General features: G+C 39.3%; 4 protein-coding genes across 4 annotated transcripts; 2 read left to right on the top strand and 2 right to left on the bottom strand.

The window, feature by feature from the left end:
- The first annotated feature begins 17,232 nt into the window (after positions 1-17,232).
- LOC113284002 (haloalkane dehalogenase 2-like) lies at positions 17,233-21,900 on the top strand. Its single transcript, XM_026533390.1, has 13 exons — positions 17,233-17,554; positions 17,619-17,673; positions 17,800-17,855; positions 18,015-18,115; positions 18,266-18,335; positions 18,659-18,728; positions 18,859-18,915; positions 19,028-19,095; positions 19,209-19,289; positions 19,409-19,486; positions 19,585-19,740; positions 21,228-21,380; positions 21,663-21,900. The coding sequence occupies exons 1-13, from the start codon at positions 17,396-17,398 to the stop codon at positions 21,753-21,755; spliced, it is 1,197 nt and encodes a 398-aa protein (XP_026389175.1). The 5' UTR covers positions 17,233-17,395; the 3' UTR covers positions 21,756-21,900.
- A 24,188-nt stretch (positions 21,901-46,088) lies between these two features.
- On the bottom strand, positions 46,089-49,828 carry LOC113280346. The gene is made up of 7 exons (XM_026528985.1): positions 49,492-49,828; positions 48,853-49,397; positions 48,478-48,769; positions 47,988-48,137; positions 47,190-47,833; positions 46,555-46,947; positions 46,089-46,448 (listed from the first exon to the last, which is right to left on the bottom strand). The coding sequence occupies exons 1-7, from the start codon at positions 49,826-49,828 to the stop codon at positions 46,089-46,091; spliced, it is 2,721 nt and encodes a 906-aa protein (XP_026384770.1).
- A 12,016-nt stretch (positions 49,829-61,844) lies between these two features.
- On the top strand, positions 61,845-62,507 carry LOC113284005 (histone H3.2). Its single transcript, XM_026533392.1, has one exon. It carries the CDS (start codon positions 61,934-61,936, stop codon positions 62,342-62,344), a length of 411 nt encoding a protein of 136 aa, XP_026389177.1. The 5' UTR covers positions 61,845-61,933; the 3' UTR covers positions 62,345-62,507.
- A 745-nt stretch (positions 62,508-63,252) lies between these two features.
- On the bottom strand, positions 63,253-67,767 carry LOC113284003 (CRS2-associated factor 1, mitochondrial-like). The gene is made up of 8 exons (XM_026533391.1): positions 67,136-67,767; positions 66,930-67,057; positions 65,509-65,734; positions 65,301-65,428; positions 64,586-64,976; positions 64,379-64,506; positions 63,717-63,793; positions 63,253-63,606 (listed from the first exon to the last, which is right to left on the bottom strand). Exons 1-5 carry the CDS (start codon positions 67,695-67,697, stop codon positions 64,731-64,733), a joined length of 1,290 nt encoding a protein of 429 aa, XP_026389176.1. The 5' UTR covers positions 67,698-67,767; the 3' UTR covers positions 63,253-63,606; positions 63,717-63,793; positions 64,379-64,506; positions 64,586-64,730.
- Between the last annotated feature and the right edge of the window lie 4,322 nt (positions 67,768-72,089).

Consider the following 72,089-nt stretch of genomic DNA (forward strand, 5'->3'; position numbering starts at 1 on the left):
AGAATAAAACAAAATTGGAACTGATAGTTTCCCTAGCAGAGAAGGTAATGGTTTTGCAGATTTATTGGCCAAGTTGCGAGTTATGATTCATATTATTGGTGGAATACAGCTCCACACTTCTTTTGCACAGTTCTAGATTTTGTTGATTTTTTTTCTCTATGCTTTTTTCCTTTTATATCCTCTTAGAGGTTAGGCTTTACGTCCCCCTCTAGTTCATTTTTCCTCATTGATCAATAAAGTTCGTTTATTATTAGAAAAATATACGTTTTCCTTCCTTGATGATATAGTTTGTGGGTAAGTAATGCATTATTCCATTGTTCCTTGGGCATTCCAGCGGAAATTGTTTAGTCTTCTTTTTTCATTCTTTCCCGAGTGCCTTCTCCAATTCGACTAGTTGGAAATGGATTACAGATAATCATGCATTACCTCAATTTATTTATTTTTGATCGATCGCATTATATTAATATATTAGCCAAATTGCACCACACAAACCATGCGTTAGGTGCGGTGTTTTTCTATAAATAGAAACCGATACAGAGAGAGTGACATATCTCTGTGCAAGCTTAGCAATTGTTGTAGTCTTTTGCGTTTTGCTTCCTTTTGGGAGATAAACACGATGAGGAGGTTTTTGAACATTAATGTTAGTATTTTCGGTTTGATTTTAATCGTGGTACTGATGTTTTCGGTTGGAAACAGCCACGAACGAAAAATTGGCCCGCCTGTAGGCTCAACTGATGTTTTTGGTCCTGAGCATCAGTAAGCGTTGGCCCTCCTGTAGTTTTATCTGACATTTTTGGTTCTGGAACATCAGGAAGCGTTGGCCCTCCTGTAGGTTCGTCTGATGTTTCTAGCCCTGGAGCATCAGGAAGCGTTGGCCCTTCTATAGTTTAGTCAGCTGTTTCTGGTCCTGGAGCATCAGAAAGCGTTGGCCTTCCCTTTGGTTCGTCAGCTAATTATGGTCCTGGATTATCAAGAAGGATTGGCCCTCCTGTAGGTTTAGTTGCTTTTTTTGGTCATGAATCTCAGGCAACATTGGCGGCCCTGTAGGTTCTACTGCTGTTTATGTGCATATTATTCAGGCTGCTGGTTCCACTGCAATTTCGGGTATTAAGGGTCTTTGGCGCTTACGTTGCTGGCTCTGAGTCTAGTGCGACATCTAGCTCAGCTAGCCCTGGTGATGCTGGCAAACTTTCTGAAGGAAGTTTATGGATTTTGGACTCTTAAACGATTGATGAGATGTGAGTGGTAGAGAAATAATCGAATAAAAATATAATAATTTGGGACTATGATCTCAAAGTGTGCTTTTTAATTATTGTGTAAAATGTTGCATTTAAATTATCTAAATTTCTCGTCGAGTGAACAATCTATTATCCATGTACTGAGACATTAAGTTTCCCATCAATAAAAATATAATAGTGTGAAAATTACAATCAGTAAATTCTAATTAAATCACTGACTTAAGTATAGTGAGTAATGGTAAGGATTTGAACTTGTAGATGACAATAAAAACAACAACGGTGATAAGCCGTTGGTGACCTACCTCAGTATGAAACTCGTCTGTACCGGGCAGGGAGGTCTATACAACCTACTTTACATCACATGAAAACATCTAACGGTGAATATAGCGTGCTTGTTTAGGAACTGTTTTACATTTTCCATTAAAACGTGATCGGGGCCACCAAAAATTGGGGAGTAAAGAAAGTATGTGTACATTTGATCATGACTTTAACCTTTTTAACAAACTTAACTTGAAAAATGAGAGAATGAAAGTGAAGTTCAAAGAACACCTGAGAACCAGAAAAATCCCAACTCCAAATAAAATCTAACACTAAACCCTGAGCATGAATCTCAATTCCCATTTCTAAACATTCTCCTCTCTTGATTTCTCATAGCAGAAGGAGAGCTTCCCATTCAAAATTTCCATGGCAATTCAAGCAAACTTTTCTTTTCTTAATTCCTTCTAAATCTTCCCTCCAATCTCATAGTTTTTATTCGAGAACCAACTTGATTGGTGCAAGTATAGCTTCATATACACTAAACACTTTGGAGGAAATATTTATAAATGATCCCAAAATGGAGAAAAGAAAAAGGACATGTTGAAGTGAAACAAACAAACAAAATGCAACAATTGTTTCTCAGCGTAGTTGGACAAAAAAAGTTGAGTTTTCTCCCTTTTGTCTTTTCAGTATTTTGTGAAATGTATGATGCTTGTAATTATAACATTTTTTCACAAATAATGAAATTCATTATGGCTTCGATAGTCACAAAGTTTGTTCTGCTTTTGATGCTGAAGTAGAAAAATTCGCAACAGAAGTTTTGCTTGCACTCGGGGCATCCTTAATGAAAAACGAATGCTTAAGTTATTTTCTGCCTATATGTTTCACTGGTGTGTACACATATATCTCACTATCGGGCACGTGTATACAGAAAGGTACGTGGAAAGCATGCAAGCCAAAACATCAAAACATGATGCGTCACGAAGCACCAAATAAACCCCGAGGAGTTGCTTTATCTCATCCCCAGAAGAGGGGCTAAGATCAGCGGTGGAGAGAAAGTTAGCTGACACGGACTGACAGGGGCAGAAGACACTTGTCTGACACGAGCAGACCCCTCAACTACCCGCATTAAACACTCTGAGCAGTGTACGTGTCGACCAACCTGTGGAACGAACGAAGATGCCTCTGCGGGATCGAGGGGGAAACGCAGACCTCCGCGTGATGGACGCAAGGACACGAGAAGATAAGGTTCCAACGGTCTTCAGAGATGGGTCCCACGTTCCAACCTTATATATACCCAATCTCCACAAAGAGGAAAGGGGATCGAAAACATCAGGAAGGGAAGGAGAGAGAGAGAGAGAGAATAGTAAGGGTAAGTTAATCCCTTAGTGGAGAGAAACATGTAAACCCAAAGTCATTCAACTATTCGTGTAACCATGAATAATATAGTAGAACAACAAACCCCGTGGATGTAGGCCTTAGTGCTGAACCACGTAAACCTTGGTCTTATTTACATTTCAGCACTTTACATTCATTTAGCTCCGCACGAGTTTGCTTATATATTTTGTTTTCCTTAAATACTTGTATCCCATGCATGATCACCACGCACGGGGACGTTAGAGGAGGCCATGATAAACCCGAAGGTTTTGAGCCAATGAATCAACATCAGGGTATCTTCATCATAATCTCTTTAGATGTTAATGATTGATTGTGAGAATTCGGACCCCCACGTAGTTCGTGTGTCCACAATTTGGCGCTAGAAACAGGGACTTCGTCCCGGTAAAAGATTTATCTTGTCCTGTGATTTCATTCTAATTTGGCATATGATTGCTCCGATTTTATCAGCTCGGACCGTATAGATCATTCGTCAACTGTATTATGTTCAAAAACCCACCTTTTGCCTTCGATAAGAGTTATTGTTCTAAGCAGGGGTTATTGTCCTAATCCGTCGGATTTACAATTTTCGTAGTTTTTTATACTAAGGATCGCCTTTAATAAAACTTTAACCCGTATTTTATAACCTGCGGGTATTAATCCCCTCTTGAAAAATTATATTTCGCCAACTAACCCGCTTCACGCGGATATTACCGTTTCTGTTTGAAATAATTTATACAGAGAGAACGTGTTGTGAGTAAAGAAGGCAAGTTTGCGCGAGATTTCGTTATCAACAAAAGGGCACGTCATGGAGAAGACGCAGGAAGCAGGAAAATCCAAAGCTTTGTCAAAAGAAACACCCAGGACAACCCCGATCATCACCCGAAGCAAGCAGAAAGGAGATAAAACTAAAATGACCAATCGAAGGCAGGATACCGCAGAAATCACTTCACCCATGAACGCTAATTCTGTTGCAGTGGCGGCTCTCAGAGCAGCAACGATAAAATACGGGGAAGCTGCGGTAGTCCCGAAGGCTGCGGAGGCTAGCAATACCTTCGCCATGAGTCAACTTAACCAACCAAGGGAAAGGGTGGATGAATCCAGAACATTCCAACCCGCGCATCTGCTAACCTTTGGAATGCCGCTAACAAATAACCAGAATCAAACCATACCGGCGGCTCTGGCACCGCAGAGGGGCGCTCACTCCAATTTGTAAACACCAGCAACAGAAGCTGAACCCCTGCCACCGTTAGTACAGACCATGGAGGAGGGCGGCGCCACGGCTGTAGCGGCACGCGTGGGGACTCCCAATCAGGGGTCCAACCAATCACACCAACTAATGGCTGAGCTCGAGGAACTGAGGAGGAACCAACAGGTTTACGCAGAAGCTGTAGCTCTGTTGGCCAGAGAAAATCAAGATTTAAAGGAGCGGATTGCTCTAAGCACGAAGACCAGCCAACAACTTGATGAAGCAAGCTCCAAAGCACCAGAGCCAAACCAAGACTGTAGAGTCGTCCTAGCGACTAATGAAGACGCGACAAGGAGACATAGCGTATCCGACCCGGATTATGACGATGGAGAGTCAGACGGAAATGAGCTGAAGAATTTAGAGACCAACGCGCAGTGGAGGAACTACGAGATGAGATGATGGCAGAGATCAGACAATTGAAAAATAAACAAGGTGGGGGAAGGTTAGAAGAGGTCATGAGAGAAGCTAACTCCACGCCCCTAACGCATCGCTTGGCCAACACCTCTATTCCCCTGAAATGCCCTGTCCCGACGTTCGAATGCTATGATGGGTCCAGCGACCCTGCTGCACATGTTCGGTACTACAACCGTGTCTTAGCTATATGGGGACAGAACGACGCCGTACTCTGTAGATACTTCCCGTCAAGCTTGAAGGGATCGGCGTTATCATGGTTTGATAATCTGCCACCAAACTCCATACACTCATACGACCAACTCGCAGAGAAATTCTTAAGAACATACATGTACAACAAGACTGTAAACACCGGGATGGATAAGCTCTTTTCACTAGCAATTGGCTACAAGGAAACCACGAGGGAATACACAAACAGATGGCATAGGATCTGCCAAGCCATAAGAAGCGTGGACCCAGTGGTAAGCATCATTGCTATAAATGGGGCTTAGACCGAATGAGTCCCCTATTTGTTGAAATTCACGGGAGCGTGCCCAAGACAGAAGGCGATCTCCGAATAATTATTGAGAAGCACGCTCGACTTGAAGAAATTCAACGAGAAAACCCGAGGGCATATCCGCAGAGGTCTCACCGCACCAATTCAGCAGAACAAACCAATGGGGCCAAAAGGGGTTGCTCAGATGAGAGACCTCACGAAGATAGAAAGGAACGGAGGGATGAACGAAGAACAGGCGACCGTAAATTCGAAGATCAAGTTTACACGAAACTCAACGCTAGCTATGCTCGCATCCTACGAGAGATCAAAGGGAGGGAAAACTTAGAATGGCCATGGTCTAAGGGAAAGCAGCCCCCGAGATCCGAGAAGTCTAAAGATTACTGTGAGTATCACTGTTTCAACGGACACCAGACCGAAAAATGCAAGAACCTTAAAATAATGATCCAAAAATTAATTGATGCGGGAGAGCTCAAACATTACATACAGAAGGAGGTTACCGAGGACAGATCCAAACGAACCAAACCAGTCCAACTTCCGGAAGAAAACCGAACAATCAACACCATCTCGTGTTCCGAAGCCACAGGACCCTCACTCACAGCACAGATTGTAAAAAGGTTACGGAAGCAATTCGAAGATCGCTGCGAGTTATATAAGGTCGATGGGATAACGGTGGATGAACATGAAAAATGGATGGAATTTCCTGTCATCTTCGATGCCGAGGATATCGAAGAAGATATGGAAGACCATAACGATCCCTTGGTCCTAACATTACCAATAGCTGGATGTAACCTCAAAAAGATCCTCATAGACGGGGGAAGCTCTGTGAATGTCCTATTCTATGATGCATTCAAGCGGATGAAGCTCCATGATGAACAATTGATGACCTCTTATCACACCATCTACGGATTCAATGGAGCGGCCACGAAGCCCTTGGGAGACATTGTGTTACAGGTTAACGCAGGGCCCATGAAACTGGATACCCGATTCAGTGTGGTGGATACCCCTTCTCTCTACAATGCCATTATTGAACGACAATGGGTACACAATCTCAAAGGAGTTGCGGCAACATAACACCAGTACCTCAGATTTCCAACACCTGAGGGAATAATGGAGATCAAGGGAGATCGAATCGCTACGCGAGAATGCCAGGCCACTCAGGATCATATCAACAATGAGCAAGAAGAACAGCGAAAAATCCGAAGAGTAAGAAATCAAGAAACCACGAAAGAGAAAGCCGTAGACCTATTCCTTAAGGAAACTACAGGAAAAGGCTTGACGAAAGAGGGTAATGTCCAAGGCTCGGAAACAAGTACCTCAACAATCAACAAAGAGCAGAAACACGCTAAATAGCAATTAAAGAGCGCCCCAGTCCTCGGAAACCCAAAGCCTATGTTCACACCAGTGGAACCCACAAAGGAAATCAACATAGGAACGGAAGAAGACCCGAAGATGGTCAAAATTGGGACCATCATGGGCGAAGGGAGAGAACATTCCTTAACCAAATTACTTAAGGAATATGCGGATGTGTTCTCCTGGAAGTTAGGAGATATGCCGGGGATTGACCCAAAAGTAATCCAACATGAACTACGCATCAAACAGGGCACGCCCCCGTTCAGGCAGAAAATACGAAAAGTGGCTCCAGAATATCATGAGGCGGTAGAAACAGAACTTCGGAAGCTACTAGATGTAGGATTTATCAAGGAAGTCAAGTACCCTACCTGGATATCCAACATGGTCATTGTTCCTAAGAAAAATGGAGGGGTTAGAATATGCATCGACTTTACTAATCTCAACAAGGCATGTCCAAAGGACAGCTATCCCTTGTCGAGCATAGATCAACTGGTGGAAGCATTTGAAGGATACGAGGAGCTGTCGTTTATGGACGGATACTCTGGTTACAACCAAGTAGCCCTGGCAGAAGAAGATCAGCCACACACAGCATTCTATACACCACATGGCCTTTATTGCTATACCAGAATGCCTTTCGGGCTCCGAAACGCAGGGGCAACATACCAAAGGATGGTCGATGCTATCTTCAAACCATGGATTGGAGGAACCCTAGAAGTCTACGTGGACGACATGCTCGTCAAAAGCAAGCTGCGTAAAAATCACCACCAGGACCTGAGGAATATCTTCAATGCAATGAGACAGCATCACATGAAAGTAAATCCGGAGAAATGTACTTTCGGTGTCACCTCGGGGAATTTCCTCGGTTATCTGGTGACGAAAAGGGGCATCGAGGTAGACCCAGCTAAGATTCAAGCCATAGTAGATATGCCGTCACCAAAGAATCTGAAGGAAGTGCAGAAGCTCAATGGGTCCATAGCAGCGTTGGGCAGATTTATTGCACGGTCTTCGGACAAATGCAAACATTTCTTCAATATTCTTAAAAAAGGGAGCAGGTTCGAATGGACCGCCGAATGCGAGGAAGCATTCCAAAGGATCAAAGAACATCTAGCTTCAATCCCTATCCTGCAGAAGCCAGACCCTGATGAAGTTTTGGCACTGTACATAGCAGCAACGGAGGACGCAGTCAGCGCGGTATTAGTCAAAACCAATACAAAGATAGAACAGCCTATCTATCACGTCAGCAAGACACTCAATTCCGCGGAAAGAAATTATACTAAGATTGAACAACTCATCCTCGCACTGGTATGGGCTACCCAAATACTGAGAACCTACTTCCTAACTCACTTCGTCAGGGTACCATGCAAAGCACCATTGGAAGCAGTCCTCAAAAGCACGGGAAAAGTGGGCCGAATAGCCAAATGGAACACCCATCTGGACCAATTCAACATCATTCATGAAATTCAACATTCTCAGAAGTCCCAAGTTCTGGAAGATTTCTTAGCAGACCTCTCTCTAGACAACGACGAAGAGATTAAGGGAATACCAGAAGCCGAGGAAGCAATCAAGGATCCAATGGATATCCTCGAACCTGCGAGTCATAGACAATGGGAAGTCTTTGTCGACGGATCTAAAAATAAGGAAGGAGCAGGAATAGGTATTGTCATTATCACCCCAACTGGAGAAAGGATCATACATGCACTTAGATTGGAATTCAAAGAGCATACCAATAACATTGTTGAATACGAAGATGTCGTACATGCCCTACGTATAATAATAGAGATGGGGGTAACCGATGTAAGGCTGACAAGTGATTCGCAGCTGGTCATACGGCAAATTGGGCTCGAATATAATGTGTACGATGACACCCTTTCAGCTTACATGGCATTGGTCCAAACATTGGCATCACAAATCCTGAACATTAAGTTCCGGCACTTATGCAGAAGGGACCTCAGGCACGCGGATGCCCTAGCATATATATCATCCATGCTGAGGGATAAAAATGCCGAAGGTATTAAAATAGCAAGGGTATACGAGCCTTCGATTGCATCTCAATTCTCCTTCGCTACCAATCAAGATACGATGGAAGAATATATCGAAGACCAGGTAGGAGAAGACATCCATAACGACTTTGATGAAGAGGACATCTTGTCAAAAGCAAATCAAGACGAAGATTTCAGCAACGAAGATGACTGGAGGGTGACAATACATGCCTTCCTCGACAAAGGAAGCTTACCTGCGGATCGGAAACAAGCTAGAAAGATGCTCTCCAAAGTGGGAAGATACGATCTTCGGGAGGGGGTCCTGTATAGAAAATCCTTCCTCGGACCATTACTACGCTGCTTGTCCCGGAAAGAAGGGCATCGAATTCTAAATGATATCCATTATGGTGACGCAAGGAATCATAGCGGCATGAGATCACTAGCTGACAAGGCAAAAACGCAAGGATATTACTGGCCGACCATGATACAAGATGCTGCGAGGATGTCCCGACGATGCGAAGAATGTCAGCGCTTCGCGAAAAAATCCACGCGCCGGCAACAATGTTAAACTCTGTCGATAGCCCGTGGCCATTTGCAAAATGGGGAGTAGACATCGTCGGGCCTTTCATCGAAGGATCAAGGAAGAGACGATTTTTGATAGTAGCCACGGACTACTTCAGTAAATGGGTGGAGGCTAAGGCCTTGGCCAGGATCAGAGACGCGGATGTGTTCACTTTCATATTCCAGAACATCATTTGCAGATTTGGTATACCTGCTGAAATTGTATCTGATAACGGCAAGCAATTACAGGGAAAAAATATAGACATGCTCTTCGACACCTTCAAAATAAGAAAGAACAAGTCCACCCCCTTATACCCTCAAAGCAACGGACAAGCGGAAGCTACCAACAAGACCCTCACCCTTATACTCAAAAAACAATTAGACGAGCATAAGGGAAGATGGTGCGAACAACTGCACAATGTCTTATGGGCATACAGGACAACACGAAGATCCGCTACCGGGGAATCCCCGTTTCTTCTTACTTATGGAGCTGAAGCAGTCATACCTACGGAAATCCTCATGCCAACCACGAAGACCGAAGCCTGGGAGAAAAACCTCACAACAGATATGATGTTAGAAAGGTTGGACGACTTAGAAGGAAGAAGGGAAGTAGCATTGCAAAAGATGGAAAATTATCAACGAAGACTAGCAAGGGAGTACAACAAAAAGGTAAAGCTACGAAATTTTGTAGAGGGACAGTATATGTTGAGAACAATCCCACGATATCAGCAAGAAAAGAAATGGGGAAAGTTAGCACCTACATGGGGAGGACCGTTTATGATCCACGACATTGCGGGTAATGGTTCCTACTACCTTCGTAATCTAAAAGGTGAGGTCCTCCGGCATCCTTGGAATGCTAAATGGCTCAAACCATACTTCCCATAGAAGCAATGCAGATTTGAATCTGCTGGGAGTGTACCAGAAGAAGAAAGGAGCCTAACCGCCCCACATGTTTCTATCTCTGGAAGAGGAATTGCAGACCTCAACTTATCAATCAAACAAGCTTTCAAATTATCAAGTCAGTGGAATCTACCTACAATATTGGGGAAAGTAGTTAATCTACAATCTCTCAGGGCTCCCCCATCAGTGTCCATAAGTGTAGGACCAGGGGGAAGGCACCCAGCAGAAAGAGATACCCAACCAATCTTAAGGCAACGGGTCGACGGAATGGGTGCGTACATATTTTACACCCTATATCCTAGAACGTTGCCCCGGCCCCCACCGTCTGGGAATCCTCTGGCCCAGGATTTGCCAGCGGGGTGACAGGTCTCAAGACGATCACGAAGGTACCTTCCTTCAGTATCGCACTCAAAAACACTTAACAACTTTTGTTTTGATTTTTCACAAACTTAAAATACAAACACTTAAAACAACGTTGTAGGTATATCAAGAAGAGGATTCATTTCATAAAGGGTGATTACAAGAAGTGAACGGCCAAAGTCAAGGATACACAATCAAAAAACATTCCTTTTACAGGATCATCAGCAAAAAACATCCTTGTTACATAGTTACAAAAAGTATAATTATGCCGCGGACCATACAGAACGCTGCGATCTCTACCTAGGTGGCGGTCCCGTCGTCAGGATTATTCCGAAGACTTGATGGGACGCTCCCACCAGAAGAGGGGCCCGAGGAGCTGGGCAATGCAGCAGGAACGGGACGACGAGGATAGTTCTTCACGAGACCATGTTCATTCCTTAGGCCAAGTTCTATCCTCTCCAGCATCTTGTTCGTCTCCTCAGCCAATTGACAACGAGCCTTATGTTTAATAACTGTTGTCCGCTGTTGGGCTTGGGATAATAACGAAGATAGCCGATTCACTTCTCTGGAAGCAACACCAACGACCTCCTCGCGGGTGGATGCTAAATTCTTGAAGTGATTGGTTTGTTCCTCCTGCTGTGCTAAGGAAGATTGAGCCTTTTCAAGTTTTTCATTTGTGACGCGAAGGCGTCCCTCGAGCTCTGAAAAAGACAACACCACGGAGTTAGCGTAGAAAAAAAACAAGATCACACTCGATGAATTGGGATTATACCTTCTACACAAGCCGAAGCCTCTTCATACTCATTAACAACCGCATCTCGCGCTTCATCAAGATGATCATATTCCGCGGATAATTTCTTATAGTCTAGTTGAAGGTTGGTGAGAGTAAATTGACAGGCATCTAATTCTACCTGCTTCATCGAGTCCATATGACGAAGGTGGTCGACCTCTTTATTTATCTCTGAGACCCCTTTGCTGAGTCTGTACATGCACACTTCGAGATTCCTCTCAGACTCAGTATGACGAGCTACATCGGCACGAGACGAGGAAAGAGCATTGCTGAGAGCGTAGACTTCAGCACGAGCATCATCTCGTTCCCTGGCAAGACCGCGCATATTATCTTGGACCCCTGAAAGAGGAATGGATCGCGCCGTCTGTAATTCTTCTTCCAATAGCTGAATCCTAGATTCCAACAAGGAAGTACGCTCACGGGGTTCCCGCAGATTATCATTGGTCCACAGCAGTGTGCCATTAAATAAAGCACGATCATGGTTGTACATATTTTGCATGTCGACCATCTGAACATGCCGCGCGCGCCATACCTCAGCCCGAGCATCCCATTTCTTAGCTTCACTCTTAATCTTGTCAACCAAATCTCTAATACGAGATTTTTGCCGAGCTCTTTCGTTTCGAAGCCATATCAGCTCGGGGATGCCACCCACTGGACATAGGGTGGGGAGACTCAGACAGAACAACTAAGAGATAAAAGAATGACGACATACGGCGAGGGAAAAGAACCAAACCTGTGAAAGTGGAAACTTGGCTACGAGTTTTCTCTAACTCAGCGCGCACTGCAATAAGTTCTGAACGAAGATCAGCCTCTGCTTCACCCAGCTTTTCTTTCTCCTTAAGGCTTTTCTTCAGCTCTTCTATTTCCACCTCAGCCGCAGATAATTCCTTTTCCCGGTGACGAAGCTTAGCCTCGAGCTTCAGAGATTTCGCTTTAAAGAACTGATACAGCACGTGGTTGCAATGCTCGCTCCTCATCATCTACACATCAAGATGACAAAACATTATTCAACCGAAGCGTCCGATTCTCACGTACAAGCATGTACGAAAATTTACCTCCAGCACACACTGCTGCGGAAAGCCATATTGATACCCGTCGGCAATAGCCATCATATCGGCAACGGAAGTAGGAGGCTCCGGTACGAGGGTAGCTTCGGGAACAGTCAACCTTTTTCCCCAGGCTTCAGAAACCTGCGCCTTCGAAGACATCTCCATCATGCGACGGGTATAAGCGGTTGATTCCTTTTCCCCAAAAACAACAGGAGCGGGATGAGAGACAAACAGAAGATTCTTCTCCTTAAACCAACTCATGATGGCGTCCTCACCCTCAGACATCGGCGACTGGGGAAGACTATCGGCGGGCGCGTCAACAACAGATTTTCCTTTCTCTGACTCGACCCCCTCAGCATGAATGTTGGCATGCCCCTCCGCGCCTACATGCACAGTAGGCTCCTCCGCACCAACATCTTCTACAGTAGCATCCCCATTACCATCACCACCAAGAACATCCCAATCATCATTAGGGGAAAGTAAAGAGAAGTCCTCGGGAAAATCGAGGGCTTCGTCAAAGAACTCCCCCGTGGAATACATCCGATCGAAAGAAAATTCTTGAGAAGTGGGAAGGGTATCCGCGACATCACCAGCAGGGACGGAAACATCCCCGATGACAACATCATCCGCCACCACATCTTTGTTCCTTCCTCCATCACCAGCGTGACCAGCGAAGACCTCTTCTTCGACATTGATAGGGGAGGTACCAGTACGTTCCTCCCCATCTGTAATCTCGTCCTCAGCAAACTCTTCGTTCACTGGACTAGTAACTTCTTCTTGGGCCTCAACCTCGCCCATCACCGTAGTAGAAGACTGCTTCGGCCTAATATTTTTCTTCTTCAATACCTGAAACCGACACCACAAAAGGAATTATTCTTCCCGTCTGATGGAAGTTATAAAAACGAAGCGCAGCTAGAATCTGCGTACCTGAGCAGCTGAGATATTCTTCGGTGGGGGTATAGCACCGGAACCATCCTCCTCGTCTCCCTCTACGACATCCAGGGCATAAGGAAAATTCATGCCCGCAAAGTTCAGACGCCAGGGGCAGAAATCTCCATAGCGAACAGGAGGAGATTCGCGCGGCTTACTATTCTCGGTAGGCCGCCATCCGCGGGGACCAGGAATCCAACCGTAAGCCCACGGACCAACTATCTCAATAACAGTGGCATGCGACTCGTAGTCATGATCGCGCTTGATCCTTTCTCGCGCGGGGAAGAGTTTCCGACGACTGGACGCCTCCGTGCCAGGAACATACTTCAGCTTGGCATCGCTGACCTCATTTAACAGACGAATCTCGCCTCGAGGAGCAGGGAGATTCCGAAGGCTGACACTCCACGGCTTGCGATTCCTACTATTGACGTAATCACCGAAGGAGTTATTGAAATTCTCAGGAGTATACCATTCCTTCTCCAAGGGATTGGGGATGTAGCAAGTCATCGACGTCTCCCCCTTACTCCGCAGATAGCATTCCTTCAGGGCGCGAAGATAATTCCCCGATAGTTGGGATACGGAACGGCTATGAGTATTGGTGGAAGAACCCTCACGACTAGCGAGCACGTCGTAGTAGAAGGAATCACCCGATTTGTACAAAGGCAGCATCAGACCAGCCTCGAAGGCCCCAACCGTCGTTAGCAAATGAAATTCATCGAATTCGTACTTGGAGATAAGCTCATACGTAATATCATCCTCGGGGGCATAGAAACGAACCCCGAAGGCTTGAAGCTCATGCTTTTCCTTGAATATTTCAAGATCGATATGCTTGAAGGTTACTTTTTTCCTACTAACAGAGACATTGCGTATCAAGGGAGCAGCCTCATCCTCCTCGGCGGGGCCGGGCGAACTAACAAACGCTTCAGACGCTTTTCTCTTCACGGGGGGATTCTTTGAAGATTCAACCCTAGGAGCTACGCCCTTTGTATTCTTCCCTTTAAAAGTTGGAGAAGACCGTAGATGAGGCTCGGGCACTAACGAACGTAAAGGAGGAACGTCAAAAGCAACAGCGCGGGGCGGAGCCTGCGTACTCCTAGTATCTTTACGAGGACGCACCATTGAGTGATTAAAGACTCTTCGTGAACCAGACGGAATTATCAGAGGAATCTCTTCCTGAGAGGACGAGGCTTTCGCTCCAGAAGAAATTCGACTCCGACGAACATCATCTTGAGACTCTCGACGCGGAGGAGATCTCGACAACCTAGAATCAGGAGTCTGATAAGTAGGCCGCGGACGATCAGACATGGCTGCGGAAAGAATAAAATCAAGAACAAGTTACACACAATAACCAAAAATCAAAAAACACATCTATAGCAATACAACCACGATAACATAGCAACCCTAAAATTAGGATACATGTTCAATATTTCACCCTCGAAGTAATGGCTTCCTTAATTTAAGATGAAGAACAGGGACAAACTAGTATGCAAGCATCAGAAAAAGTTCTTCATCACAAACAAGGAACAACAGTAGCAGAAAATTCACAAATCAACACGGCATAAAACAGTGAAACAAAGAAAAGAAAAACTCACCGGAAAAAACAGCAAGTAGAAGAAACAAACAGGGGAAGCGGGCGTGGTTAATGCTAAGATAGAGAGAAGTTAAGATCACAGGTGCAATGAAGACTGACAGAATTTAAGATCACAGGTGCAATGAAGACTGACAAAGAATTTAAGGTCACAGGTTCAATGAAGGCAGGCAGGAAATTTAAAGGAAGAATGAACTGAGAGAGTGTTTAGGAAGAATGAAATTAAATTTTCTCTCTATCCTTAAAATACCCGAAAGAAAAGAGGAAATTAAGGGAGAAATAGGAAAACGTGCCCGTTACATAAGCAGTTAATGCACGAATAAAAGACGTGCCCAAGTATCTAGGAGAAGTTATTAGGAGTGAGAAGAATATGCGACGATAGTTTTTCTTCAAGGCACCCATTAGCCATTTAAGCCCGAAGAAAAGGGGCAAATTGTGTACACATATATCTCACTATCGGACACGTGTATACAGAAAGGTACGTGGAAAGCATGCAAGCCAAAACATGATGCGTCACGAAGCACCAAATAAACCCCGAGGAGTTGCTTTATCTCATCCCCAGAAGAGGGGCTAAGATCAACGGTGGAGAGAAAGTTAGCTGACACGGACTGACAGGGGCAGAAGACACTTGTCTGACACGAGCAGACCCCTCAACTACCCACATTAAACACTCTGAGCAGTGTACGTGTCGACCAACCTGTGGAACGAACGAAGATGCCTCTGCGGGATCGAGGGGGAAACGCAGACCTCCGCGTGATGGACGCAAGGACACGAGAAGATAAGGTTCCAACGGTCTTCAGAGATGGGTCCCACGTTCCAACCTTATATATACCCAATCTCCACAAAGAGGAAAGGGGATCGAAAACATCAGGAAGGGAAGGAGAGAGAGAGAGAGAGAATAGTAAGGGTAAGTTAATCCCTTAGTGGAGAGAAACATGTAAACCCAAAGTCATTCAACTATTCGTGTAACCGTGAATAATATAGTAGAACAACAAACCCCGTGGATGTAGGCCTTAGTGCTGAACCACGTAAACCTTGGTCTTATTTACATTTCAGCACTTTACATTCATTTAGCTCCGCACGAGTTTGCTTATATATTTTGTTTTCCTTAAATACTTGTATCCCATGCATGATCACCACGCACGGGGACGTTAGAGGAGGCCATGATAAACCCGAAGGTTTTGAGCCAATGAATCAACATCAGGGTATCTTCATCATAATCTCTTTAGATGTTAATGATTGATTGTGAGCATTCGGACCCCCACGTAGTTCGTGTGTCCACAACTGGCATGGTAGTATCTTCATAGTTCATACATTAGGACTGTATATAGGCCCATAAGTTGGACTTGTTGTTGGGATGTCAAGTTGGGTAGTTGAGTCGGTCCAACCTCAAATATATATAAGTTTCGCTTGCAGTTGCAGAGAAGGCAATGGCCAAATGGGATGCGAACGCTCCATAATGCTTGAAGCCTCTAATGGGGAAGATAAGACAAAGATGTTTTGCCCAATAATAGATTTTGTGTTGATATATCATTTTTCCATGCCTTTTCTTTTTCTCTTCTCCTAGAGGTTTGGTCCCCTCTAGTTCTGTTTCCTTCTTGATCTTTGATCAATACAGTTTGTATTAGAAAAACTAAACGTTTTCCTGGATGATATTGGTCGGTGTGGTCAATAACTATAACCCTTGTGGCTAAGTAATGCATTCCTTGTGAAGTTATTCCATCGTTCCTTGAGCAATCTGGCTGAAATTGTTTATCGTCTTCCTTTTTGTTTCTTTCCCTTGTGCCCTCTCCAATTTGAGTCGTTGGAAATGGAATACAGATAATCTTGCACTATCTCAGTTTATTTATTCTTGATCAATCGCATTAACCAAATAATACTCAGAATATATGCACATGCACCACACTAACAATTCCTGCATGTGTTCGGTGTGGTGTGTTTTTCTATAAATATAGAACCAATACAGAGAGAGTGGCATATCTCAGGGAAAACTTAGTAAATCGTTGAAAGCATTTGTGTTTTGCTTCCACAATGGGGAAATTTTTGAACATTAACATTAGTGTTTTCTGTTTGATTTCAATCTTGGTAGTGATGTTATCAGTTGGAAACACACAGGGAAGGAACATTGGCGCGCCTGTAGGTTCGATTGCTGCTTCTGGTCCTGGAATATCAGGAAGCATGGGCGCGCCTTTAAGTTCAGCTGCTGTTTCTAGTCCTGCTTCTAGTGTTACTGGTCCTGCTGCAAGTTTGGGTGCTGCAGCTGCTGTTTCTCAGGTTGCTGGTCCTGCTGCAAGTTTGGGTATTGAGGGTCTTTTGCGCTCAGGGTGCTGGCTCTGGGGCAGGTGCAGCATCTAGCTCAGCTAAGCCTGATTGATATGATTAGTGAGAAATAATTTGTGGATTAAGATCTCAAAGTGTGGTTTTTAATTGTTTTCTAGAAGGTTGCATAAAATTGTTTAAATTCCTCGTTGAGCGAATAATCCATGTATTGAGACATTAACTTTTTTATCAATAAAAATAAAATTGTGTGTAAATTGCAATCCGTAAATCTAGATTAAGTTAAGAACAACATTTCGTAAAAAATTAAAATGTGATCGGGACCACCATAATTGAGGAGTACAGAAAGTATCAGTACACTTGGTTACATCTGATCATATGACTTTAACCTTTTTAACTAACTTAACTTGAAAAATGAGAGAACGAAAGTGAAGTTCAAAGAACACCTGAGAACCAGAGAAATCCTATCTCCAAATAAAATCTTACACCAAACCCTGACCATGAATCTCAATTCCATTTCTAAATATTCTCTTCTCTTGATTTTCATTGCAGAAGCGGAAGCAGAGCTTCTCATTCAAAATTTTCATGGCAATTCAAGCAAACTTTTCTTTTCTTCCTTCTCAATCGTCCCTCCATTCTCATAGTTTTCAGTCAGTTATCCCCAAACTCAAATTTACTGATGGTGATATTGAGAGAAAGAAAAAGTTTCGACTTTTAACCAAATCAAGTGGTGAACAAGGGGAGGTAAATTTTATACATTTATATACTTTCAAGAGTTAAAAATTGATTTGATAGTTTGATGTTGCAGGACTATTTGATCGATGCTCCTGTTTCAGTTGGTGATGGGTTTTCTTTTAGTGGAGGTAATTCTTTGATTTTGCATTATTGTATTTGGGCAAAAGGAGGATTAATGTGGCAACTGTCGAGTCTTTATTGGATTACACCCATAATTTTGAGTAAATTAATGCTAAGTCTCCATTGGATTACAGGAAAATTTGGGGACGGCTCGTCTCGATCCGATGAATGGTTTAAACGAGGAAAATATGTGAGTGATTTTTCTCTTTCTCGGGTCTTTTGTTTTCTTTGAGTGTGATTCATTGTATTACTTGAAAGCAGAATCGCAAAGAGTAGAATTTGAGGATTGCCGGTAAAAGAAATTGAAAGAGAAGGAGACGTAATGGTATTTTTTGGATTAATATTGTAGGTAAAGGCTCATCCTGTTTATGGCACCGGTGAGAAAGCAAAGGATCCCATATTTGGACTTACTATGGCAGGAAGTTCTCAATCATCGACTGATGTTTTCAGGTGAATTCTAAAGTTTATAGATTGGGAGTTCATATAGGTAGATAGGAAGCTTATAAATAAGTGTATGTGGTATACAAAGTTTAAGGATGGATAATTTGCAGGGTTTACCAATTGAAACATGCTCTATATATCCGTGCTTTTGTGCAATAGATGGTTTTGCGTTGAAAGTGGAAATGCTTCTAAGCCTTCAATTGTTTTAATTCATGGGTTTCCTTCACAGGTGAGGACCATTCATAATTTGGTGTTATTCTCTTTTGTTTAGGAGCACTTGTTGCCATATTCTTTAGTATGCCCACGGATAGTACTCAAATCCTATCATTTGTTTCTTTGGTCTTGATATCCATACTACCTCCGCTTTCGGGAAAAGAGTTACTATTATGAATAAGTGATAGTGAATCATTTCGAGGAACGGGGGGGAGTACATGTTTTTTGGATTTGTCATTTGAACGGATTCATGTGGGTGTTTACCTCTCAATATGGAGTTTCTCAGGTCTGTTGGGTGAAATGAAAGTATAACCTTATTTCAAACGGCACGTGTAACAGGCATATTCTTATCGCAAAGTGCTCGATGTCCTCTCCAAAGACTATCACGTCATTGCTTTTGATTGGCTAGGTATGCTCATTCTATCGCTTATGCTCTTACAACATACTTGTCTTTAGTTATAGTATCCATTTAACTATCTCTGAACTCTTCACGCAACTCAGCTTCTTGCTAATTGGTAGAACTTCCGCTCTTCATTCAGGTTTTGGGTTTTCGGATAAGCCTCAACCCAAATATGGTTTTGATTACACTTTGGATGGTAATTTACTTACTATCTCAATATGGAAGGAAATTTGTGGATTAGTTTTACAATCCGCATTCTTATGTATTTGAAGCTATTCATTGATATGAAACGTTTGAATGATTGACAGAATATGTGTCATCCTTGGAGTCACTTATTAACGAGCTCGGCTTAGACAAACTTTCCATCATTGTTCAGGTACATCCATCATATACCTTGTTCAAAGACATCTAGTTTGTCATGCATATACTCAAATGATAAGTGTGATACACTGAAACAAATTTCTGTTTTCAATTGTTCAACGTATGCAGGGTTACTTTGCTCCAGTGGTTGTCAAGTATGCTAGCAAGCATCAAGAAAAGCTGAAGGATCTTATTCTTGTTAATCCTCCGGTAAGGTTATTCAGAAGATCACGACAATGTTATGTACTTCGAAAAATAGTCACGTAAGTGTTCTTGAGGTGTTAATCCGTACTGACATTTTACCTTTCTTTTTGTTATTTATGTTGAAGCTCACAAATGAGCATGTAAAACTCCCATCAACACTTTCTGTATTCAGCAACTTTTTGTTGGGCGAAATTTTCTCACAGGTTAGAATAATTTATTCCAATATTAGTTGATTGTTTGTCATGTTTTGGATAAATGTTTATCAGGTTATGATTTTACATTTGTAACCGCAAATTTTCAGGATCCGCTAAGGGCAAGTGATAAAACCTTGACGAGCTGCGGGCCTTACAAAATGAAAGAGGAAGATATGATGGTTTACCGAAGACCTTATCTTACTTCTGGTTCTTCAGGTTTTGCGTTAAACGCGTTAAGCAGGACCATGAAAAAGGATCTTAAGGTAACCAAATTTCTGACTAGTTGAGCTAATATTATTCGTTTGCCTTTCAATGAGAATTAGTTAGCCCACTTTGTGTTTTCTGGTGTTAACTGAACCTCATTCATTTTTGTTTCACTTTTTATTATGTGCGTATAATTATAATTTATAGCATCCTAACATGTTGTATAGCTGTGAGTTTTTGAAAAACGTTTTTCAGTTGTGTTGTGCTATGCTTCGATGTGTTATGATATTAAACTAATAAAGTAGTTAAATGTTTGGTACGCTAATATACCAAACATATTCTTTTTCAAAACAAGCATAGGTTAAATGTTTGGTACACTAATATACCAAACATATTCTTTTTCAAAACAAGTCTGTTATAGGGGCGGCATGGCTTATTAGAGGAGTGGCATGATAATAGGATAAAAAGGGTCATTACATGATAATTCAAGTGTCCTTTATCCAAAAAAAAAACTGGAAATGACAAATTAACCCTTACATAGTTTAGTGTTAATGATTAAGTTTCAATTCAGTTAACTCTAAATCAAAACAAAATCATATTTTAGAGTTTAAAAAAAGAACCATTTTTTTAACATTTTCAGAGTTAATTACGGTTGGAATTTTGCTCGTAACCAACCGTAAATCTTAGTTACGGTTCGTAAAAGATGAACTACCAACCATAACCGGTTAAATTTGAAGAAAACCCAATCGTAAAACCAGTTACGGTTGGTAACTAAATGCTCGATACGAAAGTTACGGTTGGTAACCAAATGCTCGATACGAACCATAACTTAGTTACGGTTCATAAACTAAAATGGTTACCAACCGTAATTAAAGAATATTCTTAGATATAAGAACATACGGTTGGTAGTTGAACTATTACCAACCGTAACAACATCAAAATCTCAAGTTACGGTTCGTAATAGAGTTAAAATCAACTGTAACTCACATAAACCCAGAAACTTCAATTTCAGTTTTCATCTAAAACCCTAATTTTTGATAGAAATTGAACTTAAGTCGAACAAAATAAACTGAAACCTAATTGGGTTTTTCAAAACATACTTCATATAAATCATTACACTACACTTGATTAATTTTCGAATCGTCGATTAATCGAAGACGATGAAATTTTGAGTTTTCATGGAGGTTACAGTTGATGGGAGGAGGAGAAGAAAAGAAGAAAGAAAACAAGTTTTCAATTTAGTTTTGATTTAGGTTAAAAAAATGGGGAGGGTAATCTAGTCAATTTACATCCCCTAACCAACTAAAGGAACATTACTATCACACTGTCGCCCCTCTAATAAAACATGTCGCCCCTATAACATGATTGTTTCAAAAAGTTATTATAAGTTTATTACAAAGTGCTTTTGGTGCAAAAAAAAAAAGAAATCCTAAACGTGACTTATGTTGCATGTCAATGTTGTCTTAAATGACATGAAAGACATGAATTTCAAGCATTTTAACTTTTATTCTGTAACTTGAAAGAATCTAAAGAAAAACTTATGCAGGGCTATGTCGAGGAAATGAGGAAAACATTATCTACCAACAGTTGGAAAGTCCGCACGACGGTATGTTGGGGTCAAAGAGACCGTTGGTTGAATTATGATGGGGTTAAAGAGTACTGCAAGGGTGCTAAGCACGAACTTGTAGAGCTTCCTTCTGTAAGTACTTTCCATTTGTAGCAAATTAACCATAAAGTAAAATGTATTGTTTCACTGATATTTGAAGAATTCGTTCCACCTCATTATGGAAATACCTCAAATCTATATTAGTCTGACGTGCTGCAACTTCCAACTCCAGTAAGTTCAACCAGTATCAAAGTTCGTCCTTAGCAAGCCAATATATGTATATTTATCTATTCATATTCGTAGAGTCGATCAGAATTTATTTTGTTGTGAAGGAATCAACAAAAATCTAACTTATGCAATTCTATGGGTTTGCAGGCAGGACATCATGCACAAGAGGACTGCGGAGAGGAGCTCGGAGGGATAATTGCACAACTTATTAGGAAAAGGGGGCTTAACATTTCTACATAATCTTTAGAGAAATCTTACATATGTTCGAGAATGTATCATCATGTTGATATTTTGAGTTTTAGATCATGGTTGATAATAGATTTGTAAGTAATAATATTTGGCTCTCCATATAATACATAATAAACTCGATATTTCTTCCGAAGTATATAGGGTTGTGCCTATAACTGGATGCCTAATGGTGTATTATACAAGATATCATAAGTAGTGATAATATTAGAAGTGGAATTAATAAATACCCATCATTTTGAGGATTCTTCACAAATAACTCTTAAGGGTATTAGTTTTTTTGCCACATCTAATATTATATCAAGTCAATTCAACTTCTCAAGGAGGTTGAGTTGACGTTTTCATGCATCAAGATAATTCAGTTTCATTATCCAAAGGGTACCAGTTAATTTTGGTTATCCAGTAATAATATATCTCTTGAGGGTATACTTACAGCAAAAAAGAAGAAGAAAATGGGGTTTTGAAAAGTACTTCTGGTTTAAAACGAGTATGATCCTGAAAAATCGGGGTATAAAAACCACACCCAATACTTCGTTTGAAAATCTATATGGACTAACTCCAATATTATTCCGAGAGCACCATCTTATAAAGCGAGCTCAACCAAGAAAGATATTAAAGAGTTATATCCCTTTTTCCCAAATCAATCGGTAAATCAAACAGATAGAAATTTATGAGCTTGATTGATGTAAGAAATACTTGGACGGTACCAAAGACCAATGCCCAAGTGTCAATCAATTTATATCCAACAAACAAAGGTCGGATTTACCAATTGATTGAACTATGCACACCCTGTGATATTTCAACTATATAAAAAAATATAATACCGAAAAGAAATAACACAGATACCAGAAATTTTGTTAACGAGGAAACCGCAAACGCAAAAAAAAAAAACACCGGGACCTAGTCCATATTTGAACACCGCACTGTATTAAGGCGCTACAGACACTAGCATGCTATAAGTTAACTTCGGACTGGAATGTAGTTGATACCTAACCAAGTCTCATACCGATTAAGGTACAGTCGCGTTCCTTACGCCTTTAGAACCACGCCGGATTTTGCGCACTTGATTCCCTTAGATGATTTCACCCACAACTAAGAGTTGCTATGACACAAAGTCTAAGACTTATAAACAAATCTGTCTCCCACAGATAAGTCTATTCTGATAGATAAATTTGTCTCCCACAGAAGTACCTATGAAGTTTTGTTTCGTCTTACGATAAATCAAAGTGAACATGAACCAATTAATAATCCGACATTATACTCCCGAAGAGCATCCTAAAAATATCAATCACCTCAGAATAACTTAACTATATGGTAGTAGAAGAAGTTACTGTGGAACCATAAAGTTTGAACTTTGTAATTTCTTTTTATATCTTACCTATCGGAGATAAATCTCGAGCAAATCTTAGAGAAGATATTACTCAATACGATAGAACAAGTAAGACCAAATACGCAACTACAGAGAAAATAGTTGGATTTGTCTTTACGAATCCCAAATGAAGTCTTCAAGTCGTTAACCTTATATGGTTTTTGGAAAAACCTAGGTTAAAGGTAATCGACTCTAGTCGCAACTAGGACACAGGAAAGTGTCGGGATTAGGTTTTCTAGTTGCTAGAGTTCTCCCTTATATAGTCTTTCAAACCAGGGTTTGCTTTCAATCAAAGCTAAGATAATTTAGCAACAAAGCATTCAATATTCACCGTTAGATGAAACCATGATCTAAGATTCAAGCTAAGTCTGCTTAGAAATAAAGCAATTAATCTCCACCATTAGATGGTCTTAGCTTGTTATACACAAATCAAATATACCTTCATTTAAATATGGGATACCGTACCTAAACGTGTATATTGAGTTGGCTCAATAACAGTTAACCAAAGTTATCCATGTATGAACACTTTTTTCTTAACCACATTCATCTAACACTTCTAGATCAAATATGATGATCAATCAAACATGAAAGATAATCAAACGAATCTATTTGTGTTTTCAAATAGAGTTGTTCAATTGTTCATTATCTCATGGAAATATATATGAACCAACTGAAACAAAATCGGATTGATTCGTATTCGTAAAAAGTACTTGTACAAGAATCAATTCATGAACATTAGCCACGGTTTGCAAAGATTGCATTCCTTAATTCAAAAACATTTTAGTTCATGAGTATGAAAAACATACTTAGCCGATTTTAGAACTTAACCAATGTGTTCGGAAACCAGGTACGCGAATAACAGCTCCAAACCTTGGCCTTGTCCAGCCGTTCGCATACTAGGCACGCGACTAGCAGTCACGGACCCAACTCAGGTAGAACCGTTCACATACTAGGTACGCGAACAAGGTTCCCGGACCTTAACAGTTAAATCCGGTCGGATACTGGGTACGCAAACACGGTTCTCGGACCTGAATCACTATAAAACAGTTCGCATACTAGGTATGCATATCGTGTTGTATCCATACATGGTTAAATGTTCTAAACTCCAATTTCAATCCATTGAAATATCCTTATAAGACGACAATAACTGTCTCACACAAACTATTAGATTCAAGTAATTTTCAAGTGATTGAATGATCAATACGAAACTTTCCAAGTCGACATCAAATGATTGTCTCACACAAATCATGTAAGATGTTTCAATACAATTTCCACATGATCATCTTTTGACTTAATATTTAATTTCCAACAAATAAATTGTTTCCAACTAAACTTGTCAAGAATAATGATGAACATACTTAAAGTAGAAAGCTTTCAACACATATTTCGAGAAAAAGATAAGAGAGATAAGCTCAGCTCGAAATATCAAATGTGTGTAATGTAAAAGTCTATATAGCTATACGACTTAATATCATTAGGAGATAGAATAGAATAGGCTTTTGAGTGATAGATACATTTTAGTGTCAAATCCTTCACCAATACCATTGAAGATGTTCCCAAGTTTATATTTCTCAAAACACACCAAATCTTCTTTATGACCATTTTTCTTAACTAATTTCTTCTCTAAAATGAATCCACTAGAAGAAATTCTTTCAAAGGTCTTACCACTAGAATTATTGATGAATACAATTCTAATAGAGTCTTGGTCACTTGGTATGTTCATAGAAGAACCAATATTTTTAGACATCCTTCTTGAATTCTCACCAACACAATTGAATTTTCCCATGAAAAACTAAACATTGAGAGAGGTAAGAGAAGAGAGTCTTACTTGATGAGCTCCTTTGTGAATGATGACGAATGTTGCCCTTTTTTGACCTCCAATTTTGGTCTTTAATGGAGCTGGTACGCGAACCCTAGAATGACCCTTGTTCACGTACGCGGAAGAAGTGAGGAAGAAGAAGGTACACGTACCGTAACCTTTATATCCCTCTTTGAAGACTTGGACCCATTTTGGTACGAGGCCCATAAAAGGAAATAGGACTCCCAGATGGGATAAACCACCAAAATTAAATCCTGAACCATGAGGTTCGCACACTGAGTGAATTCTGTATCCAAGTAAAGGGATAATCACTTTTATTCTGAGCTCAATGAATAGTTTAAGAAAACATTCAGAGCACACAAATAATTGATATCTTCATCACAACACATTTTGGTAAATAAGATAGTAGAAAACTACATAACATTATTTAACCTCAGGTGGACAGGTCAAATGATCTTTTCTTGGAAGAAAATACAAAAATAATCAAAATGTTACTTGCCCCATCTCAAGTTATATACAGATGAGATGGAGCCAATCTTGTTACATTTCAAAAGCAAAACTAACTCATAATTAGAAAATACAAAAATAATCAAAATGTTACTTGCCCCATCTCAAGTTATATACAGATGAGATGGAGCCAATCTTGTTACCAAGAGGCTAGATGGGCATAAGGTACCTCACGCACCATCTCCGGTCGATACTTGTGAAATGTACCAGAAGTATAATCATAGCAATGGTGATACTCAGGGTTAGTTGATCTTTTTGACTCTTTTTTCTTACGATTAAGGAATGGAGTTTTCCGACATTTGGAACTTGCAAAAAACTCAACATAAACCTTTTTATCGATTTTACCTGAGTTGTTTACAAGTCTTGACTGCATGCCAGGAATACCTGAAATGACAGAATCGGAATTAACACCAGTAAAAACCTTTTCCTTAATCGAAATTAGTCGTTCCAGCAATTTAAAAACGTTTTCGAAAGCCTTAAATAGATCTTTGTCAATTGATCCATCGTGATAGTATTTGTTAAATAGATTGAGAAGTAGTCTAGTGAGGTTCCATATCCTTGAGATTTTTTTCACACGTTTCCTGCAACAAACCATTTTAAAAGAACTTTTATTTTTGCCATTATATTATTTTCAATACGAGATTTCTAATGTCTCAGACGACTTGAAATTATCTTGAGAGACCAGAGGTCTTGAAGAGAATAAAATCTGAACAATCTTTAAGGATTTCTAGTGTGCGTTACAGATGCACAGAACAAGTTTCCCAAATTGATTTCCCAGCAGGACAAACTTTAGGATCAAACAAACACAAACTTATCAGGTTTATCGTGTTTGCCTGCTCTGACACCATTGAAAAAGTGGAGGTATAACAACCTCACCCAATAATTCGTACGTCAATCTGTATAGACTAACTACAATATTATTCTGATAGCACCGGCTTATAAAGTAAGCTCAACCAAGAAATATATCAAAGAGTTATATCTCTTTTTCTCAAATAAGTCAGTAAATAAAACAGATAGAAATCTATGATCCTGATTGATTTGAGAAATACTTGGATGGTACCAAAGACCAATGCCAATTGTCAATCAATTTATACCCAACAAACATAGGTCAGATTTACCAATTGATTTAACTACGCACAACGTGTGATATTTCAAATATATAAACAAATTTAATGCGGAAAAGAAATAACACAGACACCAGAAATTTTGTTAACGAGGAAACCGCAAATGCAGAAAAACCCCGTGGCCTAGTCCAGATTTGAACACCACAATTAAGGCGCTACAGACACTAGCATACTACAAGTTAACTTCGGAATGGAATGTAGTTGAGCCCTAACCAAGTCTCACATGGATTAAGGTACAGTCGCGTTCCTTACGCCTCTAGAACCACGCCGGATTCTGCGCACCTGAATCACTTAGATGATCTCACACACAACTAAGAGTTTCTATTACGACACAAAGTCGAAGAATTATAAACAAATCTGTCTCCCACAGATAAGTCTATTCAAATAGATAAATCTATCTCCCACAGAAGTACATATGATGTTTTGTTTCATCTTATGATAAATCAAGGTGAACAGGAAACAATTGATAATCCGGTCTTATACTCCCGAAGAGCATTCACTTCACAATAACTTAACAATATGGTAGTAGAAGAAGTTATTGTGTAACCACAAAGTCTGAGACGAAGAACTTTATGATTACTTTTTATATGTTACCTAGCGGAGATAAATCTAGAGAAACTCTTATAGAAGACTGTACACAATACGATAGAATAAGTAAGATCAGAATACGCAACTACAGAGAAAATAGTTGGATCTAGCTTCACGAATCCCAAATGAAGAATTCAAGTCGTTTACCTAATATGGTTTTGGAAAAACCTAGGTTAAAGGTGAATCGAATCTAGTCGCAACTAGGACACAGGAAAGTGTCTGGATTAGGTTTTATAGTTGCTAGAGTTCTCTCTTATATAGTCTTTCAAATCAGGGTTTGCTTTCAATCAAAGCTAAGATAGCTTAGTAACAAAGCATTCAGTATTCACCGTTATATGAAATATTGATTTAAGATTCAAGTTAATTCTAACAAAAAACGCAAATAATCTCCACCATTATATGGTCTTAGCTTGTTATACACAAATGAAATATACCTTCATTTAGATATGGGTAACCGTACCTAAACGTGTATATTGAGTTGGCTCAATGACAGTTAACCAAAGTTATCCATATGAATACTTTTGTCTTAACCACATTCATCTAACACTTCTATATCAAAGATGATCAATAAAACATGAAAGATAATCAAATGAATCTAATTGGTTTTCAAATAGAGTAGTTCAATTGTTCACTATCTCATGGAAATATATATGAACCAATTGAAACAAAATCGGATTGATTCGTAATCGTACAAAGTACTTGTACAAGAATCAATTCATGAACATTAGCCACGGTTTGCAAAGATTGCATTCCTTAATTCAAAAATATTTTAGTTCATGAGTATGAAAAACATACTTAGACGATTTTAGAACTTAACCACTGTGTTCGTAAACCAGGTACGCGAACAACAGCTCCAAACCTTGGCCTTGTCCAGTCGTTCGCATACTAGGTACGCGACCAACAGTCCCGGACCCAACTCAGGTAGAACCATTTACATACTAGGTACGCGAACAAGGTTCTCAGACCCTAACAGTTAAACCCGTTTGCATACTGGGTTCGCAAACACGATTCCCGGAAGTGAATCACTATAAAACAGTTCGCATACTAGGTATGGGTATTGTGTTGTATCCAGACATGGTTAAATGTTCTAAACTCCCATTTCAATCATTGAAATATCCTTATAAGACGACAATAGTTGTCTCACACAAACTATTAGCTTCAAGTAATTTTCAAGTGATCGAATGATCAATACGAAACTTTCCAAGTCGACATCAAATGATTGTCTCACACAAATCATGTAAGATGTTTCAAGACAATTTTTACATGATCATATTTTGGCTTAATATTTAGTTTCCAACAAATAAATTGTTTCCAACTAAACTCGTCAAGAATAATGATGAATATAGTTAAAGCAAAAATGTTCCAACACATGTTTCGAGAAAAAAATAAGAAAGATAAACTCAGCTCGAAATATCAAATGTGTATAATGTAAAATTCTATAAAGTTGTACGAATTAATATCATTAGGAGATAGAATAGAATAGATTTCTGAGCGGTAGATAAATTTGAGTCTCCACATACCTTTTTTTTTTTTGATGAAGTTCCGCCAAGCTCTCCTCAGTAGATGTTCGTCTTCAATCGATGAATGTCATGAAGTATAAAGCTCAACTACACATTCTTTCATAATCCGGTACATAGTTATAAATATACTGGAAATTAAGATTATAGTTTTGATCAACTAAACTTTACAACCACGCTTGAGATAACAACGCTTGCGAGTTTGAACGATCAGTGCTCTAACAATCTCCCCCTTTATCAATTTTAGCTAGAAAACTATCAATACATATGGATTAAAAAATAAATAAACTTTGGAGTTTCTCATCCATCATGCTTGATGTTCTTGGCTCATCAACATTCCTTGAATTCTTCGCTACTCCAAGTACTTCAGCGATTCTGAACGTGTTCAACTCAGCATTATTGTTGTTGAAGATCCCTAGCCATAACAATAAGAGAACAATTGTTCTCAATCATTGTTATACAGTGTCATTTTATTATTACAAATCATCGAAGTCCAATTGTATCACAACTTTGAAAATAATACTAGGATGATATGTATCACTCCCCCTTAGTCAATACTTCCATATCACAATGAAAACCACCCCCCCTTACATAATGATCCGTAAACCATATGTATGTAGTATAAACTACCAAATAATTCTCCATTTTTTTGTCAATATAAAGTTGCAATTTAACTATCATCTTGAAATCTTGTCAATCACCAGCAAGGAATTTGAGATCACACTCCATAAACTTCCCTGAGCAAACACAAGTAGTTTAATGTCATAGATACCTCAAGTTCATGGGAGCTTTGATTATGATGATCCGGATCAAGTTTAACATGATTACAGCTTCATGTCAGGCTCAGAATTGACCTCTCCAAGACTCTTTGAAGGAAGTGGATATTCATTCGATACAAACTTTGAAACATCAGACTGTACTTATCTGGATAGTTCTGTCAACAATGGTGTAGTCAGCAACAAATAATAGTCAGCAACTCTAGCATCTCAACAGCAGAAACAAGTAATATTCAGCAATGCCAACATCCAAGTTTCAGTTTTGAATACACCCAGCTATTCTGCTTAAATGACTCATCCTACTGTAATTAACTTGTTTGTGTTTTTGTTTTACTAAACTGAGTCTTTAGTTAAGAATAGTCTTTTTAGGTTGTAATGCTCTGTCAATTCCTTTTCTCTATATTTCTATGTGTTAATCCTTTTATGTATTGTATTAGGTTAGAAAAATAGGTTATACCTGTTACTTCCTTGGGCCAGTAGACTTAAACATGCTTCTTTGTGTCTAATCACTAATTAGATATCACTGTGCTAAGTTATCTGTTATTATGCATTAGATATTATAGATCACGGTTGTTACTGGTTGCATCTTATTTTTCATCATTTCCACTTACTGCATTAGATCTTGGGCCATCCATTTCCTGGAAATGATACAGTTCAAGTTACCTGCTAAGAAATGTCTCTTTTTCGTTATAAGATAAAATAATAGCTAAGAAAAACCATTTTAGTTCTTCAATTAATTTTTATAATAAATTTTTACACACATTTGTGATTGGGATAACACAACTCTCACATTTATTTACCACATTTGTATACATATTCGTAAAAGCTGAAAAAAGTATATTCTATTTAATAAAATAATCTCAATAAATTTATATAATATAAGAAGTCATATCATTCATTATTGAATTAACTCGTAAATAAAAATTAGAATAAATTAATTTACAAGAAGTTAGATGAAATAAACAAATTTCAAGAAATATTTCAGGTAGGTCATACAATAATGAAATTGATTATTTTCATTAACTTTTTAATTAAAAAAAATATTCAAAAATATTAACAAACAAATATTGAATAAATCGTATCTTGTTTCTATATTTATCATTTTTAACACGTACTTGAGACACTTTCATACGATAATATATATAGAAACTTTATCGAGTTTTCTTTTAATATTTTCTTTGAGAACTATTTTATTCGAGTTTTACTAACCAATCAAGGCTTTGTACGAATCTTAAGTATGTTGTATTAATTTCATTTAATTTTCGAAAAAATAAATAAATTAAGATAACACGAGTATGTTTGTTTGTCGTTTTTTAGCAAAAAAACATGTTCGAAAACCGGTTAAAAGGTAACCAAAGAATAAATAATGATTTGAACGCACATAAAACTAATACAACGGGACAGGGAACTAAAGCAGATAAACTTCAAACTTCTGAGGTTAGTATCAACAACAAAATCTTATTGAAATCAAACTTCAGTGAAAAATGACAGGTGTCTAAAACACATTTATATTTATCTATTGTTTATGCTTTCTTTGCTAAGTTTTCTTGTAAATTATGTATTTTATGTTTAATTTTGAGTTTTAGGTACTTCGGAGCAAAAGAAGAAGAAACGTCGCTTAAAAGAGCTAAAGTGTCATTTCATGTGCAACTACTGTTGTAGGCGAATTATTTCTTATTATTTGCTTTTATTTCTTCATCTCTATCTGAAAAGCATGTCGGCTTTAGTGATGCAATATATGTCTGAAAAGTATGGCAACTTTAGTGATGTAAAGAAATTGAAGAAAATAAATGGATCTGAGAGGTAAGAGACGGCTGTTGTTGGTGGAAGAATTCGAAAAGTGGTGGTTGAACCCCCATTTACTAAAGACACCCCCAGACTGGATAAGGGGCAGTCATCTTCAACAATTTGTAATTCAAGTTTTGGCGGGAAAACTGGTATTCCAAACCGGCAGAATTAGGGTTAAAGATTTCAAGGTGTTCTGAAGAGATTCAATGGATGAAATTAATTGGGGAGGCTTGGTTTAAGCTAACAGAGCTGGTAAGGTCGATCGTTTCGTCTAGAATTGGCTGGAACGACGAGATTAAGATGAACATCTTATTCACGGTTTAAAACAAGTTTTAGCGGGAAATTTCAGTTGCACCTATGAAGCATTATGTAATGAATTTGGGAGAAGTCTTCGTGGATTTTGTGTTGGATATGACTCGGATTGGGCCTGTTTTATCAAAACAGGACGGGTATATGGGTTTTAATCAAAGAAAGATCAAGTTTTCATATTTATCTCACGTAAACAAGAATACAGAGTATCACGGGTTTTTGGTGGTGTTTTTGGAAGAGGTAAACACGGGAATGGAAATACTCGGAGTTTGTTTTACTCGAGTGAAAAAAAAGGAAGATATCTTCTATAATTGTTTCGCAATCTATATTTGGAAGGAATATTGAATTGAAGACGTATAAATAAGGAAGGTATAGGAAGATAATCCCGTACCTTGGAGAGAAAATCCGGTAACTTTCGGAGGAGGAAAAAGCAAGAGATTCTCGGGATTTATGAGGTTGTTGCGTATATAAAGAGATGTTGGGAGCTGTAGAGAGGTTACAGAGACTTTGGAGAAGAAATATAGGCTTAGAATCGAGAAAATAGAGGTTAGAAAAATTATTCCTACTGCTGATCAACCAAGAACACGAAGAACATAAGTCGTTCAAAACAGTCGCAGTAGCAGTCTTTATTCAACCACAGAATCAGTGTATCGTATCCACATTTGGTTGCAGTAGATCTTTCCCAACTTAGCTATTGGAACAGCTTCCTGGACAAACGCCTTTAGCGACTGGAAATCATTGTAAGCAGATTTTTTATTATTTTTAATACACCGATTAATCAAGTTTTCTCCACTTCTCGATTCACGATTATCTAAGTTTCTTGTTTAGGGTTTTTGAAGAAGCTATTTTTGATGCGTAATTTTTAGTAATTATTTTATTTGACAAAAATACTCCAATTTTGTGCTTTTTAAATTATTAAAATTTTTCTCTTCTTTATATGCTTCGTGAAAATTATTTTGGGTAGTTTTGATACCGTTCTTTTATAAGCGAAGGAAAATTAGGCCTTAGAATAGCGACGAAAGTCATAAAAAGAGCTTGTAGCGTTATATCTTCCAAAGCATGAGATTGAGTTCGAAACTGTTTTGAGTAAAGTATGAGTATTTTGTCAAATAAACTATTATTGAGTTTACAAATATTGGAAGTAGTGGAATCCAAAACCCTAGAATCTTCTCTCCTTGGTAAACAAAAATCAAAATTTAGTTAGGCATCGGCATGCCTAAGGTCTTTTTTACATAGATGTCAGAACTTGATGTTGGGTATCTGTGATGCTAGGGTCTGGACCAGAGCCATATACGCCGAGAGAGTCTCATCGTAAACATTATACTCCAGCTCCACTTGTCGAATGATTAGTTTTGAATCACTATTAAGGCGTATGTATGTTATCCCATTTCTATTATCAATCGAAGAGCGTGCACTACAACTTTGCACTCCACGATGTTGTTGGTATGCCCCCTGAATTACAGTCTTAGCGTATGTATGATCCTATCTCCGGTTGGGGTGGTAATCCCGATGCCTATGCCTGCTCCTTCTCTGTTCTCTGATCCGTCAACGAAGACCTCCCATCGTCTCTGACTGTATGGCTCGAGTACCTCGGTCGGATCTTTATTGTCCTCTGCTGCTTCTGGGATGTCTTCACTTCTTCGTCATTGTCCAAGGGTAAGTCTGTTAAACATCCGCCAGTACTTGTGACTTTTTGGAAGTTTGGATCTCGTGGATAATGTTGAATTGATCAAGATGAGTGTTCCATTTTGCTATCCTTCCTACCTTCCCAGCACTTTTTAAGACAGCTTCTAATGATGTTTTATATGGGACCCGAACATGATGAGTCAGGAAGTAGGTTTTCAGCTTTTGGGTTTCCCATACTAATGCTAGTATGAGTTGCTCAATATTCGTGTAGTTTCTTTCTTCCGGGTTGAGAGTCTTGCTGACGTAGTACACTGGTTGCTCAACCTTCATATTGGTTTTGACCAGCACTGTGCTGACTGCATATACGGTTGCTTCTATGTACATGGCCAACACCTCATCGGGGTCGGGCTTCTGGAGGATCGGGATCGTGGCGAGGTACTATTTTATCTTCTAGAAAGCCTCTTTGCACTCTGCGGTCCATGCGAACTTGCTTCCTTTCTTGGGGATGTTGAAGAAGTGTTTGCATTTGTACGACGATCTGGCGATGAATCTCCCTAGCGCTTCCATGGATCCGTTGATTTTTTGGACTTCTTTCAGGTTCTTTGGGGACGACATTTCCACAATGGCCTGTATTTTAGCAGGATCGACTTCGATGCCCCTCTTCGTCACTAGATATCCAAGGAACTTTCCCGACGTGACACCGAACGTACATTTTTATGGATTCACTTTCATGATGTGCTTCCTCATGGCGTCGAAGATGTATCTCAAGTTTTGATGGTGGTCTTTGCGCAGCTTACTCTTGACAAGCATATCTTAAACATAAACTTCTAGAGTGTTCCCAATCCATGGTTTTAAGATAGCATCAACCATTCTCTGGTATGTTTCCCCTGCGTTTCTCAGTCCGAAGGGCATCCGTGTATAACAATAGAGGTCGTGCGGGGTGTAGAACGTTGTATGTTGTTGATCTTCTTCTGCCAGAGCTACCTGGTTATAATCAGAGTATCCATCCATAAATGACAGTTCTTCGTATCCTTCGACAACTTCCACGAATTGGTCGATGCTCGGGAGTGGATAACTGTCCTTTTGGCACGCTTGGTTGAGGTTGGTGAGGTTGATACATATCCTTACTCCTCCGTTCTTCTTTGGTACGATGACCATGTTCGAAATACAGGTCGGGTACTTCACTTCCTTAATGAAACCTGCCTCCAGTAGCTTACGAAGCTCTTTCTCGATCGCCTGGTGGTACTCTGGTGCAACTTTTCGTACCTTCTGTCTGAATGGGGTCGTTCCTGGCTTTATGCGAAACTCGTGTTGGATTATCTTCGTATCGATTCCTGGCATGTCTCCTAGTTTCCATGCGAAGATGTCTGCATACTTCGTTAGCAGCTCAGTTAAGGCCATTTCTCGTTCCTTGTCCATCAGAGTACATATCCGGATCATCTTCGGGTTTTCTTGGGTCCTTATATTGATCTCCTTCTTGGGTTCTACAGGTTTCAATGTAGGCTTTGGTTCCCTCAGGAGAGGGACGTTCTTTAATTGATATTTGGTAGGCTCTTCAGCCCCCTTAGATGTGGAGGTACCTGCCTCGGTATTTAGAACGATGTTTTCCTTTGTCAAACATTTTCCTGAGATTTCTTAGAGATAAAGTTCAATCATTTTGTCCTTTGCAGCCGCTTTGTTTTTGCTTCTTCGGGACTTCCGTTGCTCATCTTGTTCGTTGTTGATTTGGTTCTGCAAAGCTTGGCATTCTCGAGCGATGACCTGATCTCCCTTAATTTCCATTACCCCTTCGGGTGTCGGGAATCTAAGTTATTGGTGATACGTTGCTGCTACTCCTTTAAGTTTGTGAACCTATCTTTGTCTGATGATGGCATTGTATGGATAAGGAGCATCTACCACGCTGAACCGAGTCTCAACCTTCATTGGTCCTGCTTTTACTTCTAACATTATGTACCCTAGAGGCTTCTTAGGTAGACTGTTGAATCCATATATGGTATAATAAGAGGACATTAGTTGTTCTTCATTCAATTCATCACTTTGAATGTATCGTAAAAGAGATCGTTGACGGAGCTTCCACCATCGATCATGATCTTCTTGACGTTATGAGAACTAGTGGATCGTTATGTTCCTCCATGTCTTCTTCGATATCCTCCGCGTCAAATGTTATTGGTGCGTTCATCCATTCCTCGTGCTCATCAACTTCGACCCCGTCGATCTTGTACAATTCATAGTAGTCCTCCAATTGCTTTCTTAATCTCTTTCCTATTTGGGCAGTTAGAGAGGGTTCGTTGGATTCAGAACAGGAAATGGTATTGAGTGTTCGGTTTCCCTCAGGTAGCTGGACTTGCTTGCTTCATTTTGACCTGTTATCGGCTTCTTCTTTCTGAACGTACTGTTTGAGGTCATCGACGTCAATTAGTTTCTGGATCATTCTCTTGAGGTTCTTGCACTTTTCGGTTTGGTGCCCGTTGAAGCAGTGGTACTCACAGTAGTCCCTAGACTTCTCGGACCGTGGTTGTTGCTTTCCTTTGGACCAAGGCCACTCTAAGTTTTCTCGATCGTTAATCTCCCTTAGGATGCGAGTGTAGTTGGTGTTAAGCTTCGTGAAGACTTGGTCTTCGAATTTTCGATCATCACGTTGTCGATCGTTCCTTCGTCCTCTTCTATCTTCGTAGGGGCGTTCCGCTGAATTACCCCTTATGGATCCGCTGGCTTGTTCCGCTGAGTTGGTCCGATGAGATCTCTATGTTTGGGCCCTTGGATTTTCTCACTGAATTTCTTCCAAACGGGCGTGTTTCTCGATGATGACTCAAAGATATCCTTCGGTTGTGGGTACATTTCCATGGATCTCGACAAACAGCGGGCTCATCCTATCTAATCCCCATTTATAACAGTTGATGGTGACCACCGGATCCACATTCCCTATTGCTTAGCAGATTCTGCACCATCTATATGTATACTCTGTGATGGTTTCTTTGTACGCGACTGCCAACGAGAAAAGCTTGTCCATTCCTATGTTGACGGCCTTGTTGTACATGTAAGTTCTCAGGAATTTCTCGGTGAGATGGTTGTAAGAGTCGATGGAGTTTGGCGGTAGGTTATCGAACCAGGATAGTGCTGACCCTTTCAGACTTGAAGGGAAGTATCTGCAGAGGACCACGTCGTCTTGATACCATCGAGCCAACATACGATTATAGTACCGAAGGTGGGCCGCAGGGTCGCTGGATCCATCGTAACATTCAAATGCTGGTATGGGGCACTTCTGGGGGATGATAGCTTTGGCTAGGTGTGGAGTTAGTGGTGTGGTGCTGGCTTCCGTCATTACTTCTTCTAGTCTTCCCCCTCCTTGTCTCTCTTTCAGTTTCTTGATTTCAGCCATCATCTCAGCACGAAGGTCCTCTATTGCCCGTTGGTGATCCTATCTTCCTGTGGATCGTCCAGCTCTTCGGTTTTCGCTGTCGAAGTAATCCGAATCTTCTGGATAAAATATGGACCGTACAATCTACTCTCTATGGAAGGCCTCCTATCCAATGGTTCCGGATTGTTGGAATGAGTTACGATGATTCTTCGGTCACGGTTGGGCTTCGGTGCCTTTGAATTCGCTTCGTCATGTTGGCGCGCCGCTCCTATGCTTTGGGCGATCCTATCCTTGAGATCATGCTTTTCTCGAGCCATCAACGCCACTACATCCGCGTATACCCTCTTGTTCTTCTTTAACTCTTCGAGCTCGACCATCAGTTGGGGGGCATGGTTCGATCCTTGGTCTGGGGTTCCAGTTCGCACCTGCCCTCCAATGGCCATTGTGTGACCTTCGTCCACTGTATGGATTAGAGGGGGGAGCGGGTCGGTCGCTACTATTTGAAGATCCACGCGTGGGGGTGCTGGCTGGTTCAATATCAACAAATGTTGAGTGACTGGAAGAGGTTGGTTTTGGTCGTTTGTTTGCGGCATTCCGAAGGCCGGTTGGTGCATCGTTGATTCTGCAAACCCTTCCCGTTGTTCGTGAATTCGGGTAGCTGCCATCGTCTTTGCCGCATCGGCTTTGGCTGCTGCAGCTTTGAGGGTCGCTACGGTTACGAAATTAGCATCCAATGGTGAGGTTATATCCGTGGCATCTTTCTTATGGTTGTCTACCTTCGATTTCTTGGCTTTTTGCTTGCTGCGGGTCACAACTGGGGTAGTCCTTGGTGTTTCTTTTGACGAGGCTTTGGTTTTGCCCACCTCCTTCGTTTTCTCCATCTTTAACTTTCTGCAAAAATAAGACATATTCGAAGAAACAGAATCCACGTTGATTTTGTTAGCAAAGTTTGTTCAAATAAAGGGTGTAGGCCTCACTGTGCATTTAAAAGTTTTCAACGTTTTCAGGGGAAAATGTAGATCTGACCATTGTAAACATAGATCTGCTGATAGGTTTAAAAATACTTTGTGAAAAATAACAAGTCCACGGGTTTTATATATGAACGCATAGTCTCCGCGTATGTTTTGTTAGAAAATACATAAGGACAATGAAAACTTAAATGAAAGGTTTTGTCATGGAAATCACATTGCCCGCGAGGAAAAATATGGATCTGAAAAGGAAAACACAGATCTAGAGTGCCTTTTTCAAAAGTATACGCTGATCTAATAGGAAACATAGATCCATAAGGTTTTTTCAAAAAAAAGGGGATGAGCTATTTTAAATGTGTGCTGCCCGAAACACTATTATAGGGGGGAATAGCGCTGAGAGCCAAAAAGTAAATCATAGGGAAAGATAAATCTTTTACCGGGACTAGAATCCCTGTTTCAAGCACCAGATTGTGAACACAGAAATAACGACGGTACTTTCATGTCCACAAACAATATACGCAATCATAATAAAAATGACATAACGATAGTGATACGATTGGGGTCGTGCAAAAAAGCAAGAGGAGCTCTGAGCTTGGGGGCTCATCCTTGCTCTTCTCACCAGATACATAGTGATAGTGTGAAAGACACATAATATAAAGGTTACGAAGACTATAAAGTGCAGAATATTAACAAGACGAGATTTACGTGGTTTAGCACTAAGGCCTACGTTCACGGGAGTTGGTGTTTCACTATGTATTTAGAGATTACAAACAGAGTCAAATGACTTTGAGTGAGGAACGAATCTATGGAAAGAAATGGACTCATACTTACTTTTACAGTTTCTCTCTCCTAAGCTTTTCTTCTTTCTAACTAAAAAATGGTCGACCTCTCTCTCTTAGTGGATAGGGGTATTTATAGGCTTCCTTGATGGGCCCCTCCTCTGTAGGCAACTATGTCCTTATCATCTCGATTTCGGTGCCGACCCCGATGGTGTCTTCGGTCTCGTACTATGGCTCCACCAGTAATGTGAAATAACGAGGGGTCGCCTCCTTCTCCTCCACTGGATAACTAACACGTACCCTATGCTCATAGTATTGAATACGGGTGGCTGGGTGTTCTGCATGCGCCAGACAGGTGTCTGCCGCCCCCATCACATCCTTGTCAGTGAGGCCCATCCTCGCCGTTGATCTTGGGTTGTCCTCGGGATGGAGTAAAATAGACCTTTGGGTGTCCCTCAGTACTTCGCGGTGCTCCGTCCCTTTGGTGCTCCTTGACTCTCCATCGTGGGATCAACATGTTGATGAGTATATGGGATGTTGCATGTCTTTGGCGTGTCGGAACGTGGCATCCTATCTTGATGCCCAAGTGTTGTATGACTACCACGTGTCATCCTCCTACACGTGGCGGATGATAAACTATGTGCACACAACTCTACCAAAATCGAGGAATCCATCCTGAGCACTCTGAATTTCATCGGCACCCTTAATGTGAAATAAGTTTTTGTACGTATAGCATTGGTTAATCCATAGTACCATAATTGACATTGATATTATAAAACACAAGAAGGGACTTTTGAGCATAATTTATCAAGTGAGAGTTGGAAAAGTCTGCATCTTTATGTACTGAGTTGCATAAATACTTACCGACGCTGCTAAATCTGATTAAGTCTTTATATTATTTTAGCTTAACCATTTTTGGCTGATCAGATTTTTCTAATTTTGAAAGACATAAAATAAATAACAAACATAATATAAAGTAACACCCAAAAATAATTTAATCAAATGCAAAATTTAGTTATTTATTAGTTTTCTAAAACCCATGAAAACAAAGAAAAAAAATAATTACTTTACAGAATACCAAAGTTTCTCTTATTGGGCAAATCCTAATCTCGTTGCTCCGAGTTTCCTTTTGTGGATGGATTCTCGGACCGTTCACTAGTGGATTGGATGCGGCTGCAACTTTTAGGATTCAACGGATTTTGGGTTGGATGCGGATGCACTCTTAAAAATCCGTTGGACAGCCGCATCTGTTAGATTTAAAATACTTATTAAATTTTTATAATATATGATGTTTATTATGTGTTCTCAATAGTCCACCATATAGTCGATTTATAATTTTCATCATTTTCTTCCATCAAACTTGTAGGGCTTCAAACGCAAAATTAAGTCATATTCTTCTCTTTTTATTCCTTGATCGGTCATTATTCAAGTCATTTTTGTTAGCCTTACTCTTTTAGTTTCAATTATAAATGAGATCGATTAGATCATCCGCATCCAATCCGTTCATCCATTTATTGGATGCATATCCATTAGATGTTGGATTGGATGCGGATGCGGATGCGAAATTTGAAATCCGTCATCTATTGAATTGGATGCGGATGAGGCAAAAATCGTCTCATGCTCATCCCTAGTGGCAGGTCTGCATCACCTGTTAGTGAGCTTGGTTATTAGTAAAGTCTTCAATCAATTAAGTTTTATATGGGTTGATAATGAAAGTGGGATACTATCTCTTTACTTCCTAGGCTAAAAATAAAATTCAAGTAAATATGCATACCTGTTTTTGTGTGTGGTTATTGGTCAAGTTGAGGGACGAGCTACAACCACACTTAGCTCTTCATAGGCCCTTCCCTGGTTGAGAGTGGACTTTTCGGTGTACATATTCTGAAGAATTCATTAGTTTTAGGTGTGTAATGGTTGTTTAATGTTTATTACATTCAAATTCAAATTAAAAAGTAAAACTTGGAATGCAATTTGTTATCCATTTAAATAGAGTGTTGTTAGTAGCAGGGAGAAAATGGATACGAAAAGGATAATGGGTGGGAATTTAAATTTTGATGAGAGGGATTGACTTTATAAAAACTACTGAAAACGTCGATATTACCCATAAAAGGAAATGCTCATATACGTCTTCTTCCTTTTGATGCTCTCTCTGCTCAAGGAATCGAGGACACACATAAATTATTCGGCTATATATTGTGTATTGTTTATTTCTGAGGTTACATAGGATTATATATTATGGTTAGAAGTAACAAATTATGTAAGAACCTTATAGAAGGGGATTATGTATGTTGTATTTGTTATGGAATGAATATGTGTGTTTGAGAGATTTTCTCGCAGAGCTTGATTTTAATCTAACTTATTCATTGGAGGTTTTAGGAGTTACCCTCGAAGTAAACTTGTGAGAAATTCTCACGAAGCACTTAACAATTAGTACCTAGAATAAGGTTATTGCAAGATCTTGTAGGTCATATTTCAAACCATAAGGTAAAGGAAAAGAAATTGAGTTTGAAGGTTTGGAGTATATCTTGTTTGGTAATTTCAAGATTCATTGAGATTTATCTTGTTTCTTTCTGAAGAGTTTCTTAAAATAATAATACGCTGTTAAGCAATAGTTCAAAAAAATTCGTTATACTTGTTTTAATTTACAAAGCACTTTATTAAATAAATCTCCGATTTTAACTTGATTTTGATCCGGAGCATTCAAGGTTATTTGTTATTGTTCTAACGAGATCAATATATTTAACTTTATTGATCAAAGCAAAAATTTGGGAAAAAGCTCATTTTAAAAGAAAGTTTAACACTAATGAAGGATTTTAAAAAAAAAACTCGTGAAATTAATTAATGGGGGATTTTGAATGAGAAATTTACCTTACAACGCGAAGAATAAAAACCGAATGAATCAAGTAAGCTTCTGGCATAAATTTTCACATGTATTTGTAACTATTTTACCAGATCTTGCTGGGGGCGTTCGTTGACAAAAAATGATTTTAGCACTGTTGACTACATAATGTTGAACACTGAAAATGTCCATACATGTGCTTCTGAACTTCATTAACCCTTATCATGTTATAATATGAAGATCTTCATATCCGCGATTCATTAACACCGGAAATGTCTATGTTCTTGACCTAATGCGGGAGGGGGGCAAGGCAAATGTTCTTTATGATGAATCAAACAGTAAGAGCAGAAATATTTACCTATACAATCCAAGCAGAAATGTCAATTCCTAGAATTGAACATGGTTTCAAAGTGGTTGTTTTATTCTTTTCGAACGTTGAATTTTTATTTGGGTTTATTATTTGTATATATTTGCGGTTTTTTGATGTAGTTTTTACAAGTGGTAAGAAAGATTCGATTCTCGGACTTTTATGAAGATTTGGTTTAAGATTAACTAAGAAAATACTAAGACAAACTAATTAAATTTTGATTTTTGGTTACCAAGGAGAGAAGATTCTAGGGTATTGGATTCCACTACTTCTAATATTTGTAAAACTCAATAATAGTTTCTTTGACAAAATACTCAGACTTTACTCAAAACAATTTCGATCCCAATCTCATGCTTTGGAAAATATAACGCTACATGCTCTTTTTATGACTTTCGTCGCTATTCTAAGGCCTAATTTTCCTTCGCTTATAAAAGAACGGTATCAAAACTACCCAAAACAGTTTTCACGAAGCATATAAAGAAGAGAAATTTTTTTAATAATTTAAAAAGCACGAAATTGGAGTATTTTTGTCAAAGAAAATAATTACTAAAAATTAGGCATCAAAAATGGCTTCTTCCAAAACCCTAGACAAGAAACTTAGCTACTCATGAATCGAGAAGTGGAGAAAACTTGATTAATCATTGTATTACAAATAATTAAAAATCTGCTTACAATGATTTCCAGTCGCCAAAGGCGTTTAGCCAGGAAGCTGTTACAATAGCTCAGTTGGGAAATATCTACTGCAACCAAAAGTGGATATGATACACTGATTTTATGGTTGAATAAAAAACTGCTACTGCAACTGTTTTGAACGGCTTATGTTCTTCGTGTTCTTGGTTGAGCAGCAGCAGGAAGAATTTTTCTAACCTCTCTTTTCTCGACTCTAAGCCTATATTTCTTTCCCAAAGTCTATGTAACCTCTCTACAGCTCCCAACACCTCTTTATATACGCAACAACCTCATAAATCCCGAGAATCTCTTGCTTTTTCCTCCTCCGAAAGTCACCGGATTTTATCTCCAAGTTACGGGATTATCTTCCTCTACCTTCCATGTTTGTACGTCTTCGATTCAGTACTCCTTCCAAATATAGATTGCGAAACAGTTATAGAAGATATCTTCCCTTTTTTTCACTCGACTAAAATAAAACCCGAGTATTTCCATTCCCCTGTTTTAAATAACTGCCACAAATAAGATGATTCGACCCCATTTTTATCTCCCAAAACACGTCAACTACCTATAAATAAGGTAATCAACCATATTCCCGTGTTTAACTCTTCCAAAAATACCACCAAAAACTCGTGATACTCTGTATTCTTGTTTACGTGAGATAATGTGAAAACTTGATCTTTCTTTGATTAAAACCCATATACCCGTCCTGTTTTAATAAAATAGGCCCAATCCGAGTCATATCCAACACAAAATCCACGAAGACTTCTCCCAAACTCATTACAAAATGCTTCACAGGTGCAGCTGAAATTTCCCGCCAATAGTTGTTTTAAACCGCGAAGAAGATGTTCATCTTAATCTCGTCGTTCCAGGCAATTCTAGACAAAACGATCCACCTTACCAGCTCTGTTAGATTAAACCAAGCCTCCCCAATTAATTTCAGCCATTTAATCTCTTCAGAACACATTGAAATCTTTAACCCTAATTCTGCCGGTTTGAAAAACCAGTTTTCCCGCCAAAACTTGAATTACAAATTGTTGAAGATGACTGCCCCTTATCCAGTCTGGGTGTATCTTTATTAAATCGGAGTTCAAACACCACTTTTCGAATTCTTCCACCAACAACAGCCGTCTCTTACCTCTCAGATCCATTTATTTTCTTCAATTTCTTTACATCACTAAAGTTGCCATGCTTTTCAGACATAAATTTCATCACTAAAGCCGACATGCTTTTCAGATAGAGATGAAGAATAAACGCAAATAATGAAAAATAATTCGGCTCCAACAGTAATTGCACATGAAATGACACTTTAGCTCTTTTAAGCGACGATTCTTCTTCTTTTGCTCTAAAGTACCTAAAACTCAAAATTAAACATAAAAGACATAATTTACAAGAAAACTTAGCAAAGAGAGCATAAACAATAAATAAATATCAAGGTGTTTTAGACACCTATCAAATTACCCCACACTTATACTTTGCTAGTCCTCGAGCAAATCAAACTAAACTAATTTTAAAACATACAACTCCATCTCATTGAGGATACGGTCACACTTAGCACGTATACCAAGCCTTTAAATCCCTAGGTGCCCCTAGTGGCCGATTTATAGTCTCGGGAGGGTTTACAAGAGGTGTGCCCACAAAACCTTTATTCCAAACCTAGCTATCTGTGAAGAACTCAGGAATGACACTAAAAAATCTCTTTGGTTGGCATACTGTCAATGATCACAAGAGAAAGTACCCTGATGCGAATCATATTCATATATATATATATATATATATATATATATATATATATATATATATAAGTTACAGAGTTCTATTCAGATAGTCTCATTATGGACATCAATAATCAGAATCACACAAATGAATAGATTAAGAAGATGGATTATAGAGATAGATAGTTCAAAACAATGTTGTCTAAGGTGAACGGTGTTTCTCATATCTGTCTGAAGGCCTCCGCCAAGATGAACCTATGAATCCTAATGGATTGAGATACTGGTCTGGACTAATATCAACACTGCTGGCATATACAAGGGAACCATCAGTCGATTTTATTGCAGAATAATAAACTTTTCATTTTTTTTAACTGCATGATTTGATCTTTTGGATCCAAGGCATGCTTCTTGTCAACAGATTACATGATAGTTCCCATGGATCCTGCATTCCACGCTTGTTTAGGTGACGGAGACAGGGAAAACACACACATATTGCTAACCTAATGTTAATCATTTTTTTTGTTTTTTGAACTCTGATTGGTCTGGTCTATTTATTTTTTAGTAACTCAATCACTCTATTCCATCCGACAGTGGTAACAATTCGATGTATGGTCCCCACCAAATCACTTAAAGAAACATACAATTTTTCAAATAAAATAAAATAAAATAAAATAAGAATGTAGTGTGATGATTTCATTCTAACACCTGAACTCTGTCTTTTTGTGAATAAACTCTGTTATTGGGTTCCTTAACTCCTACAACCAAGATGTTTCCATCCACTTAGATTGGTTAGTGTCATCCTGATTTCGCACAATTTTGTTTTTGGCTCCGGAGTTATTATTTTTTTTTATATATATTTTTTTTATTAAAAACTAACTAAAAGTTTTTCCCTCACCCCCAAACTTAAATCTAACATTGTCCTCAATGTTTCAAATTAAAGTGGAGTACCAAAAATATAAGTAACAAGAGGAATAAAGAGGTAAGTCAGAAAGATAGTACCTGGATGAAGCGTGGCAATCCTTCTATGGGAGCAAGAAAAAATAAAAACAAAAAGAAAACCAATATACAACAATAGGATGGGTTGCCTCCCATAAAGCGCTAAGTTTAGTGTCTTCAGTCAGACTTTGTTACCCGTTAAAATTCCTGGTAGATAGGATCCCTCAGCTCCGATTCTTCTATTGCATGACTATGTAACTCCAAGAATGGTTTCAACCGTTGACCGTTAACCTTGAAAGTGTCTTCGTTCTTAGAATTTTCAATTTCAACTGCACCATGAAGAAAAACAATTTTGACAAAGTATGGTCCGGACCACCGAGACCTCAATTGACCAAAGAAAAGATGTAGACGAGAATTGTAAAGGAGAACCTTTTTACCTGGTTCAAATGTCTTTCGAATAATCGATTTATCATGAAATATTTTTGTTTTCTCCTTGTAAATTTTCGCACTCTGGTAAGGATCATTACGAATTTCTTCTAACTCATTGATTTGCAGTCTACAGTGATCACCAGCAGTATATAGGTCAAAGTTTAGTTGTTTAATGACCCAATAAGCTCGGTGTTCTAATTCAACAAGCAAGTGGCAGGCTTTACCGATGACAAGTCTTTATGGAGACATCCCTAATGGAGTCATCAAAGCGGTTCGGTTAGCCCACAAATCTTCTACTAAGCGCAAAAACCAATCCTTTAGGGTAGGGTTTATGGTCTTCTCTAATATCTGTTGTATTTTCCTATTAGACACTTCTACTTGGCCACAAGTTTGTGGGTGGTAAGGTGTGGAAACCTTATGGGTAATGGAGTATTTCTTCATGAGCGTCTCAAAAGACCAGTTACAAAAATGGGAACATACATCACTAATGATTGCTCTAGGAATACCAAATCGATAGAAAATATTGTCTCTAACAAACTTGATCACAACATGGCGATCATTTGTCTTGGTATCGATTGCTTCTACCCACTTAGACACATAGTCCACAACTAATAAGATGTAAAAGTTTTGATAGGAATTGACAAAAGGACCCATAAAATCTATACCCCACACATCAAATATTTCTATTATGAGTATATGACTAAGTGACATCATATTACGTCGGGTCATCTTTCCTAACTTTTGACATCTATCACAACTTTGAGAAAATAGGTGGGAGTCCTTAAACAGGGTTGTCCACTTTTTATAAAGACCGGATCGTAAAAGCTTCGCAATTGTTTTCTTAGAACTAAAGTGACCCCCCACAAGCTCCAGAACAGAAAGTCAGGACACTGGAGATTTCGTTGTCAGGAATACAACGACGGATGATCTGATCAGGGAAATATTTGAATAAGTATAGATCATCCCAGAAAAAGTATTTAACCCCAGACAAGAATTTAGCTTTATCCTGTTTAGACCAATGGTCGGGCATTTGACCAGTTACCAGATAATTGACAATGTCATCAAACCAGGGTAACACAGAGATGGAAAATAACTGTTCGTCAGGGAACGTGTCATCGATCGGTCTCTCATCATCTCTAGACTCATCTAGGATACGTGATAAATGGTCATCTACTACATTTTTCAGACCCTTTCTTATCACGAATATCTAGAGTAAATTCTTGGAATAACAATACCCATATAATCAGCCGGGGTTTAGAGTCCTTCTTTGAAAGAAGATATTTGAGTGCGGCATGATCAGAATAGACAATGACCTTAGACCCTAGGAGATATGATCTAAATTTCTCCAAAGCAAAAACGATGGCTAACATTTCTTTCTCAGTGGTTGTATAGTTTAACTGGGCATCGTTTAGGGTCCTACTACCATAATAAATCACACTAAGTGCTTTATCACGTCGTTGGCCAAGGACAGCACCAACCACATAATCGGACGCATCACACATGAGTTCAAATGGGAGGTTCCGATCGGGTGGTTGGATGATAAGGGCACAAGTCAATAATGATTTAAGCTTCTCAAAAGCTGTAACATATGCTTCATCAAATACAAAGGCATTATCTTTAGCAAGTTGGATCGACAGGGGTAAAGCAATCTTGCTAAAATCTTTGATGAAACGACGATCTTTAATCCAGCATGGCCAAGAAAATATCTAACATTTGTTATATTCTTAGGTGGTCTTAATTTTGAAATTAGTTCAACCTTGGCTATATCAACTTCTATTCCCTTAGAGGACACCACATGTCCTAACACTATTCCAGATTTAACCATAAAATAACACTTTTCCCAATTAAGTACTAAGTTCTTTTCTTTACAACGTTCTAGAACTAGTGTAAGGTGGTGCAAGCATTCATCGAAACAGGATCCAAAAACCGAAAAATTATCCATAAAGACCTCGAGAAATCGCTCAACCCTGTCCGAAAAGATACTTAGCGTGCAACGTTGGAATGTTGCGGGTGCATTACACAACCCAAAAGGCATACGCCTGTAAGAAAAAGTACCAAATGGACCTGTGAAGGTCGCTTTCTCGTGGTCCTCCGGTGCTATAGGGATTTGGTTATAACCAGAGTATCCATCTAGAAAACAATAATGGCTATGGCCAGCTAATCTTTCTAACATCTGGTCGATGAATGGTAGAGGAAAGTGGTATTTCCTAGTTGTTGAGTTCAACTTAAGGTAGTCTATGCAAACTCTCCACCCGGTAGTAACACGGGTAGGGATCAATTCATTATTCTCATTGGCAACTACAGTAATCCCAGACTTCTTTGGGACAACCTGGACAGGACTGACCCATTTACTACCAGAGATGGGGTATATGATACACGCATCTAATAACTTGAGCACCTCAGTGCGGACAACTTCCTTCATATTAGGATTTAAACGTCTTTGCATTTCTCTTGAAGTTTTGTCACCCTCTTCTAGATAGATATGGTGCATACAATCAGCAGGACTAATTCCTTTCAAATTTGCTATAGTCCGCCCTATTGCGGTCTTGTGCTCTTGGAGAACACTAACTAGTCTACTTTCCTGATCGGGATCTAAGTCAGAGGAAATTATGGAAGGAAGAGTATTCTCATTACCAAGAAATACATATTTCAGTGTATCTGGTAGCGGCTTTAATTCAAGGGTGGGGTGCCTTAAATGAAGATGGGAGGGGTTTATCTATGGTCGGCGGAAGAGGTTATGGTTTACGCTGCCATTTTCCATAATTCATTACTGGCGCAGAGTCTAACAACCCATTAACTTCTTTAAAATGACTATCCTCATCATAGTAGGTTCCAAAGTGTGCCAACCAGGCCTCTAAAGGATCGCTAACACTATTAGTGGTAAAGATATTCTCGACTAGAGAGTTAATCATGCATATAGACTCATAGTGTTCAGGGTCCGGTGGGGCTTGTAACTCCTTAAATACGTTCACCGAGATTTTCTAATTCACACAGGAAAATTCTACTAGGCCAGTTTGACAATGTGTGACTGCATTTGCAGTGGCTAGAAAAGGACGACCTAGGATGATTGGGGTATTGATATCTTGACTAGAGACAGGTTCAGTGTCTAAAATTACAAAGTCAACTGGATAGATAAAGTTTTCTACCTGAACCAAAACGTCTTCATATAATTCCACGTGGGATTTTGACTGACCTATCGGCTAACTGTAATGTTATCCTAGTTGGTTTCATCTCACCTAGTGCAAGTTGTTCATATACCGAGAATGGTAAAAGATTCACACTAGCCCCAAGATCTAAGAGAGCATTTTCTATCTTTTGGCTACCTATGACACATGTGACAGTAGGACAACCAGGATCTTTAAATTTGACTGGGTACTTTTGTGAGATTATGGAACTAACTTGTTGGGTGAAAAATGCTTTCTTATGGACATTCACGTCTCTCTTGACAGTGCACATCTCTTTTAGGAACTTGGTCAAAGCCGGTACATGTTTTACTGCATCTAATAAAGGAAGGTTGATCTTAACTTGCTTAAAGATATCAAGGATTTCAGCATATGTACTAGGCTTTTTTTAGCGAGTCTCTGAGGAAATGGTGTGGGTGATATGTACACTCTCTCAGGGATATCTTCCCCACTTGGACTCTTAGCACTCCCAGGCCCATTAAGGTCTTTAGACGAAGTTTGGTCAACCTCATTCTCTTTTTCAGCCGGACTTTTTTCCTTAGGTGGTTCTACCGAGTTCTCTAGAGTTTTACCACTCTTAAGGGTGATAGCTGCTTTGATATGTTCATTGTGGTTAGAACTACCCGACCCATTAACCTGGTTAACTCCTTTCAAATTTGGATTTGATTGGCTAGGAAATTTCTCGTTTCCCCTATCATTTAACCTATTTGAAAGTTGACTTATCTGAGTCTCTATGTTGGAAATAGATCGGTCACTATTTTGTTGGTTACATTGAACTTCATCGAACCTCTGTCCTAATAGTTTAAAATTTTGGGTAGTCTCGGCATTATTTTGGGCACTACCTTCAATAAAGAGTCTTAGAGTTTCCTCTAGAGAAGACACCTTTTGTTCAACTGGGCTCGGTTTTTGGGCTTGAGGTTGGTTCCTAGGAAAGCATGGTAGTGGGTTGATAGATCGGTTACCTTGATGGGCACCTTTAGACCACGAAAAATTAAGGTTATGTATCCAACCAGGGTTATAGGTGTTAGAGTATGGGTGAAACTTGGTTCGACCCTCGTATTTTCATACCACCATGTAGGACACTAACCTGGTCACGGGTAGTTTCGCTAGGGTAAAACAGGGGGCACTGAGGTCCAGTATGACTTTGGTCACCACAAATGGTACATGGATAGGTTCTGGGTTCACTGTTACAGCTCATAGTCTGTTTGGACCCTTGGTACATCTCTAAGGCTTCTAGGCGCCTAAGGATATCTGACCCATTATCAACTCTATTGACCCTATGGGTATGGTTCCTAGTTATTTCGGGCTCCCTCATTGAAGCCCATTGAAGAGTCCTTTCAGCTAATTCGATGAATTCGTCAAAACATTCATCTGGGTCTTGATGGGCAAATTCTCCACTACTCATTGTTTCTACCTGCATTCGGGTTTCACTATCAAGGCCCTCATATAAGATTTGGGCCATGTGGGATTTCTCAAAACCATGGTGCGGGCATTAGTATAACAACTTACTAAACCTTTCTATGTAATCATGTAGGCTCTCACCTATTTTCTGCTTAAATTTTTGGATAGACTTCCTAACAGCAGCAGTCTTGTGATGTATGTAGAACTTCTTAACAAAGGCCTCTATAAGGCCATCCCAGGTGGTGATTGTTTTAGAGAGAATCAAATGGTACCACTCATTGGCTCTCTCTTCTAGGGAAAAAGGAAACAAACGTAACCTAAGCACATCTTTAAGGACATTCGGGTAACTCATTGTGTCACGGATCATTTCAAAGTCCCTGACGTGGGTATACGGGTTTTCATTCTCTATTCCCATAAATTTACGCAGCATGCCAAATGACTCAGGTTTAATATCAAACTTAACAGTAGTGGCCGGTAAAACAACCCCAGGTTCACGTATCACTCTAGACGGGTTCAAACGGTCCCTAAGAGTTTTGGTTGGTGGGACCTCTTCATCCTTTTTATTAACCATTTAGGAAAAAATAGAAGTATTACCTAGATCCGTGTAACGGGTAGGACTCAAATTAAAAAGTTCGTTTTTCTCAAGTGTATTTCCTACTCGTTTCCAATGACGCATACACAAGCAAGCATATTATTGTTCAGCAAGAAAATCGTGCACATGCAAATGCAGGGTTTACTAAATTAGGTAAGCTTGGGCTACCTCAGCAAAATATACCTAAAGGTACGAGGCTGAGGCTTGTGGAATTTTGGATGGTAACTCCCATAAGGCCCAAGGCACGGGTTCAACGTACTTTTCCACAGGTTTCCTAAATTCGGTAATTCTGACGATGCAGTATGATGTGTGCAACATGTTTTTTTTTTAATAAAAATAAAATAAACTAGATATACAGACAACGGAAATAAAACCTAAAAAATAATAAAATTTGGGTTTTTTACTTACCTCTTTTGATAGGCAATTCAACAATAAATATAGAATATTACCTGCACAAAAAAAAAACAAAAAAAACACCCAAGTAAAATCAAAGAAAGTAAAATTAAATAAAATAAAATAAAACAAAAACTAAACTAAAAATAAAAAAATAAAATAAAAATCTAAAACCTAACCTAAAGGCAAGTCCCGTCGGCAGCGCCAAAAACTGATGTAGTTTTTACAAGTGGTAAGAAAGATTCGATTATCGATACTAAGGGATGAAAGCGTCAAGGCCATCAATATAACAAGGGTATACGAGCCTTCGATTACTCCACAACAATCCTTTGCTACCAATCGTGAAGACGATGTAGGGGAGGATATTGCTGACGATGACGTTGGTGAAGATATCAACAACGATTTCGACGAAGAAGATATTTTATCAAGAGCAAATCAAGACGAAGATTTCACCAACGAAGAAGACTGGAGAATCGAAATCCAGTTGTTCCTCGAAGAAGGAATTCTACCTGCATACCTGAAGCAAGCTCGAAAGATACATTCGAAGGCAGGTAGATACGATCTTCGGGACGACATCCTTTACAAGAAGTCTTTCCTCGGACCATTATTACGATGCTTATCCAGGAAAGAGGGCCAACATATCCTGAACGACATCCATTACGGTGACACAGGCAACCACAGCGGAATGAGGTCACTAACCGACATAGCTAAGATGCAAGGATATTACTGGACAACGATGATACGAGATGTAGCCAGGAAAGAGGGCCAACATGTCTAGAAGATGTGAATAATGTCAGGGTTTTTCTAAAATAATCCACTCCCCAGCAACAAAACTAAATTCCGTAGACAACCCATGACCATTTTCAAAATGGGGGATAGATATTGTTGGACCCCTGATCGAAGGGTCAGGGAAAAGACGATTCCTGATTGTAGCCACGGATTACTTTAGCAAGTGGGTAGAGGCCAAGACTCTGGACAGGATCAGAGATGTAGACGTGTTCACATTCATCTTTCTAAACATCATTTGCAGGTTCAGCATTCCCGCAGAAATTGTCTCAGACAATGGTAAGCAACTACAAGGAAAGAATATATATATATGCTCTTCGATACTTTCAAGATCAGGAAGAACAAATCAACCCCCATCTACCCCCAAAGTGACGGACAGGATGAAGCCATGAACAAGACTCTGGCTCTCATCCTCAAGAAATCGTTAGATGAACACAAGGGTCGATGGTGTGAACAGCTGCATAATGCGCTATGGGCATACCGAACCACACGCAGATCCACCACCGGTGAATCTCCGTTCCTCCTTACTTATGGAGACGAAGCTGTTATTCCAACGGAAATCATCATGCCAACCACGAAGACCGAATCTTGGGAGAAAAACCTACAACGGATATGATGTTGGAAAGGCTCGATGACCTGGAAGAACGAAGGGAGACAGCGTTACAACGAATGGAGAATTACCAACGAAGGTTGTCCAGGGAGTACAACAAGAAATTTAAGCTTAGAAACTTCGTAGAAGGGAAGTATGTGCTAAGAACTATACCGCAATATCAAAACGAGAGAAAAAATGGGGCAAGTTAGCACCAACATGGGGTGGGACATTTATCATACATGACATCGCGGGGAACGGATCCTACTACCTGCGTAATCTGAAAGGAGAAGTCCCCAGGAACCCTTAGAATGCAAAATACCTCACGACATACTACCCATGAAGCAATGCAGTTATGCACCTGCATGAAGAATACCAGAAGAAGAAGAAGAAGCTGGCGTACCCGCTTGACATGTTTATATCTCCGGTGGAGGAGTAGAAGACCTCACCTTATCAATCAAACAAGATTTTTGAAAAAAAAAACGAATACTGGGGAAAGTAACCATATACAATCTCTCGGGACTCCCCTATCAGCGTCTATAAGTGTAGGACCATGTGGAATGCTTCCAGGAGAAAGAGATACCCAGCCAATCAATAAGAAAGCGGTTCAGCAGAATGAATGCATGTAAATATTTCAATAACGCATTACATATCCGGGAACGTTTCACCAACCCGCACCGTCTGACGATCCTCTAGCCAAGGGTTAGCCAGCGGCGTGACAGGTCCAAAGTCAATAACGAAGGTTCCTATCTTCGTTATTGCCATCAAAAACTTTCTATTACCCTGCTTAATTCATTTTTCAATAACTGAATTTACTCGCTATCTAAATAAATGAACTAACAATTCAGATAAAACAGAATTGTACATATCCAAACAAACGATGATCCATTCCATAAAAGTTGATTACAAGTTCGGGGAACTGAGCAAGAAACACAAAAGATACATCAAAAAATATACCGCAGCCAAGTAATCCGAGAAGCTTGGTGAGTCTTCTCATTCCGAAGCCATGTTAACTCTCGGATATCGACCACTGAAGATAGGGCCGGGAGACTCAGACATCATACTAAGAAGATGAAAGAGAGATACTAAGAGAAGTGTAAGGACGAAGACGAACCTTTAGAAGACGAAGCGTCTTTACGAGCCTTCTCTAGCTCACTACGAATGAGAGCAAATTCAAGACGAAGTTTCTCTTCGGAAGCACCAAGCCTCTCTTTCCCCTTTAGACGATTCTTCAACTCTAATATCTCTTTGTCTTTAGCAGCGATGAGAGCCTCAACAGAAGTCAGCTCCTCCTCCCTATGGCGCAACTTACCCTCCATCTTAAGAGCCTTCGCCTTGAAAAACTGATACAAGGTGTGGTTCCAGTGATCGCTCCTCACCAGCTGCATAAGAAACGACCACATAAAAATCACTAGGAAAAGGACACCAGATCCCTCAACTTGGTATCTACGATCACCTACCTCGAGGAAACGCTGTTCAGGATAACCATACTGATACCCATCAGCTATAGACATCATTTGAGCAATAGAAGAAGGAGGATCGACCAAAATACTAGACGAGGTAGCTCCCAAATCTTTCTCCCAGGCCTCAGCAACTTCATCAGGAGACGCTAGCTGCATTCTCTGACGGGTGAAGGCATCAGAATCCTTCTCACCAGGAATCAAGGGGGTAGGGTTGGGCACGCACATTAAGTTTTTCTTCATCAACCAGTCAAAGGTTGCATCATCCCCATCACGCATCGCAGCCTTCTCGAAACTATCAGAAGATGCACTAGCAGGGACCCCATCACCAGCAGCGGTTCCCTGGCTAAAAAAATTCTTCCGGGCCTCAGCCTCCCTAGTATCACGAGCCTCGGCATCTTCACCATCGGAGCCGTTGTCCTCCTCATCCACCTTCTCCTCTTCGTCGGATACCCTTTCACCTTCCCCACTTGCAAGGACATCCCATTCATCATTTGGTGAGAGTATAGAAAACTCAGCAGCCATTCCCATGTCAACAGTGATATCGACTGCACCCCCAGCGGAATAAATTTTACCAAAGGAGAACTCTTGGTTAACAACGGTCTCTTGAGGATCAATATTCGCGGTTGGAGGATTGCTCGCCCCATCCTTTCGGAATCAAGTCCTCGCCATCATTCTTACCATCAAAGTTCTTGTCACCTTCGTGACTAGTAGCTCCATCAATGTTCTCACCATCCTCGTGGCCAGTAGGAGAAGTATCCACACGTTCTTCATCATCGGTAACATCCTCATCGGAATTTTATTCATCATTCGCAGGACTATTAACCTCAGGAATTTATGTCTCCTCTTCACCAACGGTAGAAGACTGAGTGGGGCTAATCTTTTTCTTCTTCGAATCCTGAAACAAATACATGATCAATCTTTGATTCCAGGGGAAAGCACACATTAAGCATGCATTAAGTATATGGAATCATACCTTGACAGTGGTAGTACTCTTTGAAGGAAGAACTGCATCAGAACTCCCCTCTTCATCTGCCTCAGCAACATCAACAGCGTAGTCAAAGTTCATACCAGTAAAGTTTAGCCACCAAGGGAAGAAATCACCATAGCGAGAGGGAGCACCATCTAGAGGCTAGCTGTCAGGGGTAAGGCGTCATCCATGGGGACCAGGCACCCAACCATGAGCCAAAGGGACAATGATCTCAAGAGGAGTCGCGTGCTACTCATAGTCGTAATCACGTTTGAGGCGTTCATTCTTTGGAAAAGGCTTTGGATTTTCAGGGACGTAGCGAAGCTTCGAGTCACTTACTTCACTTAGAATACGAACCTCACCCTGAGAAGCTACCATTGTGCGAAGACCGACGTTCCATGGCTTCCCGTTTCTGCCATTTACATAATCCCCAAAATAGGCATTGAAGTTTTCAGGAGTGTACCAGTTCTTCTCCGCATGATTAGGAGTATAACAGTCATCATCATTTCACCATGGCTACGAAGATAGCACTCTTTAAGTGTCCGAAGATAATTCCCACTCAATTGGACTATTGAGCGACAGTGGGTATGAGAGGTAGAACCTTCGCGACGTGCCAAGACGTCGTAGTAGAAAGAATCACTTGATTTATATAAGGGCAACATAAGCCCTGCCTCGAAGGCCCCCACGGTCGTTAAAAGATGGAAGGCGTCGTACTTGTAGTTCATGATCATGTCATAAGTAAGATCATCCCCTTTGTTATAGAACTTAACATCAAAAGCTTCAAGACTATGCTTCTCCTTAAAAACTTCAAGATCGACGTGGCTGTAAGTCACCTTTTTATTCTTCTTCGAAACCAAGATGCTTCAGATAACTAGAGCGGACTCGGAAGACGCGGGCATTGCCAACGATGGTTTCTCTGGAGGACTCACCTCCGAAGACTTTCTTTTAATTACAACATTCCTTGACAAGTCCGCTTTCGATGCAACCCCTTTCGAAGAAGGATCCTTCACCAAGGCAGGGGTTTGTATAACCTTGGGTTTTTGAGAAGGCACTGTAATAGAGGGAACAACAGTACGAAGAGGTTGGACATTCAACGGCTCCGAACACTGAGAAGAAGGGTTCGATGAAGGACGGTTAACATCATAACGAGAACCTCTGGTCGGATCTTCCTTTTTCTAAGAAGAAACCCTAGGATCCGACGAAGATGAGTCTTGAAGGCACGAGGGTCAGGCTGAGAAGATCGGGATTGACCACTCCTCAACGGAGATTTATCAGGACTTTTAGATGGAGGGTGTCTATAAGGACTCGATGGAGGAGTATTATAAGGCACACGAGGACGATCCGTCATACCTGCAACGGGCACGAAGATGAAACGAAGGTCAGACTGTGAGTTCAACAGAGATCAATCAGAACTATGATCATCGCAAACAAAAACACCTCTATATCAAGTACTTCATCACATTGAAAGGACCAGCAACCCTAGATTTTGCGATAAAAAACAGGGGAAAGTATATATATTGTCATGTGAATTGTTTTTTTTATCACAAACCCTAGGATCACGACATAAGAAGAAACAGAAATGAAAACATACAGACACAAGAGAATAACTTACTGGAAATCAATGACAGAAGAACAACGAATATCCGCACAAGAAGATACCGCGGAAGACCCAACCTGACTTCACAACCGAGGATGAATAACATCAGTAGAAAGGAAAGATTTAATCGAAAAAATCCACTAATAAGAACACCAAACCTGAACCAGAGGCGTTACAAATGAGCGAAAGTGATCTGTGAGAACCTAATGAACAACGATAGCAACAGAAGGAAGTGAAAAGTTCTATCAGCTTCAACTTGAAGCAATATCGGCTGGAGTTAAGAACAAAAGAAAAGAAAAGAAGAATGAAGAGGTTCAGAGAAGAGAATGAAGAGTTTCTTGAACTGACAAGAGAATGAAGGGAATAAAATTTATTTCACTAGCAGCCTCTCTCCTATTTATAATCCAAGAGAAGTAACCGTCCCATGTTTCAAGAAGAAGTTATTTCTAGAAGTGGGAAACGTGCCCTAAAATATAGGGGAAGTTATTGCGAGAAGATGAGGAGACTGTGAAGAAAATTTTCTTCATACTTTGACCAACTTCAAATTAAGAAGAAAATGGGCAAATTGTATACACATAGTTTATCATCCGCCACGTGTAGGAGGGATGACACGTGGAAGTTATACAACACTTTTGGGCATCAAGATTGGATGCCACATTCCGACACGCCAAAGACATGCAGCATCCCATCTACTCATCAACATGGTGATCCCACGATGGAGAGTCAAGGAGCACCAAAGGGACGGAGCACCGCGAAGTACTGAGGAACACCCAAAGGTCTACTTTACTCCATCCCGAGGACAACCCAAGATCAACGGCGAGGATGAGCCTCACTGACAAGGATGTGATGGGGGCGGCAGACAACTGTCTGGCGCATGTAGAACACCCAGCCACCTGCATTTAATACTATGAGCATAGGGTACGTGTCAGTTACCTAGTGGAGGAGAAGGAGGCGACCCATCGTTATTTCACATTACCGGTGGAGCCATCGTACGAGAACGAAGACACCATCGGGGTCGGCACCGAAATCGAGACGATAAGGACATAGCTGCCTACAGAGTAGGGCCCCATCAAGGAAGCCTATAAATACCCTCTCCACTAAGAGAGAGAGGTCGACCATTTTTTAGTTTGAGAGAAGAAAAGATTAGGAGAGAGAAACTGTAAGAGTAAGTATGAGTCCATTTCCTTCCCTAGCTTCGTTCCTCACTCAAAATCATTTGACTCTATTTGTAATCTCTAAATACATAGTGAAACACCAATTCCCGTGAACGTAGACCTTAGTGCTGAACCACGTAAATCTGCGTCTTGTTAATATTTTGCACTTTATAATCTTCGTAACCTTTATATTATGTCTTTCACACTATCACTGTGTATCTCGTGAGAAGAGCAAGGATGAGCCCCCAATCTCAGAGCTCCTCTTGCTGTCTTGCACGATCCCAGTCGTATCACTATTGTTATGTCATTTTTATTATGATTGCGAACATTGTTTGTGGACACGAAAGTACCTTTTGTTATTTCTGTGTTCACAAGAGCAATTACCACAAACTGCATATTCCAGTCAAGAGGGGCATTTGTTGGATTTTGCAATGGTTTAATTTGTTTTGCGCGTACCAAAACCATGATAAGTTACATTGATGTCTGGAACTATACAACTGAAGAATTATTATGCATCTTCCCACCCGTTATCGATCATGGAGGTAAGAGGTATAGGCTCTTGTCTTATGGATTTGGATTTGATTCCTTTAGCAAGGAGTATAAAATAGTGTTTATTGTTCACATGTTTAATACTATTTCTCTCGATCAGGTCATCATTCTCATAAATCATCCAATAAAAGGACATATTTTATCTTCTGTGAAGACACATTACTTCGTATGGAGGCGCAGGATGTGGAGGCACATTGTTTCGGATGACCAGTAATCCCCAGGTCATTCTCGTCTTCGACCCCCATCAATAGAAGTTTCAATACATTCAGTTCCCTTTCGGAGGAGGGACAGACGATATTCGGTTCTTTGAGTACAAAGGGTATTTAGGTGTTGCCACCCTATAAACAAAGCACCAGCAGCAGGAAGTAGAAGTGGCATTGGCACTCTGGAAAAACTTCACTTGAACATACTCAAGTCTTACAAAGATGACCAAGAATGGGTCAAGGAGACTGTTGATCTTTCTCCATATCCAATTCCTTTTCTCGGCCTGTCGTTCAGTGAGCTTCCGTGACCATGTCTTATTGTACTGGATGTATCCCAAACGCTTTTTGTTCTTCAATCTGCATACCAAATGTGTAAAGGTGGTTGGGGAACTCGCTTCACACATCTTCCAGAAGACACCGCTCCAAGATCTCAAAACTCACGACTATAGGCTGAACTGTGAGGTTGAAAGCATCTTTTCTTTGAAAACCTTGTTGCCCAGACGAGCTCAAAGATGCGACTCTGCTACCCTGAGTGCAATTGCGGAGAAAGGCTTTGGGCACATTTTCAGCCCGAAAGAACCAAAAACAGTTGGGGGGTTGTTCAGTTCGTATACTCAATCAAAAGCCAGCGAGTACTTTGTTTTTTTGATGATCAAGTTATATGCATGTTTTTACTAGGTCTATTGTGTCATTCAGTTTATTGTTTTACTGTCTTAGTGACCGTTTTGTCAGAATCTCGACTACCATATTTACCTTGGCCCATTAATTTGCTCACTATGATAAACAATGCAATACTCTTATCATTAAGGGCTAATCACCTAGTTACTTAGAATTTCACAAACCACAGCTCAGGCAAAAAAATTCCAACAAATCCCAACTTAACTAGTGTGCTGTTTTGTCAAGATCGGAGGAAATTGAATGTCTCATGCTCATCCCTTGGGAGTCCTCCTCAAATTGAATTCTGTGAGACATATAATGGGTCGTTAATGCAAATCAAGGACCTTTTTTTTAAACGCAGGTCCATGGAGAAAACTAGCGCAACCGTTAAACTCCTGGCTCCTCATTTGGGGTTTTCATCTTATCTCCAAGCCATATTCCAAACTTTCTTCCAACTTATTTATTAGGAAAAATATCGTTTGGTCCTTTTTTAGATGGGTCCATGTCAGTTTGGTTCCTTGGAAAAACGCCTTTACTGTTTGGTCCGTATTTATTTAAAAATATTAAATGGACAAAAGTAACCTTCCGTGTTAATTTCTATTTTTTTTTTGTAGCAGTGTTCATTCTTCAAAATGAACTCCTGTTAATTTCTATTTATTTTTCAGAAATCACCTACAAATCAGAGTTCATTCCAGAAATGAACTCCATATAAAAACCTAAAAAAACAGAGTTTATTCCAGAAATGAACTCCATATAAAGACCTAAAAAATAGAGTTCATTCCAGAAATGAACTCCATATAAAACCTAAAAAAAAACAGAGTTCATTGCAGAAATGAACTCCATATAAAAACCTAAAAAAACAGAGTTCATTCCAGAAATGAACTCCATATAAAGCTGAAAAAAACAAAGTTCATTTCAGAAATGAACTCCATATAAAAACCTAAAAAGAACAGAATTCATTCCATAAATGAACTCCATATAAAAACCTACAAAAACGACGAAAACACACACAAATCTTCATCTTCTTCATCATCTTCATCGTCTTCAACAACAGCAACAATAAGACAAAGATCTAAAAAACAAGATCTTCAACACGAGTTCATTCTTTTCAGATCTGATATTAGTTCATCCTTCACAGCAAACATCAATATCGTCGTTTTCGTCTTCATAATCTTCGTCGTCTTCAACAACAACAACACCAAACAAACCCTAAAAACTCCGTCGTTCATCATCTTCTTTTATCGTCTTCACATCTTCAACAACAACAATCACGAGTTCATCTTCAAAACATCATTACGAGTATCATTTATCAACAACAACTGTTTATTTCTTTCTTCATCTTCTTTAGAGTAGCAGAGAAAAGAAAAAAAGAGGAGAGAGAAAGTAGATCTGAGAATATGGAGGTGAGAGAAAGTAAATCTGAAAATAATATCTTCTCTCTTGATAATTGACCATATATATCTTAAGATGACATCATGGATGACGTAATGGTCCCAAAAAGATATTTGTACCACTACATGACGAAAATTACATCATCCATGACGTCATACTAGGACCAAACTATAATTTATATTTCCAAAATGGACCAAACGGAAAATTAACTAGGTCAATTGGACTAGACTCTCTCTAATATATTATTTCTAGGACCATATGATATTTCCTACTTATTAGAATCCTAATGAAAGCGTCAATCCAACGGACGTCAGACGCCCAACTCTCATAAAATATAGAGGAAACAATCAACTTTTATGGACATATTATATCCCAAATGTAGAACTTAAGAACTTAAATAATCACTAGTCAACTGTCAATTCTTTTGACGCTTTGGAAAAATACACCATCCGACTTGTGTCCAAATAATAACAAAATTTAAGATTAGCCTTCTAAAAATCTTTGCTTTTGGTAGTAGATCATGATTCCAATTGCTTCAAGATAGACTGCCAGTGACTCCAGTTGTTTTTAAAACTATCAACAAAATAATCCCAGATTTACAGCGTAGAATTGCACTTAAAAGGTAGATATTGATACGTGGAAATGGTACGATGGCTCTCATGCTCCCTCTCATAAGAGAGGTTAGGGTTCGAGCCCGATAATTACCTTAAACATTCCTATGTGAATGGGAAAGCAGTGAAAGACCGTTGTTATATGTTTATCAAAATAAAAAGTGACAACACTTTGCATTGCTCAAACGAACTCTAGTGCCTAGTTAGCAATTCGGGATACGAAAAATATTCGGAACAGGATACGTACCAGTATTATACGGATTCGTAAAAGTCAAATTCGGCCAAAAATTCGGTCAACGGTTCGTGATTCGGTAGTAATACGGAACGGTATACGTACATGTATAATTCGTTTTAGAGACATAAATTCGACATACAAAATTCGACATATATTTAACCTGTTAAAAAATCATTTTTAACATAATCTCTTCTTATATACTATAATTTAATAATTGACATGAACTATACATATTGTATGTGCATTACAATCTGCAAATAACACGTACGTTTGTGGTATTGGAATCAGATTGGTGTATGTAAAATTTTACAAGTAAAAAATGTAATAAAGAATGACAATTTAGTGGTGATGTGGCAAAGTATTGTACGGACTGTATGATTCGGTAATTCGTAAATACGCGTATAATTCGTTTTAAGATGGAAATTCGCGAATCTAAGTCGGGATTTCAGTTATACGGACGATACGTACGGATTCGGTCGTGCGGACAGGTTCGCGGATTATACTAGTATAATACGGGAATTTACTAACTAGGCTCTAGTGTTTACTTTAAGATTGGGTTAAAATATCCCGCCACTCCCAGTTCCGTTCAAAAAATTTCATTTTGAAAATTTCACTTTTAAACTGCGCCAAAAATTACACCCAACTCCACGATCCGTATGAAACCCTGTAAATCAGTACCAGCCGTCGATAACACCATACATACGACCCTTTTAAACCCGAAACAAAAACATAATCCGAGTGAAACCTTTTAATTCATTATCAGCCGTTGATAAAACTAAAATCCTTTTCACAATCCCGCCCAAATACTACTACTCCTCTATAAATCCCCATTCCCAAAATCCTTCTACCTCACAAATCAAGCTCACAAAAATCTCTTTCAAACCCTAATTTCTCAGATCTATTCAACTTTCATCTTCAGCAATGGCTCGTACCAAGCAAACAGCAAGAAAATCCACCGGAGGAAAAGCCCCAAGGAAGCAATTAGCAACAAAAGCAGCCCGGAAATCAGCACCAGCAACCGGAGGAGTGAAGAAGCCTCACAGATTCAGGCCAGGAACCGTCGCTCTTCGTGAGATCAGGAAATACCAAAAGAGTACCGAACTTCTGATCCGAAAGCTTCCATTTCAGAGATTGGTTCGTGAAATCGCTCAAGATTTCAAGACTGATTTGAGATTCCAGAGTTCAGCAGTTGCAGCTCTACAGGAAGCAGCAGAAGCTTATCTTGTTGGTTTGTTTGAAGATACTAATTTGTGTGCAATTCATGCTAAAAGGGTTACCATTATGCCAAAGGATATTCAACTTGCTAGGAGAATCAGAGGTGAACGTGCTTGATTTATGGGGGGTTTTGTTCAATTTCTCTTCTTTATCTTTTGGGGTTCTCTGTGTAAAGGTTTTAGATCTGTGGGTTTGGTGGGTTTTATGTCTTCTCATTTTGTTAAACTCTGTGTTCTGAAATGATTCATCTAATGAAAATTGTTCACTGTTTTATCTCTAATTCATCTTAGATTGTCTTATTTGATCCTGTTCTTGAAACCCCCAATTCCGATTGATTAAACTGAATCCTTACTTCCAGTTGATTTTAATGTTTTGCTTTTCTGATTTGATTTTGTTCTGGAAACCCTCCATTCTATTGAAAACAAACCCTAAATTTGTTTGAACTGAATTCCTAAATCGGATTGAAACCCTTAATCATCCATATCCTAACCTGAATCTTCCATGGCCTTTTATAAAACACCAATGGCATTTTGTCCGGCCATTTCTGCTTGATATGCCTCTTGCTGCAGTCCCTTGGCAGTTCATGGGTCATGCACTGAGGAATCTGGGGCAGCTTTATTCACCAAAATTTACTTGATGCAATACTTTAAGAATTCATAGGCTGCTAGATAGGAATTTGATTAGGCCACTCTTATTGTGCATTGCCATGGAGCAAGATGCATCTGTAGTTGTGGACAAAGAACAGGCTAGGGGTGAAAGCAAATAATGTTAGAGGTTACTCTGCCCAAAAATGTACTTCAGATGATACAGAATTTCCAATGCTGAAACTGTGACAACTCAAACTTCTTTCAGATCTAATCCCACTATGTAATGGTTTTTAAGGAAGCACACAGACTTGGAATTTATCATTTGGCAGAGGCATACCCTTGGCTGTTTCCTACTCAGTTACTCTTAATAACACTATAATAGATATCAAGTAAACAGGTTTCAAGGAGCAATCAGAGTAATTTAATCAGTCCATCATTTACTATATTGAAAAAATATTCCTTGAACCTAAACAAAATTATTGCAGAGGAAGGACCATAACTACATCATAAGAGCTATAGTGCTATACAAGACCAATACAGAACCAAAAAGAAAGATTGAAATAAAGATGCGCCGAAAATTGTGAATTTTCAGCTCACAGGTTCCCCAGCTTTTAAATTCGCTGTAAATTTTGAAAGTTGTGCCATACCAGCTCATCAGAGAAGTTATTATAGGATAAACTTCAAGGGCTGCATAAGTTCCTCAGCTCCTCCTCTTTTGCGTACCAGGTAGGTATTAATCTTTGTATGAGTTCCTAATGGTTCCCTCAGCAACTCCAGTAGCCATGGATATATCTGCACATCAAAAATTTAAGGAGTTAATAATAACCCCAAAAAGAGAGTAAGAAAAAAGATATATTCTTGAAGTAACAGAAAGGAAACCGAGTGTTTGCTGCTTCTCAAACCTCGGAGTAGCTTCTTCTCATCAGATAGCTGGGTTATCATGTAAGTGACAGCAGCTGCTACTGAAATAGGGCTCCTCCTGCAAGACATCGATAACTTTTATTATTTGCATAACAAGATCTGGAGCACAACGATGATACAGTTGGTGTTTAATTAGCAGACTAAATTCGCATTCTCCATAACGGTTTATATCTCTAACAATATAACGGTAACGGTTTATGTATAGTTTTCTTTTTCTTTTGTCAATACCCACAATTATCGTTCTTTAGTAACACCCTACACTAGTAAAGTGGCATAAGAACCATCCTTGGTCGATCCAGCATCTAAGCAGAATACATCGAGTTGGTTGCATACGTTTTTTGTATCAACAGTAGGAACACCTAAACACCATATCCGTACAGCCTCACAAGTCTTCCAATTGTTATGGATATCATTAAGCACGGTGTGATTGCAACTATATTTTGCCATTGTTTGGTGTTTTGCATCTATGTTGTAATAAAGTTTGTTGGATTTACACAATAGATCAGCACCCTGAATGGAACCGAGCAATCATGGATTCAGAATAACAATTGAAGAAATATAAAAACACCCTACCAAATAAAGTGGGATAAGGGACCATTTATCTATTCATTTACTTGTTAAATCAAGCATATAAGAACAGTACCTCGAGTTGGTTGCACACATTTTTCATATTGACAGTAGGAACACCTAAACACCTTATCCTTACAGCCTCACAAGTCTTCCAATTATTATGAATATCATTAAGGATGTTGTGAGTAAAACAATCTCTTCCTACACAACAATGAAACAGTAAGCAATGACAAAAACAAACTGCGAAATTGCACAAAATGCAGTAAATCATCCAACTTACCCAGATTAATTTGACGTTTAGTCCTAACCCTTTGACATTTATCAAGTAAATCTTCCTCTCAGCATCACTCAATGATAAAATAACAAGTCAAACTGATTAACTTGGAAGGCACAGAATTATATTAAAACCGAAGTCAGTTTTGTATTTATCTAATGGGTGCTGCAAATAATTTGCTGTCAGAAGATAATAATTCATCCTCAGAGCTGGAGCTTTCGTAACCATTACTAGAACTCCCATCTTCTTCCACAGTGTGACTTGATCCGCCAACAAGGTAATCAAATGAAATATCATCGTCGACAAATTGTCTAGGCTCTGGTGCTGTGTAATTCTTCCCTCTCCATATTACTATCTGCTCTTTTTTAAAAGTAACAAGAACACAAGGAACCAGGTCCTGCAAGAAAGAACAAAAACCTATACGCATAAAATCTTGTCCACCTAGTAGCTTGTTTAACTTAAGTCTCTAAACCTATTTCTAAACATTAGCTCAAGAAGAAAAAAAAACTACACAAAGCCCAACACAACAACTTGGGTGGCACAATGAAGCCTGGTCCTACCTTCCCAGGAAAAACCTGAACTTTGCCAATTAGGTGGAGCTTTATTCAAGGTTGTAAGCAGTATAACAGAGAATAATATGAAGAAACTAGCAGGAAGACCATTTCTTTTTGTTATAATCTAAAATTTCACAAGAATCAATGGTTCCAAATTGAAAACTTACCCTGAGTTTGTAGCCTATCTTCTTGTAGTCACTCTTGTTGAGACCCTTGCAGTCAATACGAACCATCACCTCGGTAAGAAAAGCATCTCGAACCATGGGTACAAGATTACCATAATAACCATTCTTCACTGTGATATCTCATTTAAGTTAGTGACCAAATAAATGTGTAAAATTGTTTTAAGAAATACTGATTATGTGAAAACATTACCAAGTTTTGCAAGAGCAGGAACTGATAGGCCCCTCTTTCTCATTTCTTTGGTTTCGTCGATGGTTAAACCGTCAATTGTACTTCTTATCAACCTTGGATAAATAGGCTCGTGGGGCCTCCACAACATTACTGGAATCACAGGCCTTTCCTTGGGTTTATAATGCCTGCCTCTATATAACACCAAAAGACCACCATGTCTATATATAATCTTACCACTTGTCTTATCCTGCAATGTTAACATACAAATGAGAAATTTTAAAAGTACTTCTCGAAGATGTAAAATCACAAATACTAGTGCCCAAATCTAATCAATCGTAAAACTTTTGAACTGGAGAAATTCATGGTCTTCGGGATTTCGCTGGACCTGCATATCATTTCTTCCCAGTTGAGTATAGGTTAGTTGTGACTATGACTACTATGCAGTTTGTCCTGGTTTGGTTAACAAATGAGATAGACAAAATAGTAACTCACAATTGGTTAACAAATGAGATAGATGAAATTGTCACTCACAATACACTAGATCATATCAACATAAACAAAGAGAGTACTATAGTGCAATATAATTTGATTTATGCACATATAACTCATACATTTTATCTGTATTCAAGTTTGACTAACTTTTTCCTATAACTCAATTTCATCATATCTTGCATAAGCTGAAAGAGAAAAGAAATAAAATGTAACCATGAAGGTGTTCCCTCTACGCCAGGTGAAAATGTCTTATTTAGCCAACAACTCAAGGCTGGTTGGTCCAATTTTCATTTTGCTTTCCCCAAGTCCCTATTCTTCTATTTCCTATTTTTGTATAGATTTGATAATTTGAGAAGTGGTTCAAGCATACACATTCTAGATTATTTAAATGTATACAGTAAACCAATCTGATCTCAAGCACCCTGGATATAGCCTAACAATTATACTTCTAAAAACCAATTAGAGACAGTTTAGCAAAAATCCATGATTCCACTACATTTACAGTTTTCTTTTTCTTTTGTCAATACCCAAATTATCGTTCTTTAGTAACACCCTACACTAGTGAAGTGGCATAAAAATCATCCTTTACTTGGTCAATCCAGCATGCATATAAGTAGAATACGTCGAGTTGGCTGCACACGTTTTTCGTATCAACAGTAGGAACACCTAAATACCATATCCTTACAGCCTCACAAGTGTTACAGATATCATTAAGCATGGTGTCATTGCAACTATATTTTGCCATTGTTTAGTGTTTTGCATTTATATTCTAACAAAGTTTGTTGAATGTATACAATTGAACAATCTGATCAGCACCCTGAATAGAACTGAGCAATCATGGATTCAGAACAACAATTGAAGAAATATAAAAACACCCTACCAAATAAAGTGCGAAAAGGGACCATTTTTTTATTCATTTACTTGGTAAATCAAGCATATAAGAACAGTACCTCGAGTTGGTTGCACACGTTTTTCATATCGACAGTAGGAACACCCAAACACCTTAGCCTTACAGCCTCACAAGTCTTCCAATTATTATGAATATCATTAAGGATGTTGTGAGTAAAACCATCTCTTCCTGCACAACAGTGAAACAGTAAGCAATGACAGAACAAATGTCGAAATCGCACAAAATGCAGCAAATCATCCAACTTACCCAAATTAATTTGACGCTTAGTCCTAACCCTCTGACATTTATCAAGTAAAATCGTCCTCTCAGCATCACTTAATGGTTTTCCAAGTATATCATCTCTCAATTTCTTTATCTTCTCTTCCAAATTGACCGCCTCTTCATTTCCATCATCAACGGATTTAACAATTGGATCAATAACAGGTGCACAAACACCAGTCCATACTCGATCGATTCTCGATGGACCAAAAGGGGAATACTTCGGTTCTCTTAGACCAATTGGTCTAACATCTGGACTGCTTTCAGTGTAACTAAACCTGAAATCAAATGGTAAATCTGAATGTAATGGTTTGAAATCAGTTGTGTTAAGTGATGATGGTGGTTTATATAAGGGTTTTTGTCTCTTCGGTTTGGGGTTTTCATGGACATTGGGTTTTATAGAGTTAGGTTTTACTGAGAGATGTTCTGGGGGACTGAAATCGTATTCTTTCAATTTAGAAAATGAAATTGAAGATGAGGAGAATAGTTTAGAGTATAGAGAATGTAATTTAGGGTTTTGAAGTTGGCGGGAAATTATGTGAAGGATCATGTGAATGTCAGCTTGTTGTTGTTCTTCATCTGAGGAGAGAGAAGACGAGGCAAGAGTAAGAAAGTGCAGGTGTGACTTGTGAGGCGCTAGTTTTTTTTTTCTCTTGCATTTCATTCGTTTTGATGGGCTTTTACACCGAGTCACCGAGTCTAACGGTCGTAGCCCGTTTGAATACCAGAAGTGGAAGCAGAAATTAGAATTGGAAGTGACAAGTAGAATGTTTACACAAACATTTAGAGGTGGAAACAAAAAGTTAACTTTTTTAACTTCTAAATGTCATTCTGAAATTGAGTACACAAATTAGCTTCTGACTTTTTTACTTCCAGAAGTTAGAATGTAACTTCTGAAGTAGTATCCAAATAGACTATTATAGCGCGTTTGGATAGTAAAAGCAGAAGTGCTTCTACTTCTCCAGAAGCAGAAATCGGAAGCAGACATATTTTGCTTCATAAAAAGTTGATTTTTTCTTGTTTCTAGAAGTCGTTCTGAAATTTTATACCCAAACTAACTTGTTGTTTTTTTACTTCTAGAAATCGAAAAGTTATTTATGGATGTGTATCCAAACACGCAATTAATACGCCCCTCAACTTAAGTGGTCATTAATACATGATTAAATTGTTTCATAAATCCACATGACGAGCAGGCCTAATTGGCGAAATATCCTCCAGCTGGTCTTTCGCATTAATAAACCGAACATCAAGTAGGTGGTTTTGTGACCCTTTCTCGAACAAAATGATAATTAATCTCGGTGTGTTTAGTGCTGCATGAAAAACGAGGCTAACTATGAGGTATGTAGCTCCTAGATTGTCACAATAAAGGGAGGGTACACATGCAGAGATCTATTCATACAAAAGAGATTGAATCCATAAAAGTTTTGCAGTAGTAGTACCAAACACTCAATATTTGGCTCTAGTACTTGAACATGATACCTTAGGTTGTTTACGAGCGCTCCAAGAAATTAAATTAGGACGTAAGTATATAGAATAACCACTAGTATATCGACCAAAATTAGGACAACTACCGACATCACTAAATGATTTCAAACAAAAAAGTATACTCGTACTTAACTTGTGATTTTGATCTTCCCTCGAGAATACACCATAATCATAAATTCCTTTAAGGCATGGCGTGATACTCTTAACAATGATTCTCTTTAGGATCATGCACAAATTAGAAAACTCGATTAATATCAAAGGATATGTCAGGCTGCGTAAATGTCAAATATTAGAGCGCCCTAACAATACTTTTATAAAGAGTTGGATCAGAGAATTTAGAATTTTCACACATGGATAAAAAAAAACCCTTAGATCAGGAGGAGTTTAAATGGGTTTGGCACCATCTATCTTAGCTTGTAAAAGAAGTTCCATGATATACTTTTGTTGCGATAGAAATAGATCCGAAGAAGAGTGATGAACTTCAATATCAAAAAATAACATAAATAACAAAGACCGATGATTGAGAAGGACTTATATAGATCGGTTATAAGTTGTTGAATCAAAGAGGTAGAAGAGCTGGTGACAGTAATGTCGATTACATAGACAAAGATACAAGTTACATTATTGTTGTGTCATTGTATGAACAAAGAGGTGTGAGCTTTGGATCTTATAAAACCGAGATGAAGAAGATGAGCACCAAGATGATGATACCAGGCTTGAGGGGCCTGTTTTAATCCACAAAAAGATCGGATGTACCAACGGACATGATTTATGAAGCGAGGGTCAATATAACGAAATTTAAATTAACCAAATGTATATGATTTGAACATATGTGAAAAACCGGGGGTCTAACAACCACACCCCATATTTCGTTTGGCAATCTTAATGGACAAACTCCAATATAATTTCAAGAGAATCAATTAGACAGTCAGACTCAATATTAAGAAAAGTATATCAAAGAGTTATATCTCAATTTCTCAATTCAATCGGCAATCAAATAAATAGGAATTTGCGAGCCCGATTGAATAAGAGAAATAGCTTGGACGGTATCACAAACCAATATCCAAGTGTCAATCAATTCAATCAACAACCCAAAGGTCAGATTTAAGAACTGATTGAACTTAACGCACAACCTGTGATATTTATATTATATAAAAAAATATAATGCGAAAAAGAAATAACACAGACACCAGAAATTTTTTTAACGAGTAAACCGCAAATGTAGAAAACCCCCGGGACCTAGTCCATCTTTGAACACCACACTGTATTAAGCCGCTACAGACACTAGCCTACTACCAATGAACTTCAGACTGGAATGTAGTTGAGCCTTAACCAATCTTACACTGATCAAGGTACAGTTGCGCTTCTTACGTCTCTGAACCCCAGCAGGATTCTACGCACTTAATTCCCTTAGCTTATCTCACCCACAACTAAGAGTTGCTACGACCCAAAGTCGAAGACTTGATACAGTGACGGGTTGTATCCCGCGGTAGAAAATTATGTGGGCACTCATCAAGTGACGGCAAATTGCTTCTTGGAGAGGTTTTTTTCTTTAACTGATACCATGCATTTTCCTTTTGGCGAGATGACCATTATCCCTGAAGATGTCGAAAGAATATGAGGTCTACAGATCCTTGGAAAAGCCGTTAAGAAAGAAGATGACGGTAAGACCCTAGAATGGTCCAAGATCCATGAGCTGACTAAAAAGTTGTTTGGTTGGGACGAGGCAACGACAAAATAAAATATGTACGTGTCAAAAAGTACCATGAAAAAGACTATTAAAGTTGTCAAGCTCAGAAAGTTGTTTGTGCATACGTTGGGCAAGGAATTGAATGCCGAACAAATTCAGCACACTATCACTGCTTATCTGTTGTTCCTCTTTGGCATCGCAATATTCCCTGACTCTAATGGTAACAGGGTGCATATGAACCACTTACAATACTAGGATCCCTTTGAGGAGGTTCATGAGTATTCATGGGGCACTACTTTCTTGGCACATTTATTAACGAAGATGCGTAGATCTTCTAAGGCGACATCCTGTCAATTTAATGGGAATTTCACTGTATTACAGGTAATGTGAACTAGTTATTTTGTTTTCCAATTAGTTATTTTCTTATACATTTCATTGGAACGATCTTTCATTGGCGGAGGTGTGGGCTTATGAACACTTCCCAACATTGTTCAAGGAATACAAATATTTGGAGTCGTCAACGTATGGTTTGGCACCACACATTCTTGTAGATAAAAAATACTTTTTCGACAATAAACCGAAGCTCAATAACAGAACCCGGTTACTCGCCATGAGAGAGGCTTTGGACTCTATCGCTGTCGAAGATGTAGTGTTTGACCCATATAAGAACGAAAGAGGAGTTCACTTTGCAAGGCATGACAATGTAGCATTTTACAACGGACCATTGTTTCATCCAAAAGGATTTGTTATGCATAACCCTCGTCGTGTGATGCGCCAACTTGGGTACAAACAGAAAAAACTTACGGGTAAATCTGATGCCAAATTCTCTCATGACTTTCCTCAGTGTCTCTCAGATGAACAACATACACTGGTAGTTTACAAACCAACTCCTCTACTTGTACATTGTAATGAAAGGGAAGAACAACAACTACTGCTAGATAGGGTTGGTTGGGAATTGGCGGAAAACGGTTACGATTCGGAACCAAGCTTCCTCAGAGGTCATTTGTGGTACTCCCATCCTTGTATTGTACGCCCGGTCACCGAAACAGTGCCTCCACAAGCAGAACCTCCCTCCGCAACTGTTGAAAAACTTACTGCACCCGTACTTCTAAAGACCCTCACGTTGGTGGTACGTAATTCTTGTTCACTTCGTATTATTAGAATTATATCTACAAACTTATAAAAGTGAACATACTAATGGAATAATATGACAACAACGTTCGCGGCTAAGAAAATTGGGAATATGGTTTAAATGCAAGAACAAGGAAGGAGAGGTGCTGACCCCGGCAGAAATGAAGACAGTCGAGGAAAAGATAGACAAAGTTGAAGATCCAGATGCAAAGGACTTGTGGAAGGAAACGAAGAAGAGGGTTCACAAGAAGCCAATGACCGAGTGATCTAAGATGTTTGTTAATGTTTCTTTTATAGTATTAATTATGTCTTTGAACAATCTATTGTTGGTTTATGTTTTTTGTGTGTCTTGCTAAACTTTGAACATCTCTGTTTCATTTTTTTTTGGTTTGGAACATCTTAACTTTACGTATGGTTTGTTAAACAATCTAGTCTGTGCTTATGTTATTTTGTGTGTCTTGCTAAACTTTGGAGATGTTGATTTCATTTTTTTTTCCTTAGAACATATTATATTGGTAAATCTATGTCAAACATTGCAATTTTTTTTTTTTTTTTCAGAACCGGCATGGTCGAAATTGTAAGAACAATGCCGGGATCATTTACCGGCATTGTAAAGTTTTAACTAAATCATGCCGG

The sequence above is a fragment of the Papaver somniferum genome, chromosome 5 (assembly GCF_003573695.1).
Source record: "Papaver somniferum cultivar HN1 chromosome 5, ASM357369v1, whole genome shotgun sequence".
NCBI lineage: Eukaryota > Viridiplantae > Streptophyta > Magnoliopsida > Ranunculales > Papaveraceae > Papaver > Papaver somniferum.

What these genes read in the sequence shown, in the direction of transcription:
- LOC113284002 (XM_026533390.1), top strand. Translation starts at nt 17,396, where the DNA reads ATGGCAATTCAAGCAAACTTTTCTTTTCTTCCTTCTCAATCGTCCCTC. An exon ending in TCATCGACTGATGTTTTCAG is followed by an intron (nt 18,116 to 18,265) that starts GTGAATTCTAAA and finishes TTTGTGCAATAG; the next exon opens with ATGGTTTTGCGTTGAAAGTG. An exon ending in TGGGCGAAATTTTCTCACAG is followed by an intron (nt 19,487 to 19,584) that starts GTTAGAATAATT and finishes GCAAATTTTCAG; the next exon opens with GATCCGCTAAGGGCAAGTGA.
- LOC113280346 (XM_026528985.1), bottom strand. Translation starts at nt 49,828, where the DNA reads ATGAGTAGTGGAGAATTTGCCCATCAAGACCCAGATGAATGTTTTGAC. An exon ending in GGTTAGTGTCCTACATGGTG is followed by an intron (nt 49,398 to 49,491) that starts GTATGAAAATAC and finishes CGTGGTCTAAAG; the next exon opens with GTGCCCATCAAGGTAACCGA. An exon ending in GGGAAGATATCCCTGAGAGA is followed by an intron (nt 48,770 to 48,852) that starts GTGTACATATCA and finishes GATATCTTTAAG; the next exon opens with CAAGTTAAGATCAACCTTCC.
- LOC113284005 (XM_026533392.1), top strand. Translation starts at nt 61,934, where the DNA reads ATGGCTCGTACCAAGCAAACAGCAAGAAAATCCACCGGAGGAAAAGCC.
- LOC113284003 (XM_026533391.1), bottom strand. Translation starts at nt 67,697, where the DNA reads ATGATCCTTCACATAATTTCCCGCCAACTTCAAAACCCTAAATTACAT. An exon ending in TAAGCGTCAAATTAATTTGG is followed by an intron (nt 67,058 to 67,135) that starts GTAAGTTGGATG and finishes ACTGTTGTGCAG; the next exon opens with GAAGAGATGGTTTTACTCAC. An exon ending in TCCTGCTCTTGCAAAACTTG is followed by an intron (nt 65,429 to 65,508) that starts GTAATGTTTTCA and finishes GAGATATCACAG; the next exon opens with TGAAGAATGGTTATTATGGT.